At 40.4% G+C, this 72,089-nt stretch overlaps 4 non-coding genes across 4 annotated transcripts; 3 read left to right on the top strand and 1 right to left on the bottom strand.

Moving 5' to 3' along the window:
• Positions 1 to 28,337: 28,337 nt before the first annotated feature.
• LOC130952110 (small nucleolar RNA R71) lies at positions 28,338 to 28,441 on the bottom strand. Its single transcript, XR_009074291.1, has one exon. It is a non-coding gene; the product is annotated as a small nucleolar RNA R71 (small nucleolar RNA).
• A 9,287-nt stretch (positions 28,442 to 37,728) lies between these two features.
• Positions 37,729 to 37,832, top strand: LOC130952174 (small nucleolar RNA R71). The gene has a single exon (XR_009074355.1). It is a non-coding gene; the product is annotated as a small nucleolar RNA R71 (small nucleolar RNA).
• Positions 37,833 to 47,369: 9,537 nt separating this feature from the next.
• On the top strand, positions 47,370 to 47,473 carry LOC130952012 (small nucleolar RNA R71). Its single transcript, XR_009074194.1, has one exon. It is a non-coding gene; the product is annotated as a small nucleolar RNA R71 (small nucleolar RNA).
• A 6,879-nt stretch (positions 47,474 to 54,352) lies between these two features.
• On the top strand, positions 54,353 to 54,454 carry LOC130952469 (small nucleolar RNA R71). The gene has a single exon (XR_009074648.1). It is a non-coding gene; the product is annotated as a small nucleolar RNA R71 (small nucleolar RNA).
• The last annotated feature ends 17,635 nt before the right edge of the window (positions 54,455 to 72,089 follow it).

The raw sequence follows: 72,089 nt of genomic DNA on the forward strand, positions 1-72,089 counted from the left end.
AGAACAAGCCGCCATCACTAAGGTGGACCCGTTCTTTAATCTCCTTGTTCTTTATTTTTCTGTTTTTTCGAATTTTCATGCTTATGTTTATCTATGTTTGTGTCTTATGATCATTAGTGTCTTAGTTTCTATGCCATAAAATTATGAATGTCCTATGAATCCATCACCTTTCTTAAATGAAAAACGTTCTTAATTAAAAAAGAGAAGAATTGCATGAATTTTAAATTTTATAACAGATTAATTATTTTGATGTGGTGGCAATACTTTGACTTCTGAATGTATGATTGAACAGTGCATATGTCTTTTGAATTTGTTGTTCATGAATGTTGGCTCTTGAAAGAATGATGAAAAAAGGAGACATGTTACTGAGGATCTGAAAAATCATAAAAATGATTCTTGAAGCAAGAAAAAGCAGTGAATAAAAAAAAACGGAAAAAAAGGGAAAAAAAGAAAAAAATAATAACGTCATGATCCAAGGCAAAAAGAGTGTGCTTAAGAACCCTGGACACCTCTAATTGGGGACTCTAGCAAAGCTGAGTCACAATCTGAAAAGGTTCACCCAATTATGTGTCTGTGGCATGTATGTATCCGGTGGTATTACTGAAGACAGAGTGCTTTGGGCCACGGCCAAGACTCATAGAGTAGCTGTGTTCAAGAGTCATCATACTTAACTAGGAGAATCAATAACATTATCTGGATTCTGAGCTCCTATAGAAGCCAATCATTCTGAATTTCAAATGATAGAGTGAGATGCCAAAACTGTTCAGAGGCAAAAAGCTAAAAGTCCCGCTCATCTAATTAATACTGATCTTCATAGATGTTTTTAGAATTCATTGCATATTCTCTTCATTTTATCTTATTTGATTTTCAGTTGCTTGGGGACAAGCAACAATTTAAGATTGGTGTTGTGATCAGCGGATAATTTATACGCTTTTTGGCATTGTTTTTAGTATGTTTTAGTTAGTTTTTATTATATTTTAATTAGTTTTTAGTTAAAATTCACTTTTCTGGACTTTACTATGAGTTTGTGTGTTTTTCTGTGATTTCAGGTATTTTCTGGCTGAAATTGAGGGACCTGAGCAAAAATCTGATTCAGAGGCTGAAAAGGACTGCAGATGCTGTTGGATTCTGACCTCCCTGCACTCGAAGTGCATTTTCTGGAGCTACAGAAGCCCAATTAGTGCGCTTATAATTGCGTTGGAATATAGACATCCTGGGCTTTCCAGCAATGTATAATAGTCCATACTTTGCCCGAGATTTGATGGCCCAAACAGGCGTTCCAAGTCAGCTCAAGAATTCTGGCGTTTAACGCCGGAACTGGCACAAGAATGGGAGTTAAACGCCCAAACTGGCGCAAAAGCTGGCGTTTAACTCCAAGAAAAGTCTCTATACATGAAAGCTTCAATGCTCAGCCCAAGTACACACCAAGTGGGCCCGGAAGTGGATTTTTATGTCATTTACTCATTTTTGTAAACCCTAAGCTACTAGTTCTCTACATATAGGACCTTTTACTATTGTATTCTCATCTTGGAGAGTTTTATGCTATCTTAGATCACGTTTTGGGGGCTGGCCTCACAGCCATGCCTAGACCTTGTTCTTATGTATTTTCAACGGTGGAGTTTCTACACACCATAGATTAAGGTGTGGAGCTCTGCTGTACCTCGAGTATTAATGCAATTACTATTATTCTTCTATTCAATTCGGCTTATTCTTGTTCTAAGATATCACTTGTTCCTCAACTTGATAAATGTGATGATCTGTGACACTCATCATCACTCTCACCTATGAACGCGTGCCTGACAACCACCTCCGTTCTACCTTAGATTGAGTGGATATCTCTTGGATCCCTTAATCGGAATCTTCGTGGTATAAGCTGGAATTGATGGCGGCATTCAAGAGAATCCGGAAGGTCTAAACCTTGTCTGTGGTATTCTAAGTAGGATTCAAGGATTGAATGACTGTGACGAGCTTCAAACTCGCGATTGTGGGGCGTTAGTGACAGACGCAAAAGAATCACTGGATTCTATTCCGACATGATCGAGAACCGACAGCTGAATAGCCGTGCTGTGACAGAGTGCGTTGAACATTTTCACTGAGAGGACGGGACTGTAACCATTGACAACGGTGATGCCCAACATACAGCTTGCCATGGAAAGGAGTAAGAAGGATTGGATGAAGACAGTAGGAAAGCAGAGATACGGAAGGGACAAAGCATCTCCATACACTTATCTGAAATTCTCACCAATGAATTACATAAGTATCTCTATCTTTATGCTTTATTCATAAATCATCCATAACCATTTGAATCTGCCTGACTGAGATTTACAAGATGACCATAGCTTGCTTCATACCAACAATCTCCGTGGGATCGACCCTTACTCGCATAAGGTTTATTACTTGGACGACCCAGTGCACTTGCTGGTTAGTTGTGTGAAGTTGTGATAAAGAGTTGAGATTGCAATTGAGCGTACCATGTTGATGGCGCCATTGATGATCACAATTTCGTGGACCAGTGGGCTTTTCCGTCTTTAATTGGTTGCTTCATCATTCTCTCTTCACTGCAGGTTGTTTTTTCTATCTTCCTCTTTTTTTTTCATGCCATTTCTTTTTGTTGTTCTATTTGGTCAAGAGAAGTTTTTGATCTTGCTTGAATTTGTGTTGAAAAGTTTGAGTCTTTTTTTTGCGCTTGTTGTTGTCTTGATCGTTTCTGCCATGTGTGCCGTTCTTAGGGCTTTTTTTATTTGTATGACCTTCCGTGTTTTCCTGCTAGTTAAGGCTTTGAATGTTGGCACTATCTCTATTTGTTATCTTCTTAATTTGGAACTTTTGAAATGATGAACTGTTTGGTTCTGAGAAAGGAGGCGCCTTTGATGATTTTCCCTTTGCATGTTTGGTGTTTGATAGTTTGTTTTGTGATAGGTTGTAAAAAGGTGATGTCTTTGATGGTATTTTGTGTTTTTTCTTGTGAAATGTCACTGTCAAAGGAGGATTGTTTTCTTGTTTGTGGGATGTCGGGATGTAGGCCGTAGTCTTTCCTGAAACCTTGCTCTGTTACTGCCTCCAAAGGATGCCCCTGGACCTTTGGTTTGAGTCTTGGGGTTTTCCTTTTGTTATTGTGTGCTTTAGTTTGAGTGGTATCCATATTTGTCCAAGCTGATTTCTGATTTTGCCCGAGTTGTTTTGGTTAGTAACCCATTTTTTCTTTTTCTCATTGTAGGACTAGTTGACCTATGTCTTCTCGCAAAAATGTTGTTAAAATTTCTTCCAAAGTTCCCGAGGGCATGTCGGACTGGCTGGACTCCCTCATGTTGATGTGTGTTTCTGTGGTAAATTCCGAGTATTGTGTGGAGCTTAGAAAACATCACCGAATCTGTAGTAGTAGGGATCAGGACAAGAACTATGAGCTGGTAGCACCTGACTCCGATGAGAGGGTTTGCTTTCCTTCTCTGAACCAAGGGTAACGCCCCTTCTTTTATGCCTATGATTACTTTTTTAGCCAACTGAACATTACCTTTCCTTTTACCTCTTTCGAGACTGACTTGCTGTGGTCACGTAATGTAGCTCCGTCCCAGCTCCATCCGAACTCCTAGGGCTTTATTAAGATTTTTTAGTTGCTGTGCCAAGAGTTGGATGTCAAGCCTTCCCAAACCCTCTTTCTTTACCTCTTTGGTTTGACCAAACTTGGGACTTCCAAAAAGAAAGCTTCTTGGATATCTTTCCGGTCTACACAAGGAAAGAAAGTTTTTTCCATGTATGACAATTCATTTAGGGATTTTAAGAACTACTTTTTTAAGGTCCGAGCTGTTGAAGGAGCTCGACCATTTTTCTCAGAGTCGAATAATGAACCTACCTTCCCCTTATGTTGGCAAAAGAATGTTGTGGTGTCTAGATATTCATGGGAGATGCTTGAGGAGGTTGAACAGGCTTTTGTGAGTGTGTTGGAGGAGATTTGGGGGCAACCCCCCCCCATCTCGACACAAAGAGATTCTTAGGGGACCCCTCCCTTCTCCGAGCTGAGCTAGGTAGTGGTCGTCTTCTTTTTTGCTTTTACTTTTTTTTTGTTTCTTTTTCTTCTAGTTTTTGTAACTTGGTGTTTTGCTGTGCTTTTTCAGAGATTGTTAAAAACAATGATTCCATGAAGGCCTTTAAGAAGGCGAGGAAAGTTATGGCTGCCTAGAACGTCTTGGCCAAGGCTGCTGGGGAGGGATCCTCTCAGGTTCCTCCTAAGAAGCTGACCTCAGGCGCTTCTAGGCCAAGGAGGGTGATCCCTTCTCCTCAAGTTCATTTGGTTGATCCTCCCCAAGCTTCTACTGCTGCCTCTTCTCCTACTGTTGGCCCTCTGCCAAAAAAACAAAAGACTGTTGAGCCCTTTAACCTTGATGCCCCCGACTTTGATGCCGTGGGGTTTGTTGATCATCAAATTGCTCCTTATGGTGTCGTGCCTACGGATGATGTTTCCATTCTTCGTTATTTGGATTTTATCACCCGAAATAACATTTAAGATGGCGAATATGGGAGCGGCCTTGTTTTGAACTGCTCAGGATCTTCCAGTCCATGCAACAAAGGCTTTCATGGAGGATGCCAAATCGGAATATGATAGGATTAAAGGGTTGAAGGAGGAGCTTGAGAAAAAGGTGGCCAAGCTGGAGCAAAAATTGGAAGGTGAGAAGACTCGAGCTACTATTGTGGTGGCTTCTGCGAATTTGGCTGAGGAGATGGCTTAGAAGCAAAAGGAGGGCTATATCCAGACTTATGGTGAGATGGTGGAGCTTAGAGAGAGGCTGGAATCTGCTTGTACTGATTATGCCGAGCTCCAGGGCCATCTCATGGGCAGTGTGACTGCTGCCTATGAAGATTTGAAGGCTTATGTTCGAATTATCGTGCCCGAGCTCGACCTAACTCTCTTCAGTTTGGACAATGTTGTACAAGATGGAAAGATTGTCCCTGATGGCCCGGATGATGATGAAGATGTAGATCTGCTTCCCGTGTCATCAGCCAAAGCTCCTGCTGCCCCGACTTCTTCTACTCCAGCTACCGAGGTTAGCCAGCCCGAGTCCGACCCCGATGTCTAGATCTTGAATCGGGATGATGGAACTATAGATGCAATTCCTATGAGGATCATACTTCCCCCATCGTCTCAGGATGCTGCAATTTGAGGAGAACCTGGACCCTTGATGAACTTTTTCTTTGATGTATTTTGTACAGCCCGGTCTGTGGGTTTTTTGAACTCTAATTTTTGTGGTTTGTTTGGCTTGGATATTTTAGTTGCTTTTCTTTAGCAATCTCTATTTAAAAACAAAAAAGTAGCTTCTTAAGCTCTTTGAGGTCGACTTTCGGGTGGCCTCTTGAGTCTTTTATTATAGTAGCTTTGTTTCTTTGTGATATGCTTGTCTACAGCTTTTGGAACTTTCCATGAATCTTAAGAGTGTTTGGAGCTTTTTGTTGTCCGACCTCTTTTTTGATTGCCTGTGAGTTGGTTTACTTTCCTGCTTTGGTCGAAGTGGCTTTTGAGGCTAGCTTTGTTCGACGTATTCTTTTTCTCATAGAATATTCGTAGGTATGGTCATGGCTTTTTTGGGTCGGGCTGTGTCCCTATAAGCGCACACCTTCCATTTGGTCGATTTCTTCTTGTCGTATCTCCTCGAGTTATTTCTAGTAATCCTTTTTTATTCGGACCTCGTTGGATCTCTTTTTTTATGGATTTACTTTTTATAACTCTGTCGCTTTAATCGGCTTGGGTCGACTTCTTAATGTCGGTCCCTTCCCAAGTTATTTCTAGTAATCCATTTTTAGTTAGACCTTGCCGGGTCTCTTTTTATGAATTACTTTTATAACTTTTTGTAGCTTTTTTGGGCCGAATTCATCACGCCGGTCCCTTCTAAGTTATTTCTAGTAATCTATTTTCAGGGTTGGCCAGGCCTCTTTTTCTATGGAATTACTTTTTATAACTTTTGCTTGTTTGATTGGTCTGACTTTTTTGTGTCGGTCCGTCTTTAAGTTATTTCTAGCAATCCATTTTTGTTAAGACCTCGTTAGGTCCTTTCTTATGGATTACTTTTGATAACTTCTTGCATTATTCTGTTTTCATCACTTTTCATCTTACCGATTTTGTAGAAATTGGGTAGTGCATTTTGCTTGGCCGACTTTGGATGAATTCGATTTTCATTTTGTTGACCTTGTCGGGCAATGAATTTGGTTTTCACTTTTGCCGATCTGTAGCTTTATAATCGGGTGATGAATTTTTGTGTTTTCAGATTAATGCGTCTTGATAAAGAGAATTTGTGGAAAATCTGAAAAAACATTTTATAAAAAATATGCAAATATATACGTTTTAGGTAATTTTGAAGATCTTGGCTTGGTGCCTCATTACAAAACCTTTTTCAGGAAAAAGAGTGCACATTTGTCCTAAGACCTTTTATTACCATTTAACTATGATACCTTCTTAGGTTGCACGCGTGCCTTGACCTTGGTAGCTCTCGTCCCTCGAGTTCGTACACTTTGTAGTAGCCTGCTGAGCGGATAATTTATACGCTTTTTGGCATTATTTTTAAGTAGTTTTTAGTAAGTTCAAGCTACTTTTAGGGATGTTTTCATTAGTTTTTATGTTAAATTCACATTTCTGGACTTTACTATGAGTTTGTGTATTTTTCTGTAATTTCAGGTAATTTCTGGCTGAAATTGAGGGACTTGAGCAAAACTCTGAAAAAGGCTGACAAAAGGACTGCTGATGTTGTTGGAATCTGACCTCCCTGTACTCAAAATGAATTTTCTAGAGCTACATAACTCCAAATGGCGCTCTCTGAACGGCGTTGGAAAGTAGACATCCATAGCTTTCCAGCAATATATAATAGTCCATACTTTATTCGGAAATTGACGACGTAAATTGGCGTTGAACGCCAAGTACATGCTGCTGTCTGGAGTTAAACGCCAGAAACACGTCATGATCCGGAGTTGAACGCCCAAAACACGCTATAACTCGGCGTTCAACTCCAGAACAGAGCATGAATCTGGTGCTGAATGCCAGAAACAAGCAGCATGCTGACGTTTGAACGCCAGGAATGTGCCTAGAGGAAAAGCTGGCGCTGAACGCCAGTAACAAGCATGAAACTGGCGTTCAACGCCAAAAATATGTTACATATGGGCGTTGAACGCCCAGAATGTGCACCACTCGGCGTTTAAATGCCAGAATGGTGTGCAAAGGCATTTTACATGCCTATTTGGTGCAGGGATGGAATTCCTTGACACCTCAGGATCTGTGGACCTCACAGGATCCCCACCTACCTCGCCCTCTCTCTCTCCATTCATGGTCATCCCTTCTGTTTTTCATTCACCACCTACATCTATCCACTCTTCCCCATACACCCCACCTACCTTTACAATTCAACTTCTCTTTCCCACCCAATCCCACCCATATAGCCGAATACACACATCCCTCAATCTCCTCCATATCTTCTTCTTATTCTTCATCTTTTCTTTCTTCTCTTGCTCGAGGGCGAGCAATTTTCTAAGTTTGGTGTGGTAAAAGCATAGCTTTTTGCTTTTCCATAACCATTAATGGCACCTAAGGCCAGAGACATCAAAAAAAAAGAGAGAGAAAAGGGAAGACAAAAGCTTCTACCTCTGAGTCATGGGAGATGGAAAGACTCTTCTAAAGGGTTTATAGCTCAGTAGTAGAACATTTGACTGCAAATCAAGAGATCCCTAAGATACCTCAAGGGATAAATTGCCCTCCACACAATTATTGGAAGCAACTAAGGGTAGGAACACCAAAATTACTAGGAATCATTCAACAGAAGCAAGGAAGAGACATAGAGGAGCTCAAAAAGCACCATTGGTTCTTCAAGAAGGCGCCACCCTCACTAAGGTGGACTCATTCCTTGTTCTTATTTCTCTGTTTTTTTGATTTTTTTATGCTTCATGTTTATTTATGTTTTGTGTCTCTACTTCATGATCATTAATGTTTAGTAACTATGTCTTAAAGCTATGAATAAAATCCATTAATCCTTTACCTCTCTTAAAAGAAAAATGTTTTAATTCAAAAGAACAAGAAGTACATGAATTTCGAATTTATCCTTGAATTTAGTTTAATTATATTGATGTGGTGACAATACTTTTTGTTTTCTAAATGAATGCTTGAACAGTGCATATTTTTGATCTTGTTGTTTATGAATGTTAAAATTGTTGGCTCTTGAAAGAATGATGAACAAAGAAAAATGTTATTGACAATCTGAAAAATCATGAAATTGATTCTTGAAGCAAGAAAAAGCAGTGAATAGCAAAAGCTTGCGGAAAAAAAAACAAAAAAGTGGCGAAAAAAATTAGAAAGAAAAAGAAAAAGCAAGCAGAAAAAGCCAATAGCCCTTAAAACCAAAAGGCAAGGGTAAAAAGGATCCAAGGCTTTGAGCATCAATGGATAGGAGGGCCCAAGGAAATAAAATCCAGGCCTAAGCAGCTAAATCAAGCTGTCCCTAACCATGTGCTTGTGTCATGAAGGTCCAAGTGAAAAGCTTGAGACTGAGTGGTTAAAGTCGTGATCCAAAGCAAAAAAAGTGTGCTTAAGAGCTCTGGACACCACTAACTGGGGACTCTAGCAAAGCTGAGTCACAATCTGAAAAAGTTCACCCAGTTATGTGTGTGTGGCATTTATGTATCCGGTGGTAATACTGGAAAACAAAATGCTTAGGGCCACGACCAAGACTCATAAGTAGCTGTGTTCAAGAATCAACATGCTTAACTAGGAAAGTCAATAACACTATCCGAAATTCTAAGTTCCTAGAGAAGCCAATCATTCGAAACTTCAAAGGAAAAAGTGAGATACCAAAACTGTTCAGAAGCAAAAAGCTACAAGTCCTGCTCATCTAATTAGAATTAATATTCATTGATATTTTGGAATTTATAGTATATTCTCTTCTTTTTATCCTATTTGATTTTCAGTTGCTTGGGGACAAGCAACAATTTAAGTTTGGTGTTGTGATGAGCGAATAATTTATACGCTTTTTGGCATTGTTTTTAAGTAGTTTTTAGTAAGTTCAAGCTACTTTTAGGGATGTTTTCATTAGTTTTTATGTTAAATTCACATTTCTGGACTTTACTATGAGTTTGTGTGTTTTTCTGTAATTTCAGGTAATTTCTAGCTAAAATTGAGGGACTTGAGCAAAACTCTGAAAAAGGCTGACAAAAGGACTGCTGATGCTGTTGGAATCTGACCTCCCTGCACTCAAAATGGATTTTCTGGAGCTACAAAACTCCAAATGGCGCTCTCTTAACGGCGTTAGAAAGTAGACATCCAGAGCTTTCCAGAAATATATAATAGTCCATACTTTATTCGGAAATTGACGACGTAAATTGGCGTTGAACGCCAAGTACATGCTGCTGTCTGGAGTTAAACGCCAGAAACACGTCATGATCCGGAGTTGAACGCCCAAAACATGCTATAACTCGGCGTTCAACTCCAAGAGAAGCCTCAGCTCGTGGATAGATCAAGCTCAGCCCAAGCATACACCAAGTGGGCCCCGAAAGTGGATTTATGCATCAATTACTTACTCATGTAAACCCTAGTAGCTAGTCTAGTATATATAGGACATTTAACTATTGTATTAGACGTCTTTTTGACCACGTTTCATCTTTGGTCTTAGCTTTGTTTTATTCTTCATCTTAGGAGGCCATTGAGCACGTTTTAGGGGGCTGGCCATTCGGCCATGCCTGAACCTTTCACTTATGTATTTTCAACGGTGGAGTTTCTACACACCATAGATTAAAGGTGTGGAGCTCTGCTGTACCTCAAGTTTCAATACAATCACTATTATTTTCTATTCAATTCTCTTTTATTCTTATTCCAAGATATACGTTGCACAACACTTTGATGAATGTGATGATCCGTGACACTCATCATCATTCTCACCTATGAACGCGCATGATTGACAACCACTTCCGTTCTACTCTAGGCTGGACGCATATCTCTTAGATTCCCCAACAGAATCTTTGTGGTATAAGCTAGATAGATGGCGGCATTCATGGGGATCCAGAAAGTCTAACCTTGTCTGTGGTATTCCGAGTAGGATCCCGGGAATCCAGAAAGTCTAACCTTGTCTGTGGTATTCCGAGTAGGATTCCAGTATTGAATGACTGTGACGAGCTTCAAACTCCTGAAGGCTGGGCGTTAGTGACAGACGCAAAAGAATCAATGGATTCTACTCCAACCTGATTGAGAACCGACAGATGATTAGCCGTGCTGTGACAGAGCATTTGGACCATTTTCACTGAGAGGATGGGAGGTAGCCACTGACAATGGTGACACCCTACATACAGCTTGCCGTAGACGGGCTTTACAAACAATTTAGTTGAATATTACATTGCAGGAATTCAGAGGACAAAGCATCTCCAAAACTCCAACATATTCTCCATTACTGCACAACAAGTAACTATTTCACACTCTTTTATTTTTCTAATAATTCCAACTGATAATTTTAATTAATATCCTGACTAAGAATAATAAAATAAACATAGCTTGCTTCAAACCAATAATCTCCGTGGGATCGACCCTTACTCACGTAAGGTATTACTTGGACGACCCAGTGCACTTGCTGGTTAGTGGTACGAGATCATAAGAAATTTTGATTTTGATAATTGGGATTAAGATTTCGTGCACCATAGCCCTTTCCCAGTACCTCTGTGACTCGGTAGGGTCCTTTCCAGTTAGCTGCTAGCTTTCCCTCTCTGGGTTGACTTGTTCCGATATAATTTCGGATTAGGATAAGGTCATTGTTTGGCAAAGCTTCGCTGTACTACCTTTTGATTGTACCTTGAGGCCATGCAACGTTTTAATGCCTCTTCTCTGATCCGAGCTCTTTCTCGGACTTCTGGGAGTAAATCGAACTCTTCCTTTTGAAGTTGGGGGTTGGCTTCGTCGCTGTATAAGATCGTTCTGGGAGATCCTTCTTCGGCTTCTACTAGTATCATTGCCTCCATTCCATAAACCAATCGGAAGGGTGATTCCTTTGTGGGCGAATGTGGGGTTGCCCGATATGCCTATAGGAACTTGTGGGAGCTCTTCAGCCCAAGCTCCCTTTGCGTCCTGTAGCCTCCGTTTTAACCCGACTAGTATAACTTTATTGGTAGCTTCTGCCTGTCCATTATCCTGCGAGTGTTCTACGGATGTGAATTGGTGCTTTATTTTCAAGTCGGCTACTAACTTTCTAAAGCCTGCGTTTGTGAATTGAGTGCCATCATCCGTGGTAATGGAGTAAGGAACTCCGAACCTTGTGACAATGTTTCTATATAAGAATTTCCGAATTCTTTGCGCTGTGGCATTGGCTAGGGGCTCTGCCACAATCTATTTTGTGAAATAATCTACCCTACAATGAGAAACTTGACCTGTTCCGACCCTTGGGGGAAGGGCCCGAGGAGATCGAGTCCCCACTTTGCAAATGGCCAAGGTGATGTTATGCTGATGAGTTCCTCTGGTGGGGCGATGTAGAAATTGGCATGTTTCTGACATGGTGGACATGTCTTAACGAACTCGGTGGCTTCTTTTTGCAAAGTCAGCCAAAAGAATCCGGCTCGGAGTACTTTCTTGGCAAAAGCTTGTGCTCCGAGATGATTGCCACAGATGTCGCTGTGTACTTCTTCTAAAACTTCTTTCGTGTTAGAGGTCGGTAAACATTTCAATAGAGGGGTTGAGATTCCTCTTCTGTATAGGATGTTGTTTATAATGGTGTAGTATTGTGCCTCTCATTTTAACCTCTTTGCCTCCTTCTTATCTGTAGGGAGTATCTCGAATTTGAGGTAGCTGATTATGGGAGTTATCCATCCTTGATCCTGACCTAATATTGCTAGGACCTTTTCTTCCTCCAAAATTAATGGGCTCTGCAGTATTTCCTGGATGAGGCTTCTATTGTTGCCCCCTGGTTTGGTGCTGGCTAATTTTGAAAGTGCGTCAACTCGGGCATTTTGCTCCCGAGGTATATGGCGGACCTCATACTCCCCGAGTTGTCCGAGTTATTCCCTGGTTTTGTCCAGGTACTTTTTTATAATAGGGTCCTTAGCTTGGTAGCTTCCCGCTATTTGTGAGGTGACTACTTGTGAGTCGCTGAAGATGATAAGCTTTTGAGCTCCAACCTCCTTAGCCAGCTTCAAACCAGCTAGTAGTGCCTCGTATTCGGTCTGGTTGTTTGAAGCAGGGAACCCAAATTTGAGGGAGAGTTCGAGTTGGGTTCCATGGTCGCTTTCTATTATCACACTTGCACCACTTTCGGTTTTGTTTGAGGACCCGTCTACATAGAGATTCTATTTTGTAGGAGTTCCCGGAGTGTCAGTGTACTCAGCAATGATGTCGGCCAAATATTGGGACTTGATGACCGTCCGAGCTTCATATTGAAGATCGAACTCAGATAGCTCGACTGCCCATTGTAGAATTCTTCCAGCTAAGTCTGTCTTCTGTAGAATGCCTTTCATGGGTTAGTTAGTCCGAGCCTTGATGGTGTGAGCTTGAAAATAGGGGCAAAGTCGTCGAGAAGTTAGTATGAGGGCGTAGGTAAACTTTTCTATCTTTTGATGGTTCAGTTCTGCCCCTTATAGGGCTTTGCTGATGAAGTAGATGGGTTGTTGCCCACTTTTGTCCTCTCTGACTAGTGCTGAGGCTACTGCCCGACATCCTACTGCAAGGTATAATATGAGTGCTTCTCCTTCTCGTGGTCGGGTAAGAATGGGTGGTTGTCTCAAGAATCTTTTAAAATCTTGGAAAGCTTGCTCACACTCTGTTGTCCACTCAAACTTCTTTCCCTTCCTTAGTGTAGCGTAGAAGGGGATAGACCTTATGGCTGATTCGGCTAGAAATCTGGTTAATACTGCCAGTTGCCCATTGAGTTGTTGCACTTCTTTGACACAGGTCGGGCTTTTCATGTCGAGTATGTCCCGGCACTTGTCTGGGTTTGCTTCAATTCCTCTTTGGGTGAGCATGAAACCCAAGAACTTGCCAGCTTCTATTGCGAAGGTGCATTTTTCAGGGTTAAGTCGCATGCCATGCTTTCTTATGGTATTGAATAATTGGGCGAGGTCGGACAGTTATGACTCTTCGCTTTGTGTTTTTACTAACATGTCATCCACATATATCTCCATGAGTTTCCCGTTATGATCTGCAAACACCTTGTTCATTAATCTTTGATAGGTAGCTCCTGCATTTTTAAGTCCGAATGGCATGATGACGTAATAGTAGTTTGCTTTTGGGGTTAAGAATGAGGTATTATCCAGAGGAGGCATCCACCAGAGCATCAATACTTGGAAGTGCGTAGGTATCTTTTGGGCAAGCTTTGTTGAGATCGGTCTAGTTAGTGCACATCTACCACTTTCCATTTGATTTTTTCACTAAGACGACATTGGCCATCCATAGCGGATATTTGACTTCTCTTATGAATCCTGCCTTCAGTAGAGAGATTGTACCTGTTTTTCCACAGCTTGGGATCTTTCAAGTTCAATTTTTTAACGCTTCTGTTGTACTGGCTGAGATCCTGGGTATACTGCTAACTTGTGGCACATTAATTTGGGGTCGATGCCCGGCATGTCTGCGGCCTTCCATGCGAAGAGGTCGACATTATCTTTTAAGAACTGTATGAGAGACTCCTTTACATCTCCTTTTAGGATTGCGCCAATATTGGTTGTTTTATCTAGGACATCTCTGATCTGGACTTTTTCTATCTCGCCCTCGGGTTCTGGACGAAGTTCTTCCCGACCTCGAGTTCCCCCAAGTTCGATGGTATGGATTTCTTCTCATTTGCCCCTGAGGTTCAGACTTTCGTTGTAACAGCGGCGCACTGTCCTCTGATCTCCTTTTATCGTAGCGATTCCTTCTGTAGTTGGGAACTTCATGCATAGATGTGGAGTCGAGACTACTGCGGCGAGCTGATTTAGGGTTGTCCGACCTATTAGGGCATTGTAAGCTAAACTCACGTCGACCACGATGTAGTCTATGTTGAATGTCCTTTACCGGTTTCCTTTTCCAAAGGTTGTGTGTAGTGAGATGTATCCAAGTAGTTGAATTGGAGTGTCTCCTAGTCCAAATAAGTTGTTCGGATATGCTCTGAGTTCTTTTTCCTCTAGGCCGAGTTTGTCGAAGACGGTTTTAAACAAGATATCAGCTGAGCTTCCTTGGTCCACCAGTGTGCGGTGGAGATTAGTGTTGGCCAATACGATAGTGATGACCATGGGATCGTCGTGTCCCGAGATGATGCCAGCCTCGTCCTCTTTAATGAAAGTAATAGTAGGGAGGTCAGGTGCCCCTTCTCCTCCTCCGACATGATATACTTCCTTAAGGTGCCTTTTGCAAGATGATTTGGAGATTCCTCCTCCCGCAAATCCACCATGTATCATGTGGACATGTCTCTCCGGGGAGCGAGGTTGTCGTTCAGTTCGTCCGACCTCTTCATCCCTTCTTCTTTTTCTAGGCTCATTTGTCTTGCTGTCTATGTACCGATCTAGTCTCCCTTCTCTTACCAATTTTTCTATCATATTCTTCAAGTTGAAGCACTCGTTGATGGGATGTCCATAGATTTGATGGTATTCACAGTATTCCGTCCAATTTCCTCCTTCCTTTTTGCTTTTAAGTGGGCGAGGTGGTGGGATCTTCTCAGTGTGGCATACTTCTCGGTATACTTCCACAAGAGACATGCGAAGAGGGGTATAATTGTAGTATTTCTTAATCTTCTCTCCATGCTAATCTTCTTTTTTCTTGGACTCTTTATCCTTATCTCGGGAGGAGTAAAAGGATCCGGATTTTGAGGTCTCTCCTAGTCGAGAGTTTTACTCCATGTTGATGTACTTCTCTGCTTGTTCTTGTACTTCATTCAGAGATGTGGGATGTTTCTTTGATATGGAGTGACTAAAAGGTCCCTCTCGTAGGCCATTGATGAGACCCATAATGGTTGCTTCAGTTGGCAGACTTTGTATGTCCAGACATGCTTTGTTGAATCTTTCCATGTAGTTGCGAAGACTTTCCCGAACTCCTTGCTTGATCCCTAATAGACTAGGGGCGTACTTTGTTTTGTCCTTCTGAATGGTGAATCTGGCAAGAAACTTTCCAGCTAAGTCGTCAAAGCTTGCGATGGACCTTGGGGACAGATTATCGAACCATTTAATTGCTATTTTTGTTAAGGTAGTCGGGAAGGCTTTGCACCGAATTACATCTGATGCATCGGTGAGATACATTCTGCTTCTGAAATTACTGAGATGATGGCTTGGATCTGATGTGTCGTCGTACGGGGTCAAGTCGGGAGCTTTGAAGTCCTTTGGAATTTTGGCTTTCATATTCTCTTTGGTGAATGGGTCTTGATCTTTGCAAGGGTTATCTTCATGACTGGATCGAGTAGTCTTGGTTTTTTAGATTGGCTTAAAGTTTTAAGAGTTTGTCCTCTAACTTTTTACGCTGCCTAGTTTCCCTTCGAAGATCCTTTTCGGCTTCTCGATGGTGCTCAGCCTCCTTTTCGAGTTGTTTAAGACGATCTTGTTGAGCTTGAAGTGCCTCCAGGATTTGCGTGTTTGGTGAGTTCTTGTCCCTGTTTGCTTGAGACGTATCATTTAGTGTGGCATCCACGTCCTTTTGCGGTGTTCTATTTTCTAGATCTGAGTTGTGGTCGTGGTCAAAGTTGTCCGCCATGATGATGGGGTGACTTCCAGGTCCCCGGCAACGGCGCCAATGTTCTGAGGGTTACCTGAAATTGTAGGTCGATCTCGGATGAGATCTTCGGTGGTAGTCGGTACTATTGTGTCCGACTTGTTGGATCTGGTGGAGCTGCTGATCCTTCGTCACCAGAGGGTGGTGGTACCTGCAAAAGACTCTGATGCTTAAGTTAGCATGGGCTTTAAGCAGTTTTTTAGTAGAATCAGAGTATGAGTTATACTTAGGTGCTCCAGTGTATTTATAATAGTGTAAAGTGACCTTCCCTTGAGATAAGATAGTTATCTTATCTTATCTTTGAGTGAAGTCATCTTATCTTATCTTCTAGGGAGCCGCCTTATCTTTCTAGGCTTTTCCGCATTTAGATTTGTGCTGTGCTCCTTTATTGGGCTTGCTTTGGGCTCCCATGGTGATGTGGCCGAACTCTTTGAGAAGAGGTCGGGTAGTCCTGACCTGAAGTGGTTGGTCGACTTGTCTTCGATTAGCTTGGGTTGTACAACTCGACCCAGGGCTTGAACACCTACGATATAGGGGATTTGGAAACTCCTTGGGTCTTTCATTTTCTGGGGAAGTGATAGCGCAAAATTGTGATCTACTTTTTTCATAACTCGAACAATTTTTTAGTAAAGGCTCCAAAAACTTGGTGCACACTACTATAGTTCACTCACATTCTTCACAACTTCGCACAACTAACCAGCAAGTGCACTGGGTCGTCCAAGTAATAAACCTTATGTGAGTAAGGGTCGATCCCACGAAGATTGTTGGTATGAAGCAAGCTATGGTCATCTTGTAAATCTCAGTCAGGAAGATTATAATGGTTATAAAGGTTTTCGAAAATAATAATAAATAAAGCATAAAATAAAGATAGAGATACTTATGTAAATCATTGGTGGGAATTTCAGATAAGTGTATGAAGATGCTGTGTTCCTTCTGAATCTCTGCTTTCCTACTGCCTTCCTTCATTCCTTCTTACTCCTTTATATGGCAAGCTGTATGTAGGGCGTCACCGTTGTCAATGGCTACATCCCATCCTCTCAGTGAAAATGGTCCAAATGCTCTGTCACAGCACGGCTAATCATCTGTCGATTCTCGATCATGTCGGAATAGAATCCATTGATTCTTTTGCGTCTGTCACCACGCCCAACAATCGCGAGTTTGAAGCTCCTCACAGTCATTCAATCCTTGAATCCTACTTGGAATACCACAGACAAGGTTTAGACTTTTCGGATTCTCAAAAGTGGCTGCCAAAGGGTTTTAGCTTATACCACGAAGATTCTGATCAAGGAATCCAAGAGATATTCGTTCGTTCTGGGGTAGAACGGAAGTAGTTGTCAATCACGTGTTCATAGGTGAGAATGATGATGAGTGTCACGGATCATCACATTCGTCATGTTGAAGTGCAACGAATATCTTAGAATAAGAATAAGCTGAATTGAATAGAAAATAGTAGTACTTTGCATTAAAACTCGAGGTACAGCAGAGCTCCACACCTTAATCTATGGTATGTAGAAACTCCACCGTTGAAAATACATAAGTGATGGTCCAGGCATGGCCGAATGGCCAGCCCCCATAAACATGATCAAAGGATCATAAGGTAATCCAAAAATAATCCAAAGATGTCTAATACAATAGTAAAATGTCCTATTTATACTAGACTAGTTACTAGGGTTTACAAAAATAAGTCTAATGCAGAAATCCACTTTCGGGGCCCACTTTGGTGTGTGCTTGGGCTGAGCTTGAGCTTTACACGTGCAGAGACTTCTTCTAGAGTTAAACGCCAAGTTGTAATGTGTTTTTGGCATTTAACTCTGGTTCGTGACGTGTTTCTGTCGTTTTACTCCAGAATGCAGCATGGGACTGGCGTTGAACGCCAGTTTGTGTCATCTAATCTCGAATAAAGTATGGACTATTATCTATTGCTAGAAAGCTCTGGATGTCTACTTTCCAACGCCGTTGAGAGTGCGCCATTTGGATATCTGTAGCTCCAGAAAATCGATTTTGAGTGCAGGGAGGTCAGAATCCAACAGCATCAGCAGTCCTTTGTCAGCCTCCTATCAGATTTTTGCTCAGGTCCCTCAATTTCAGCCAGAAAATACCTGAAATCACAGAAAAACACACAAACTCATAGTAAAGTCCAGAAATGTGAATTTTGCATAAAAACCAATAAAAATATCTCTAAAAGTAGCTAGATCCTACTAAAAACTACCTAAAAACAATGCCAAAAAGCGTATAAATTATCCGCTCATCACAACACCAAACTTAAATTGTTGCTTGTCCCCAAGCAACTGAAAATCACATAGGATAAAAAGAAGAGAATATACTATAAATCCTAAAATATCAATGAATATTAGTTATAATTAGATGAGCTGGACTTGTAGCTTTTTGCTTCTGAACAGTTTTGGCATCTCACTTTTTCCTTTGAAGTTCAGAATGATTGGCATCTATAGGAACTCAGAGTTCAGATAGTGTTATTAATTCTCCTAGTTAAGTATGTTGATTCTTGAACACAACTACTTTTATGAGTCTTGGCCGTGGCCCTAAGCACTTTGTTTTCCAGTATTACCACTGGATACATAAATGCCACAGACACATGACTGGGTGAACCTTTTCATATTGTGACTCAGCTTTGCTAAAGTCCCCAGTAAGAGGTGTCCAGAGCTCTTAAGCACACTTTTTTTGCTTTGGATCACGACTTTAACCACTCAGTCTCAAGCTTTTCACTTGGACCTGCATGCCATAAGCACATGGTTAGGGACAGCTGGATTTAGCCACTTAGGCCTGGATTTTATTTCCTTGGGCCCTCCTATCCATTGATGCTCAAAGCCTTGGATCCTTTTTACCCTTGCCTTTTGGTTTTAAGGGCTATTGGCTTTTTCTGCTTGCTTTTTCTTTTTCTCTCTTTTATTTTCGCAAGCTTTTGTTCTTCACTGCTTTTTCTTGCTTCAAGAATCAATTTTTTTTATTTTTCAGATTATCAATAACATTTCTCTTATTCATCATTCTTTCAAGAGCCAACAATTTTAACATTCATAAACAACAAGATCAAAAATATGCACTGTTTAAGCATTCATTCAGAAAACAAAAGGTATTGTCACCACATCAGTATAATTAAGCTAATTTCAAGGATGAATTCGAAACTCATGTACTTCTTATTCTTTTGAATTAAAAATATTTTTCATTTAAGAAAGGTGAATGATTCATGGAATTATTCATAGCCTTAAGACATAGATACTAGACACTAATGATCATGTAATAAAGACACAAACATAGACAAACATGAAGCTTAAATATTGAAAATAGAGAGATAAGAACAAGGAAGTTAAGGAATGAGTCCACCTTAGTGATGGTGGCACCTTCTCCTTGAAGGACCAATGGTGTTCTTGAGCTCCTGTATATCTCTTCCTTGCCTTTGTTGCTTGATCCCTAGTGATTTTGGTGTTTCTATCCTTAGTTGCTCCCAATAATTGTGTGGAGGAAAATGTATCCCTTGAGGTATCTCAGGGATTTTTTGATGAGGGAATTCCTCATGCACTTGTTGAGGTCCATGAGTGGGCTCTCTTGATGTGCAGTCAAATGATCTACTACTGAGCTATGGACCCTTGAGATGAATCTCTCCATCTCCTATGACTCGGAGGTGGAAGCTTTTGTCTTCCCTTTCCTCTTTCTAGAGGTTTCTCCAGCCTTAGGTGCCATAAATGGTTATGGAAAAACAAAAAGGCTATGCTTTTACCACACCAAACTTAGAATGTTGCTCGTCCTCGAGCAAAAGATGAAAGAATAGAAGAAGAAGAAGAAGATATGGAGGAGAGGGAGAGAGGTGTATGTTTCGGCCATGTAGGGTGGGTTTGGGTGGGAAAGAGATTTTGAATTTAAAGGTAGGTGAGGTTTATGGTGAAGAGAGTGATTGAGGTGATTGGTGAAGAGTGTTATGAAAAGGTGTGAGAGAGAGGGAGAAGGTAGGTGGCGATCCTGTGGGGTCCACAGATCCTGAGGTGTCAAGGATTTATCATCCCTGCACCAATTAGGCGTGTAAAACGCCTTCTGCAGCAATCCTAGCATTCAACGCCAGATTAATGCTTTTTTCTGGCGTTAGACACCAGCTCTATGCTTGTTTTGGGCGTTCAATGCCAATCTGCAGCATGTTTCTGGCGTTGAACGCCAGTTCCATGCTTGTTTCTGGCGTTTAACGCCAGCTCTCCTCAGGGTGTAATCTTGGCATTTAAACACCAGACTGTTGCTTATTTCTGGCGTTCAACGCCAGATTCATGCTCTGTTCTGGTATTGAATGCCATCCAGATGCTCCTTACTGGCGTTTAAACGCTAGTAAGCTCTTCCTCCAGGGTGTACTATTTCCTCTGCTATTTTTGATTCTGTTTTTAATTTTAGTATTTGTTTTGTGACTCCACATGATCATGAACCTAATAAAACATAAAAGAACAATAAAAATATAGATAAATAAAAATTAGGTTGCCTCCCAATAAGTGCTTCTTTAATGTCAATAGCTTGACAGTGAGCTCTCATGGAGCCTCACAAATCCTCAGAGAATTGTTGGGACATCCCAACACCAAACTTAGAGTTTGAATGTGGGGGTTCAACACCAAACTTAGAGTTTGTTGTGGCCTCCCAACACCAAACTTAGAGTTTGAGTGTGGGGGCTCTGTTTGACTCTGTATTGAGAGAAGCTTTTCATGCTTCCTCTCCAGGGTTGCAGAGGAAGATCCTTGAGCTTTAAACACCAGGTAGTCCCCATTCAATTGAAGGACTAGCTCTCCTCTGTCAACATCAATCACATCTCCTGCTGTGGCTAGGAAGGGTCTTCCAAGGATAATGGATTCATCCTTATCCTTCCTAGTGTCTAAGATTATGAAATCAGCAGGGATGTAAAAGCCTTTAACCTTTACTAACACGTCCTCTACCAATCCGTAAGCTTGTCTTATTGAGTTGTCTGCCATCTCTAATGAGAAAGTGGCAGTTTGTACCTCAAAGATTCCCAGTTTCTCCATTACAGAGAGTGGCATAAGATTTATACCTGACCCCAGGTCACACAGAGCCTTCTCAAAGGTCATGGTGCCCATGGTACAGGGTATTAAGAATTTACCAAGATCTTGTTTCTTTTGAGGTAGAGTTTGCTGAACCCATGTATCTAGTTCACTAATGAGCAAGGGAGGTGCATCACCCCAAGTCTCATTACCAAACAACTTGGCATTCAGCTTCATAATAGCTCCTAGATATTGAGTAACTGGCTCTCTAGTTACATCTTCATCCTCTTCAGTGGAAGAATAGTTTTCAGAGCTCATGAATGGCAGAAGGAGGTTTAATGGAATCTCTATGGTCTCTATATGAGCCTCAGATTCCTTTAGTTCCTCAATAGGGAACTTCTTCTTGTCTGGGAGACGTCCCATGAGGTCTTCCTCATTGGGATTCACGTCCTCCCCTTTCTCTCTAGGTTCAGCCATTTTAATTATGTCAATGGCCTTGCACTCTCTTTTCGGATTCTCTTCAGTATTGCTTGGGAGAGTGCTAGGAGGAGTTTCAGTGATTTTCTTACTCAGCTGGCCCACTTGTGCCTCTAAATTTCTAATGGAGGACCTTGTTTCACTCATGAAACTTAAAGTGGCCTTAAACAGATCAGAGACTATATTTGCTAAGCTAGAGGAGTTCTGCTTAGAATGCTTTGTCTGTTACTGAGAAGATGATGGAAAAGGCTTGCTATTGCTGAGCCTGTTTCTTCCACCATTATTAAAGCCTTGTTGAGGCTTTTGTTGATCCTTCCATGAGAAATTTGGATGATTTCTCCATGAGAAATTGTAGGTGTTCCCATAGGGTTCACCCATGTAATTTACCTCTGCCATTGCAGGGTTCTCAGGATCATAAGCTTCTTCTTCAGAAGATGCCTCTTTAGTACTTGATGCAGCGAAAATTGGTGAATTAAAAATTATTAAAATGTGTACGTTGCAAGTATAGTTCTTAACTCACCGGAAATCCACTTATCAATTTAGAAATATGTCACAGAAGTTTAAATTTTAAATACTGGGAGTATGAATCCCAGGTCGTCTCCCAATGAGTTGCAGAAAGGTGTGCTATTTTATTAATCAGATGTTTTCAAAAAAGGTTTGAGTTGAATAACAGGAAAATAATTTGATGAATTTGAACAATGTAAATAAAAGCCTTGACTGGGATTTGATTAGTTGGAATCCCTATTATAGTTGGAATGCTCTCAAGATTAATTAAAAATTAAAAGTTATTCTATTTTGTTATCCTTTACTAGGCAAAGGAAAATCAAACAGGTTGGAATGCTATGTCTGTTCACAAATTGCAACCCACTCAATTAAAAGGGATTGGTGTTAGTGATTAGAAGGCAATCCAACAGTAAACCCAATTACAATCTTTCTTTCAAGCTTTCCAACTCAATTGGTTCCTTTCAATCAACTCCCCATCAAGTTAGGGAACTACTCGCTCATTGTGAATGCAAAATTCATAACATATGAGAAGAGATTAAAGAAAGACATTGTAAATAGAAATAAAAAATAATCCAATTAAAATAAGAATAATCCTTGTATTGAATAAATCCTAATAATATTCCAATGGTAAAATTAACAAAGCAAAGGACATGGAAGAGTAAGGCCAAGTAAAGAAAACGAACTAGAATGACGAAGTCTTGATGAGGTAGTGACTCTTCTCAATATCCCAATGCAAAAGCAGTAGAAAAATAATATCCTAAGAGTACCAATTGTGTAGAGAGAAAACCTAGAGGAGGAGTAAAACTAGATCTAAAAACTCAAAACTGTGTAGAATGAATGTTGTCCTTCGTTTCTGCATGTTCTCTGGCTCTAGTCTGTTGTTCTGGGCCAAGAACTGGGTCAAAACAGGGTCCAAAACCGCTCCCAGCGAAATTTGCAGATTATGCAGATCGCGCATGTCACGCGATCGCGTCGTCCACGCGGACGCGTCACTTGTGCTTTTCCTTTCCGCGCGGTCGCGTGAGCCATGCGGCCGCGTCACCGCGATTTCTCCTCTTCCGCGCGAACGCTTGAGCCATTTGGCCGCGTCACTTCTCGCTGGTTGTCTCCTCAATTTCTTGTGTTCCTTCCATTTTTGCTAGCTTCCCTTCCAATCTCCAACTCATCCATGCCCTATAAAGCCTGAAACACTTAACACACAGATCACGGCATCGAATGGGATAAAAGAGAACTAAAATGCATAATAAAAAGTCTCTAGGAAGCAGTTTTCAACCATGTAATAATTCCAGGAAGGAAATATAAATGCATGCTAAATTAATGAATAAGTGGGTAAGGATCATGATAAAACCACATAATAATACACAATATAAACCATAAAATATTGGTTTATCAGTACTGTTGGATGCATTTTTCCATCCATTCAGAATTTGAGAAATCATGTTGACTTGTTGAGTCAATATTTTATTCTGAGCCAATATGGCATTCAGAGCATCAATTTCAAGAACTTCCTTCCTCTGAGGCATCCCATTACTCACAGAATTCCTCTCAGAAGTGTACATGAACTGGTTATTTATAACCATGTCAATGAGTTCTTGAGCTTCTGCAGGCGTTTTCTTTAGGTGAATGGATCCACCTGCAGAATGGTCCAGTGACATCTTAGAGAACTCAGATAGACCATAATAGAATATATCCAAAATGGTCCACTCTGAAAGCATGTCAGAAGGACACCTTCTGGTCATCTGCTTGTATCTTTTCCAAGCTTCATAGAGGGATTCACCATCTTTTTGTTTGAAGGTCTGAACATCCACTCTAAGCTTGCTCAACTTTTGAGGTGGAAAGAACTTAGCCAGGAAGGCCGTGACCAGCTTATCCCAAGAGTCCAGGCTATCTTTAGGTTGTGAGTCTAACCATATTCTAGCTCTGTCTCTTACAGCAAAAGGGAAAAGTATGAGCCTGTAGACTTCAGGATCTACTCCATTAGTCTTAACAGTCTCACAGATCTGCAAGAATTCAGTTAAAAACTGATAGGGATCTTCTGATGGAAGTCCATGAAACTTGTAGTTCTGTTGTATTAGAGCAACTAGTTGAGGTTTCAGCTCAAAATTGTTTGCTCCAATGGCAGGGATTGAGATGCTTCTTCCATCAAATTTGAAAGTAGGTGTAGTATAGTCACCAAGCATCCTCCTTGTGTTATTGTTGTTGTTATTATTTTCGGCTGCCATCTCCTCTTCTTTTTCGAGAATTTCTGTAAGGTTGTCTCTGGATTGTTGTAATTTAGCTTCTCTTAGTTTCCTCTTCAGAGTCCTTTCAGGTTCAGGATCTGCTTCAACAAGAATATTCTTGTCCTTGCTCCTGCTCATATGAAAAAGAAGGGAACAAAAAATAATAATAGGGATCCTCTTTACCATAGTAGAGAGATTCCTTTATGTTAGTAGAAGAAGAAAAGAATAGAAGAAGGAAAAGAGGAAAATTCGAACTCAGAGAGGAAGAGGGGGTTCGAATTTTGAGATGAAGAGAAGTGTTAGTAAATGAATAAATAAATAGAAAGAGATGAGAGGGAAGAATTTTCGATAATTAGCTAAAATAAAAGAAAAATATTAAAGTTAAAATTCAAAAATTAAGAAAAGGAATAAAATAAAAATTAAAATTTGAAATAATTAGTTAATTAAAAGAATTTTGAAAAAGAGGGAGGTAATTTTCAAAAATTAGAGAGAGGAAAGTAGTTAGGTGGTTTTTGAAAAAGATAAGAAATAGTAAAACAAACAAAAAGTCAATTAGTTAGTTGAAAAAGATTTAAAAATCAATTTTGAAAAGATAAGAAGTTAGAAAAGATTTTGAAATTAATTTTGAAAAAGATATAATTTTAAAAAAAATATATTTTGAAAAGATATGATTGAAAAAGATATTTTGGAAAAATATTTGATTTTTAAAATTAAAATTGATTACTTGACTAACAAGAAACTAAAAGATATGATTCTAGAATTTAAAGATTGAACCTTTCTTAACAAGAAAGTAACAACCTTCAAATTTTTGAATCAATCACATTAATTGTTAGTAAAGTTTTCGAAATTTTGAAATAAAGATAAGAAAAAGATTTTGGAAATAAATTTTAAAAATTTTCGAAAATATTTAAAAAATGAAAAAGATTTGATTTTTGAAAAAGATTTTGAAAAGATAGGATTCTTTTTAAATTGAAAATTTGACTTGACTTATAAGAATAGCTAAGTTTTAAAAATTTTTGACTAAGTCAACCCAAATTTTCGAAAATTATGAGCAAAATAAGGAAAAGATATTTTTTGATTTTTTTAATTTTTGAATTTTTACTGAGATGATGGCTTGGATCTGATGTGTCGTCGTACGGGGTCATGTCGGGAGCTTTGAAGTCCTTTGGAATTTTGGCTTTCATATTCTCTTTGGTGAATGGGTCTTGATCTTTGCGGGGGTTATCTTCATGACTGGATCGAGTAGTCTTGGTTTTTTAGATCGGCTTAAAGTTTTAAGAGTTTGTCCTCTAACTTTTTACGCCGCCTAGTTTCCCTTCGAAGATCTTTCTCGGCTTCTCGTTGATGCTCAGCTAATGCCAAGGCATCTTAGGCTAGTTTCACTAGCATTTTTCTGTTAGTTTTAGTTGTTTTATGCATTTTCTTGAGCTTAAAGTAACCAAGAATGGTTAAATGAACAACAAAGTAATGAATCATCCAAGCAGTATAATTTTGATGCAAATTCCATGAGTTTTAGTTATATTACTTGAATGCTATGAATGGAAGAATTCTCATGAAATTTTGCAAGACTTTGATGCAATTGTTTGGATGATTTCAGGGAAGAAGAGGCTAGGCAAAGAAGCAACAAAATCAATAAAGGAAGCTTGAAGATCACATGTGCCAAGCCATATAATGCTGAAACTAGCGTTTAACCTCCAGTTTAACCTTAAACTGGAAGTTAAACGCCAGAATAAGAAATGCACCAAAGCTGAAAGTGGCGTTTAACCTTCAGTTTAAGGTTAAACTGAAGGTTAAATGCCAGAATCATGAAAGCTGAGAAAAGAGGAAACTGGCGTTTAACCTCCAGTTTAACCTTAAACTGAAGGTTAAATGCCAGAATGAGAATGGCACCAAGGGAGCATTTCCACGTTTAACCTCCAGTTTAACCTTAAACTGGAGGTTAAACGTGTTCGAACCACATTATGCTCCAGGAAGCCATTTCCACGTTTAAGCTCCAGTTTGACCTCAAACTGGAGCTTAAACGTGTTCGACATTCACACTCCTGGGCTACCTTCTTCATTCCCACGTTTAAGCTCCAGTTTAAGGTCAAACTGGAGCTTAAACGTGTTCGGCGTTTTTACTCCTCCAGGGTTGCCTTCTCATTTCCACGTTTAAGCTCCAGTTTGACCTCAAACTGGAGCTTAAACGTGTTCGACCAGAATTTGCCTCCAGGGGTTGCAATCTTCATTACCACGTTTAAGCTTCAGTTTAACCTTAAACTGAAGCTTAAACGTGTTCGATTAATTACCCTCCTGGGTTGCTTTCTTCCAATTCCACGTTTAAGTTTCAGTTTAACCTTAAACTGAAACTTAAACTTCAACTTAAACGCCACCTTTTGAAAGGGTTTCTGGGCCAAATATATTGAAGTTTAAGTTAGCATTTGAGCACAAATATTAACTTAAACGTATTATGGTATGAAACCCAATTGAATATTATGGTTTATGGGATTGGGCCGGAAGAATTGATGAGTCTGGAACTTCAATTTGTTGAGTCTTGTGTCATTACTTGTTTATCACTAAATTTGCTCAATAAATGTTACAGAATTGGATCACAGCCTCATCAGGATTATGGATCATAAACCCAAAGCAAAAGGAAATCAAGAAAAAGCCTCAAAGCCCAAGAAACTCAACAGAAGCTCAATTTAGAAAGTGTATAAATAGGATAGAATTGAAGTTAGGAAAGACCTTTTGGGACACTTTGGAACTTTGGATCATTTTGCTATTTTTCATACTTGTAATTGAATTCAGAGCTATGACTCACTAAACCCCTTTCATTGGGTTAGGGAGCTCTATTGTAATTCAATGAATCAATAATAGTTTTTATCTTCTTCTTCAATCTTTTCTCTTGAATTTTGTTAGAAAGCTTCTCGATCTAATTCCATTGGGTAGTTGTCTTGGGAAAGAAACTACCCATAATTGGAATCCTTCGGAACCTTGGGAAAGGAATGATGGATTCATGCTAGAGAAGCTTTCTCACAGTGAATTGGATTGGGGTTTGGATGGATATTGTGACATGTAATCCTACCAAATTGTGGTTCATGAAACTGTGTGGTATAATCAGTGATCGAGCATCATCTCTTCTTATGAACATTTAAACCAAGGGATTGGGAATTTGTTTGTTTTTAGAGAGAATTGGTGAGCCAAGGGATTGGGATCCAATCATATAAGGTTGCCAAGCAAAATTCAATGAATGCATTGATTGAGGAAGGGATAAAACGTTTTGATTCGGAGATCTCAATATCTCCTGAAACCCAATGAATTCCCCATTTCTGATCTACCACTTTCTATTTACATTCTGCAAATTTCAATTCATGCAATCACCCCCATCCCTTTTAATTTCAGCAATTTAGCTTATCGCTCTTTAATTCATGCAATTTTACATTCCGCAATTCTCATCTAAATCTTGATTCCGCTCAACTAGAACATACTTCTAATCCGAATTGCTCACTCAACCAATCCTTGTGGAATTCGACCTCACTCTATTGTGAGTTTTTACTTGACGATAACCGGTGCACTTGCCGGAAGGAATTTTGCCGATCGTGCAATTTCCTAAATTGTAGCATATCAAGTTTATGCAATCAAGTTTATGGCGCCGTTGCCGGGGATTGGTTTTCGATTGACAATTCTCAAATTGGAAGTTAACTAGATTGAGCATTTTTTTTTGTTTTGATAATTTAGTTCAAGTTACTTGTTGAATTTTTAATTTCTGCACTCTATTATTTGCCTTCTTTCTTTATGCCTTTAAATTCAAGCAACTAACCCACTGACCCACTAACTATTTGAATTAATTCCTCAACTGCTCTAACCATACTCTTCCATTAACCAAGAGTATTCCACTTGTTTGTTGCATGTGGTGTGTTCTTGTATGACAGGTAGAAGAGGAGAGACATCAACTCCTCCATATACCGAACCAGAGAGGACCCTTCATAGACTTAGAAGGGAAGCAAGAGGGAAGAGAGTACTGAGAGAGGAAGAATCTGAAAGAGAATATTTGGACAACTTTGAGGAAGCTCTAGATCTCAACATGGATAGAGAATTTCACAACCATGAGAGGGCTGATGGAAACAATGCCATTCCTGAGAGGAGGGTTCTTGGTTCATACATAAACCCAACCTCTGGGAATTGTGGTAGCAGCATTCAGAAACCATCCATTCAGGCCAATAATTTTGAACTCAAACCACAGCTAATATCACTGGTGGAGAATCATTGTTCATTTGGTGGGAGTGCTAGTGAAGATCCAAACCAACATCTCACCAAATTCTTGAGAATTTGCGACACTGTGAAGTCCAATGGAGTCCAGGAAGATGCCTATAAACTGCTCTTGTTTCCATTTTCACTTAGGGACAAGGCAGCTAAGTGGCTGGAATCATTCCCAAGGGACAGCCTAACAACCTGGGATGAGGTGGAAAGCAAGTTTCTGGCACGTTTCTACCCCCCACAAAAGGTCAATAGGCTTCGATCTGAGGTTCAAACTTTTAGACAACAAGATGGTGAGACGCTTTACGAGGCATGGGAGAGGTTCAAAGAATTGACAAGGAAATGCCCACCAAACATGTTCCATGACTGGGTGCAATTGCATATTTTCTATGATGGACTTTCTTATGAATCAAGGAAGGCTGTAGACCATTCATCAAGAGGTTCATTGAACAGGAAAAAGACTGTGGAAGAAGCCATTGAAGTGATTGAGACAGTAGCTGAGAATGAGTACTACTATGCTTCAGAGAGACACAACACTAAGGGAGTCATGGAGCTGAACCATGTTGATACAATTCTAGCCCAAAACAAGGTGTTTGCCAAGCAACTAGCAGAGCTCACAAGGAAATTAGACACAAAGCAAGTGGCTGCAATACACACACAAGATCAAGAGGAAGTAAGCATTGAAGGAGGTGATTGGGAAGAGGCCAATTATGTAGGAAATCAACAAAGGCAATCATATGATCCACATTCCAACACTTACAACCCAAGATGGAAAAACCACCCAAACTTTGGGTGGGGAAACCAGCAAACCCAACCACAAAACCACAAACCTTACAACCACAACCAACATAACAATTCTGCATACCAAAACTCCAACCAAAGATCATACCAAGCCATACAAAACACCTACTCCCAACCACCATATCATGGCCAAAATAATCAACCTGCCCAACCTAATCCGAACCAACAATTTCAAGATCAATTAAACAGGATAGAAGGAATACTTGCAAACATGGGTTAGGACATAAATGAGTTGAAAAGCTTTAGGGATGATGTGAGATCTACCTTAAGGGACCATGGTGAAAAACTCAAGAGGATGGAGTCTCGAGTAGGAGAGCTATCTCAATAGACCCCCAAGTCGACTGCAGTGTTCCCTAGTGACACTGAAAAGAATCCTAAGGGGGAACAAAAGGGAGTGAGATGAGAAGAATGCAAGGCCATCACCATATTGAAGGAAGTCTCAGAAGAAGAAGGGACTAGACCATCAGAAAAGGAGCCAGAAACCTTGAAAGAAGGTGTGGAAGAAGCTAAGCAGGAAAGTGAAACTGAGCAAGCCAAGGAAATGCAAAAGGAAGGCATGCTGGGAACATACAAACCAAAAGCACCATTCCCTCAGAGGTTTGAAGGAGGTGAAAAAGGGAAAACATATTCAAGGTTCTTAGAGACATTTAAGTCTCTCCGCATTAATATTCCCTTTCTTGAGAGCCTCCAACAGATGCCTACACATATCAAGTATTTGAAGGAATTGCGCATAAAATCTTGTTATGCTACGATTTTAGGAAATTGCACGAACGGCAAAATTCCTTCCGGCAAGTGCACCGGTTATCGTCAAGTAAAAACTCACAATAGAGTGAGGTCAAATCCCACAAGGATTGGTTGAATGAGCAATTCGAATTAGAAGTTTGTTTAGTTGAGCGGAATCAACTTTTGGATGTGAATTGCATAAAGTAAATGTGGCAGGAAACGTAAATTGCAATGAATTGAAATTGCATAAACTTAAATTGCGAGAATTAAGGTGCGAGAAAGTAAATTGCTGAAAGTAAGAGGGAATTGGGGTGATTGCATGAATTGAAATTTGCAGAATGTAAATAGAAAGTGGTAGATCAGAAATGGGGAATTCATTGGGTTTTAGGAGATATTGAGATCTCCGAATCAAAACGTTTTATCCCTTCCTCAATCAATGCATTCATTGAATTTTGCTTGGCAACCTTATATGATTGGATCCCAATCCCTTGGCTCACCAATTCTCTCTAAAAACAAACAAATTCCCAATCCCTTGGTTTAAATGTTCATAAGAAGAGATGATGCTCGATCACTGATTATACCACACAGTTTCATGAACCACAATTTGGTAGGATTACATGTCACAATATCCATCCAAACCCCAATCCAATTCACTGTGAGAAAGCTTCTCTAGCATGAATCCATCATTCCTTTCCCAAGGTTCCGAAGGATTCCAATTATGGGTAGTTTCTTTCCCAAGACAACTACCCAATGGAATTAGATCGAGAAGCTTTCTAACAAAATTCAAGAGAAAAGATTGAAGAAGAAGATAAAAACTATTATTGATTCATTGAATTACAATAGAGCTCCCTAACCCAATGAAAGGGGTTTAGTGAGTCATAGCTCTGAATTCAATTACAAGTATGAAAAATAGCAAAATGATCCAAAGTTCCAAAGTGTCCCAAAAGGTCTTTCCTAACTTCAATTCTATCCTATTTATACACTTTCTAAATTGAGCTTCTGTTGAGTTTCTTGGGCTTTGAGGCTTTTTCTTGATTTCCTTTTGCTTTGGGTTTATGATCCATAATCCTGATGAGGCTGTGATCCAATTCTGTAACATTCATTGAGCAAATTTAGTGATAAACAAGTAATGACACAAGACTCAACAAATTGAAGTTCCAGACTCATCAATTCTTCCGGCCCAATCCCATAAACCATAATATTCAATTGGGTTTCATACCATAATACGTTTAAGTTAATATTTGTGCTCAAATGCTAACTTAAACTTCAATATATTTGGCCCAGAAACCCTTTCAAAAGGTGGCGTTTAAGTTGAAGTTTAAGTTTCAGTTTAAGGTTAAACTGAAACTTAAACGTGGAATTGGAAGAAAGCAACCCAGGAGGGTAATTAATCGAACACGTTTAAGCTTCAGTTTAAGGTTAAACTGAAGCTTAAACGTGGTAATGAAGATTGCAACCCCTGGAGGCAAATTCTGGTCGAACACGTTTAAGCTCCAGTTTGAGGTCAAACTGGAGCTTAAACGTGGAAATGAGAAGGCAACCCTGGAGGAGTAAAAACGCCGAACACGTTTAAGCTCCAGTTTGACCTTAAACTGGAGCTTAAACGTGGGAATGAAGAAGGTAGCCCAGGAGTGTGAATGTCGAACACGTTTAAGCTCCAGTTTGAGGTCAAACTGGAGCTTAAACGTGGAAATGGCTTCCTGGAGCATAATGTGGTTCGAACACGTTTAACCTCCAGTTTAAGATTAAACTGGAGGTTAAACGTGGAAATGCTCCCTTGGTGCCATTCTCATTCTGGCATTTAACCTTCAGTTTAAGGTTAAACTGGAGGTTAAACGCCAGTTTCCTCTTTTCTCAGCTTTCATGATTCTGGCATTTAACCTTCAGTTTAACCTTAAACTGAAGGTTAAACGCCACTTTCAGCTTTGGTGCATTTCTTATTCTGGCGTTTAACTTCCAGTTTAAGGTTAAACTGGAGGTTAAACGCCAGTTTCAGCATTATATGGCTTGGCACATGTGATCTTCAAGCTTCCTTTATTGATTTTGTTGCTTCTTTGCCTAGCCTCTTCTTCCCTGAAATCATCCAAACAATTGCATCAAAGTCTTGCAAAATTTCATGAGAATTCTTCCATTCATAGCATTCAAGTAATATAACTAAAACTCATGGAATTTGCATCAAAATTATACTGCTTGGATGATTCATTACTTTGTTGTTCATTTAACCATTCTTGGTTACTTTAAGCTCAAGAAAATGCATAAAACAACTAAAACTAACAGAAAAATGCTAGTGAAACTAGCCTAAGATGCCTTGGCATCACAACACCAAACTTAATACTTGCTTGTCCCTAAGAAAGTCCTGAGATATTTGAGAAGAAAGTATTAAACAGAAAGCAATGACATTGGCTATATTAGTAAGCATTTGAAGTTCATCAGAAGGGTTTTATGCGGAAAGTTGCAGCATCTCTTTTTCATTCTTATCAGGTAGGATTATCACTTTTCCATTGCATCCATCAAACACTGCTATGGCCTCTTGTTATTCTTATGTCCTTGGCACTTTTGCCTTTCTTTGTTTTTCTTTTTCTTAGAGCTCCTTTGCTCCTTGTTTGCTCAGTGTCATGTGTTGCACAAGCCTTTGGCATTTTCTTTTTCTTATCAGTGCACTACACATATCCACTACAGGCATTTTAGTTCACATTTCTTCCTAAGACATTGGTGCCCAGCACCTCTTTGTGTGACTAAATGTTTTGTAGCTAGGTTGCTCTTGATAATGGACTTTTGGTTGATAATCCCGGGTTAGTTAACCCAAGTTATCAAGTGTTGAAACACTCCACAGAACCTATTCATCCAAGCAGATCCTAGTACATAAACACCACAGGCATATGTCTCAAAAGTTCAAACCATTGGTGCCTAGCTTTATTTTCTTAATTCTTTTGCTGTTTGGTTGCCCTGTTTCAGTGGCTTTTCTTCTTCTTTTTCTTTCTTTTTCATGGCCAAAGACATTTATTCATCAAGATCCATAGACAGTATTCAACTTCTACACAGAAAATGATAATTCTACACTCAATTCCAGTGAGCTAACTAAACAATCAAGCATGCATACCACCACTTGATTCTACTTGATTTGTCACTAATTGAGCCAAGTTACTTTTGTTCAAACTTTTCTTTTTAATTTTTGGAAACAGAACAAGCATGGCAAGCATTTGTTTAAGAAGGGTGAGTTATATCCAAACATCTAGGCATTCACTTTATTCAAAGCAGTAAACAGACAAACATACTAAAACTTCACATTAAAACTTAAATGACTTATAATGAAAGAAAGCTCATAAAGACAATTCACACTATCATTTGATTATCAAGGAACGAGACCACCTCTTATTTATTGCTTGGTTCTTCTTGATTCTTGGGATCCTGCTTCTTCTTGCTTCTTACCTCTTTTTGACCACTTGTACTTCCTTTGTCTTTTCTTATGAGCTTTTTCCAGAATCCAGCCTTTTTCATTGTTTCTTCCACTCCTTTTTCTAAGACCATTGCCTTATTTATTTCTCCTTCTTTTCTCCCTTTGAAATACTCATCAAAAGCTGGGAATGCTGGGTCCATCTTGTGTAGATGTTCCCCTATGTAGTTAAGCTTGATCTGAGAGCTGATGTTGTAATCAGCTTGAACTGAGTATCTTGCATTCTGCAAAGTGGTGGCTTCCTTGATTGCAAAGATAATGGCATCTTGGTGTTGGCATATGTGGCTGAGGGATTCCTGTAATTGTAAATTCTGTTCCCTTTGCAGATCTAGGAATCTTGATTCAAAGTTCCTTTGCATATTCATCATTTTTAGGTGAAAGTCCTCTTGTCTCTCCTGAGATCTCATGTATTGTTGAGACATTCCATCCATGATTTCCTGCATTCTGCTCATATCCATGGGGTCTCTGGGAACTTGTTGCCTTCTTTCTGGAATTGCTTGCTCTTCTTGCTCTTCTTCTCCTTCTTCTCCTTCTTGCTCTGCTTCTTGCTCTGCTTCTGCTTGTTGCCCTTCTTCATTTCTTCTTTTTGTATGTCTTGGAGCAACTGGGCCAAGAGTCATTCTGTACGCAGTTATGGCCATTCCAGGATATAGCCAATTGGGTCTTTCATCTTCAAGTGGTACTTGGGCATCAATGCATAGTCTAATGATGGTGCTAGGGAAGTGGAGCCAGGAGTCATGGTCACTTTTCTCACTAAACTCTTGTATCTGTTCGGCAATGAGTTTATGAACTTTGATCTCCCCTCCCACCATAATGCAATGTAGCAAGATGGCTCTTTTAGGAACTATTTCTGAAGTGTTTGCAGTGGGTAGGATGGATCTCCTAACTATTGCATACCACCCTTTAGCTTCAGGTGTTAGATCTCCCCTTCTCAAGACTCTTGGAACCCCTTTTGTTTTTCTCACCCATTCAGCTCTGATGGCACAAAGGTCTTCAGCAATAGTCGAATAGTCAGGTTCTCCCATCATCCTTTCCTCATAACTTGCTTGGCTGAAACGTATGTTTTTCAGGCCAAGAGTTTTCATGATTGCTTTGGGGCTGAAGTCAACTTCGACCCCTCTCACATAGCTTTTGTATGTGGGTTCCTCGGTTGTATCCTCCCTCACTGCATTTGCATAAAACTCCTTCACCAGGTTGATGTTGATTTTAGTGATTGGCTTAGTCAAGAGCTCCCACCTCCTCTTTTTGATCTTCTCCCAAATACCTGGAAACTCATCCTTTTCAAGGTCAAAGGGAACCTCAGCTAGTACCCTTTTAGGTCTCATCCATTCGGCTTGAATCTCATGGAAAACTGATTTGTATTTCCATGCATTAAATTCCCTTTCCTCCTCCATTGGCTCCTTATCTTTTCTTCTTTTGTGGCTAGATGAGGCTGCCATTGGTTCCTTAGTTTTGGCAAGTGTCAAGCTAAAGTGAACAAGGTGAAGTAAGAAAGTGTTGTTAGAAGTGTGGTGAGGTTGTTTTCGGCAAGAGATGGTTATGATATGATGAACGAAAATGTGCAAGAAGGAGAATTGGTGGTGTGGAACTCGTTCCCCAAGTGGTTCTTTATAATGCATGTACTTGAGAAATGGACGGCTAGGGTGAATTGTGAAGTATGGCTTGATGGTAAATATATGAGTTAGGGAAAAGGACGAATTGCTTTTCACTTTCTTGGAAGTATTCTGGGTGCATTAGGTTGTACATGTAGCTATCTTTTCATGCAGAACTTCCTTTTCCCATGTGTTAGTTTCAAAGGCTTTTGAACTTCCTTTTTGACCAAGAACCGTACCTCCCCCTTTGTCTTCTTCCTCCATTCTTATCTTTCCTTTTGTACCTGCACAAACAAACAAATTTGCTATTATTTTTCGGTCCATGTGAATAATGAATAGTACTTGCACATGTTTTTCATTCTTTTTGAATTGTAAATCAATGATTGTCTTTCTGTGCTTATAGTCGTGACCTTTGTATGTATGCACACTTATTACTGGACACCAAACTTAGTGTTTGGTAATGTCTTCTGATGATATGAAATCCATGTTGGTTATCCTTAATAATTGTGCATAATTCTAATGAATCACAGTCACTTTGGCTCTTTGATCCTAAACAATTTTACTACCTAAAGTAATTGAAATCAAAGTATTAAAACGTGCACATGGTATACTTGTCATGAATTTCTAATCCAAAGGAACTTCTTGCTTTTCATTAACTGTGTTCAAAATGAACACCAAACTTAGTGTTTGGTTGTGCACCTTGAAAGAAAGATTGAATATAATTTGAATAAGATTTGGGGTGCCTTTAGGCACACCAAACTTAAAGACCAATTGTATTTTACATGCAATGTTTAGTGCACCTTATCAACAGTTGTCCTGAGGATTCAAGTTCATGCATAAGAGACCATGCTTTATTAGATGCAAGCAAAACAAATAAGAGTAAGGATACTAAAACATGGGTTGCCTCCCATGAAGCGCTTCTTTAACGTCACTAGCTTGACGGTTGTCCCTTGTTAGGGTGGATTGTAGTGCTTGATGTCCTCTCCTCTCACTATGGAAACATCCCCATTTGATTCCTTCATGATTTCCAAATGTTCCATAGAAAGAACTTTCCTGATTGTGAACACTTGAGGGAGCTGAGAAGGAATGGGTTTGAGGCCAGGTGGGATTCGCAAATAATGACTTGATATCACTTTATCTCCCGGAGAGAAACCTTCAGTGGGAATTTTCTTGTTTCTCCACCCTCTTGGCAATTTCTTTACAATTCTTCCCTCTTTCTTGAGGATTTCTTCATTGACCCTTATGGAAGGAGGGTCCTTCTGAGCTGTTTCTATTGATTCTTGTGGCTTCAACTCTTGTAATTCTCGTTTGCCTTCAAAGGATTGTTTTAGAGTTTCAGCTGCTGAATTGCTTTCCTCCAAACACAAATTGCTATTATCCTCCTTAGGCTTTTCAGGTTCTGGTTCAGGCTCAGATGCAGGTTTAAAAACATGGAAAATGAGATGTTCATCATGTACTCTCAAAATTAGCTCTCCTTGTTCTATATCTATGAGCGCTCTAGCAGTGGCTAGAAATGGCCTTCCCAGAATGATAGGGTGTAGGTAGCTTTCCTCCATGTCCAAAATGACAAAGTCTGTGGGGAAAAAATAATTTCCCACTTTCACCAGCACATTCTCAACTACCCCTTCAGTTTGTTTTTGAGTTTTGTCAGCCAGTTGTATGATTACATCAGTGGATCTCACCTCATTCAGTTGTAGCCTCCTCATAAGAGTCAGAGGCATCACATTTATGCTAGCTCCTAGATCACAGAGTCCTCTGTCAATTTTTGTTTCCCCTATGATGCAGGGGATATGAAAACTTCCTGGGTCTGTTTTCTTGGAGACCATATCCTTCTTGATGAGTGCACTGCATTCTTTGTTCATTATTACAGTTTGTCCTCCCTTCAAAACTCTTTTCTTGCTCAGCAATTCCTTCAAATACTTGATATGTGTAGGCATCTGTTGGAGGCTCTCAAGAAAGGGAATATTGATGCGGAGAGACTTAAATGTCTCTAAGAACCTTGAATATGTTTTCCCTTTTTCACCTCCTTCAAACCTCTGAGGGAATGGTGCTTTTGGTTTGTATGTTCCCAGCATGCCTTCCTTTTGCATTTCCTTGGCTTGCTCAGTTTCACTTTCCTGCTTAGCTTCTTCCACACCTTCTTTCAAGATTTCTGGCTCCTTTTCTGATGGTCTGGTCCCTTCTTCTTCTGAGACTTCCTTCAATATGGTGATGGCCTTGCATTCTTCCCATCTCACTCCCTTTTGTTCCCCTTAGGATTCTTTTCAGTGTCACTAGGGAACACTGCAGTCGACTTGGGGGTCTGTTGAGATAGCTCTCCTACTCGAGACTCCATCCTCTTGAGTTTTTCACCATGGTCTCTTAAGGTAGATCTCACATCATCCCTAAAGCTTTTCAACTCATTTATGTCCTGACCCATGTTTGCAAGTATTCCTTCTATCCTGTTTAATTGATCTTGAAATTGTTGGTTCGGATTAGGTTGGGCAGGTTGATTATTTTGGCCATGATATGGTGGTTGGGAGTAGGTGTTTTGTGTGGCTTGGTATGATCTTTGGTTGGAGTTTTAGTATGTGGAATTGTTATGTTGGTTGTGGTTGTAAGGTTTGTGGTTTTGTGGTTGGGTTTGCTGGTTTCCCCACCCAAAGTTTGGGTGGTTTTTCCATCCTGGGTTGTAAGTATTGGAATGTGGATCATATGATTGCCTTTGTTGATTTCCTACATAATTGGCCTCTTCCCAATCACCTCCTTCAATGCTTACTTCCTCTTGATCTTGTGTGTGTATTGCAACCACTTGCTTTGTGTCTAATTTCCTTGTGAGCTCTGCTAGTTGCTTGGCAAACACCTTGTTTTGGGCTAGAATTGTATCAACATGGTTCAGCTCCATGACTCCCTTAGTGTTGTGTCTCTCTGAAGCATAGTAGTACTCATTCTCAGCTACTGTCTCAATCACTTCAATGGCTTCTTCCACAGTCTTTTTCCTGTTCAATGAACCTCCTGATGAATGGTCTACAGCCTTCCTTGATTCATAAGAAAGTCCATCATAGAAAATATGCAATTGCACCCAGTCAGGGAACATGTTTGGTGGGCATTTCCTTGTCAATTCTTTGAACCTCTCCCATGCCTCGTAGAGCGTCTCACCATCTTGTTGTCTAAAAGTTTGAACCTCAGATCGAAGCCTATTGACCTTTTGTGGGGGGTAGAAACGTGACAGAAACTTGCTTTCCACCTCATCCCAGGTTGTTAGGCTGTCCCTTGGGAATGATTCCAGCCACTTAGCTGCCTTGTCCCTAAGTGAAAATGGAAACAAGAGCAGTTTATAGGCATCTTCCTGGACTCCATTGGACTTCACAGTGTCACAAATTCTCAGGAATTTGGTGAGATGTTGGTTTGGATCTTCACTAGCACTCCCACCAAATGAACAATGATTCTCCACCAGTGATATTAGCTGTGGTTTGAGTTCAAAATTGTTGGCCTGAATAGGTGGTTTCTGAATGCTGCTACCACAATTCCCAGAGGTTGGGTTTATGTATGAACCAAGAACCCTCCTCTCAGGAATGGCATTGTTTCCATCAGCCCTCTCATGGTTGTGAAATTCTCTATCCATGTTGAGATCTAGAGCTTCCTCAAAGTTGTCCTTAGATTCTCCTTCAGATTCTTCCTCTCTCAGTACTCTCTTCCCTCTTGCTTCCCTTCTAAGTCTATGAAGGGTCCTCTCTGGTTCGGTATATGGAGGAGTTGATGTCTCTCCTCTTCTACCTGTCATACAAGAACACACCACATGCAACAAACAAGTGGAATACTCTTGGTTAATGGAAGAGTATGGTTAGAGCAGTTGAGGAATTAATTCAAATAGTTAGTGGGTCAATGGGTTAGTTGCTTGAATTTAAAGGCATAAAGAAAGAAGGCAAATAACAGAGTGCAGAAATTAAAAATTCAACAAGTAACTTGAACTAAATTATCAAAACAAAAAAAATGCTCAATCTAGTTAACTTCCAATTTGAGAATTGTCAATCGAAGACCAATCCCCGGCAACGGCGCCATAAACTTGATTGCGCATAAACTTGTTATGCTACGATTTTAGGAAATTTCACGAACGGCAAAATTCCTTCCGGCAAGTGCACCGGTTATCGTCAAGTAAAAACTCACAATAGAGTGAGGTCGAATCCCACAAGGATTGGTTGAATGAGCAATTCGAATTAGAAGTTTGTTTAGTTGAGCGGAATCAACTTTTGGATGTGAATTGCATAAAGTAAATGTGGCAGGAAACGTAAATTGCAAGGAATTGATATTGCATAAACTTAAATTGCGAGAATTAAGGTGCGAGAAAGTAAATTGCTGAAAGTAAGAGGGAATTGGGGTGATTGCATGAATTGAAATTTGCAGAATGTAAATAGAAAGTGGTAGATCAGAAATGGGGAATTCATTGGGTTTCAAGAGATATTGAGATCTCCGAATCAAAACGTTTTATCCCTTCCTCAATCAATGCATTCATTGAATTTTGCTTGGCAACCTTATATGATTGGATCCCAATCTCTTGGCTCACCAATTCTCTCTAAAAACAAACAAATTCCCAATCCCTTGGTTTAAATGTTCATAAGAAGAGATGATGCTCGATCACTGATTATACCACACAGTTTCATGAACCACAATTTGGTAGGATTACATGTCACAATATCCATCCAAACCCCAATCCAATTCACTGTGAGAAAGCTTCTCTAGCATGAATCCATCATTCCTTTCCCAAGGTTCCGAAGGATTCCAATTATGGGTAGTTTCTTTCCCAAGACAACTACCCAATGGAATTAGATCGAGAAGCTTTCTAACAAAATTCAAGAGAAAAGATTGAAGAAGAAGATAAAAACTATTATTGATTCATTGAATTACAATAGAGCTCCCTAACCCAATGAAAGGGGTTTAGTGAGTCATAGCTCTGAATTCAATTACAAGTATGAAAAATAGCAAAATGATCCAAAGTTCCAAAGTGTCCCAAAAGGTCTTTCCTAACTTCAATTCTATCCTATTTATACACTTTCTAAATTGAGCTTCTGTTGAGTTTCTTGGGCTTTGAGGCTTTTTCTTGATTTCCTTTTGCTTTGGGTTTATGATCCATAATCCTGATGAGGCTGTGATCCAATTTTGTAACATTCATTGAGCAAATTTAGTGATAAACAAGTAATGACACAAGACTCAACAAATTGAAGTTCCAGACTCATCAATTCTTCCGGCCCAATCCCATAAACCATAATATTCAATTGGGTTTCATACCATAATACGTTTAAGTTACTATTTGTGCTCAAATGTTAAATTAAACTTCAATATATTTGGCCCAGAAACCCTTTCAAAAGGTGGCGTTTAAGTTGAAGTTTAAGTTTCAGTTTAAGGTTAAGCTGAAACTTAAACGTGGAATTGGAAGAAAGCAACCCAGGAGGGTAATTAATCGAACACGTTTAAGCTTCAGTTTAAGGTTAAACTGAAGATTAAACGTGGTAATGAAGATTGCAACCCTTGGAGGCAAATTCTGTTCGAACACGTTTAAGCTCCAGTTTGAGGTCAAACTGGAGCTTAAACGTGGAAATGAGAAGGCAACCCTGGAGGAGTAAAAACGCCGAACACGTTTAAGCTCCAGTTTGACCTTAAACTGGAGCTTAAACGTGGGAATGAAGAAGGTAGCCCAGGAGTGTGAATGTCGAACACGTTTAAGCTCCAGTTTGAAGTCAAACTGGAGCTTAAACGTGGAAATGGCTTCCTGGAGCATAATGTGGTTCGAACACGTTTAACCTCCAGTTTAAGGTTAAACTGGAGGTTAAACGTGGAAATGCTCCCTTGGTGCCATTCTCATTCTGGCGTTTAACCTTCAGTTTAAGGTTAAACTGGAGGTTAAACGCCAGTTTCCTCTTTTCTCAGCTTTCATGATTCTGGCGTTTAACCTTCAGTTTAACCTTAAACTGAAGGTTAAACGCTACTTTCAGCTTTGGTGCATTTCTTATTCTGGCGTTTAACTTCCAGTTTAAGGTTAAACTGGAGGTTAAACGCCAGTTTCAGCATTATATGGCTTGGCACATGTGATCTTCAAGCTTCCTTTATTGATTTTGTTGCTTCTTTGCCTAGCCTCTTCTTCCCTGAAATCATCCAAACAATTGCATCAAAGTCTTGCAAAATTTCATGAGAATTCTTCCATTCATAGCATTCAAGTAATATAACTAAAACTCATGGAATTTGCATCAAAATTATACTGCTTGGATGATTCATTACTTTGTTGTTCATTTAACCATTCTTGGTTACTTTAAGCTCAAGAAAATGCATAAAACAACTAAAACTAACAGAAAAATGCTAGTGAAACTAGCCTAAGATGCCTTGGCATCACAACACCAAACTTAATACTTGCTTGTCCCTAAGAAAGTCCTGAGATATTTGAGAAGAAAGTATTAAACAGAAAGCAATGACATTGGCTATATTAGTAAGCATTTGAAGTTCATCAGAAGGGTTTTATGCGGAAAGTTGCAGCATCTCTTTTTCATTCTTATCAGGTAGGATTATCACTTTTCCATTGCATCCATCAAACACTGCTATGGCCTCTTGTTATTCTTATGTCCTTGGCACTTTTGCCTTTCTTTGTTTTTCTTTTTCTTAGAGCTCCTTTGCTCCTTGTTTGCTCAGTGTCATGTGTTGCACAAGCCTTTGGCATTTTCTTTTTGTTATCAGTGCACTACACATATCCACTACAGGCATTTTAGTTCACATTTCTTCCTAAGACATTGGTGCCCAGCACCTCTTTGTGTGACTAAATGATTTGTAGCTAGGTTGCTCTTGATAATGGACTTTTGGTTGATAATCCCGGGTTAGTTAACCCAAGTTATCAAGTGTTGAAACACTCCACAGAACCTATTCATCCAAGCAGATCCTAGTACATAAACACCACAGGCATATGTCTCAAAAGTTCAAACCATTGGTGCCTAGCTTTATTTTCTTAATTCTTTTGCTGTTTGGTTGCCCTGTTTCAGTGGCTTTTCTTCTTCTTTTTCTTTCTTTTTCATGGCCAAAGACATTTATTCATCAAGATCCATAGACAGTATTCAACTTCTACACAGAAAATGATAATTCTACACTCAATTCCAGTGAGCTAACTAAACAATCAAGCATGCATACCACCACTTGATTCTACTTGATTTTTCACTAATTGAGCCAAGTTACTTTTGTTCAAACTTTTCTTTTTAATTTTTGGAAACAGAACAAGCATGGCAAGCATTTGTTTAAGAAGGGTGAGTTATATCCAAACATCTAGGCATTCACTTTATTCAAAGCAGTAAACAGACAAACATACTAAAACTTCACATTACAGAAAGATTCAACAATTTCAGTTTAAACCAGAACAAGCATGCTTTTGTTTGCCCTTTTAAAGAAAGGTCAAGGAACAACACCACCTTGTGAAATTTCTTGTTTTCTCTTTGTTGCCAGGAAACAATTTGATTTCTCCTTCTTCTACTAGTTATTGCATCATGTTCTTTCTAAGATCCTTGTTTCCTTTCCTGCAAAGAGTGACGAAGTTGCTTGTTTCTCAAGCACTTGAATGGTTAGCTCACTATATATGGGCAAGTGTCTGAGTCTTAAGTTGGTGTGTGAACACCAAACTTAGTCTCCTACTTACTCCTCTGCTCTTTGAATCCTTGAATTCTCCTTGGAATGAAGTTGCTGCTAAGGATTTTAAGCATTTCTGTGATTGCTTAGAATGGTTGTTCCTTTCATATAATTCAAAGGTTGTTGTGTTCAGTTAATCTGTATGGTGGAACACCAAACTTAGAGTCACACATTCTCCTTTGAATTATTGATCCACAAATTCATTGTTTGGTGTGAAACACCAAACTTAATTCTTTGCAATGCACAGAAACTACTTCACCTTTTTATTGAAACAAATAAAAGAAACAGCAAAAGAGTATTACCTCAGGTTGGGTTGCCTCCCAACAAGCGCTTCTTTAACGTCACTAGCTTGACGGTTGTCCCTCAGTTGAGGTGATATTTAACCTTGTCCTTTCCCTCCACATCTCCCAAGTAATGTTTGAGTCTTTGACCATTCACAGTGAAGGTTCGTTGTGATTTTTCTTCCATGATTTCTACTTGTCCATATTGGGAGACCTTGGTGACAAGGAATGGTCCAGACTACCTTGATTTTAGCTTCCCTGGAAATAGCTTCAGCCTAGAATTGTAGAGCAATACTTTTTGTCCCTCTTCAAATTTTCTTGGGGCTATGTTGCTGTCATGCTTCTTCTTTGCTCTTTCTTTGTAAATTTTGGCATTCTCATAAGCTTCAGCTCTGAATTCTTCCAACTCTTGAATTTGCAACATCCTTCTTTCTCTAGCAGCCTTGCTGTCTAAGTTCAAGAGTTTCAAGGCCCAGAATGCCTTGTGCTCCAACTCCAGTGGTAAATGGCAAGCTTTTCCATATACTAGTTGGTAAGGAGACATTCCAATTGGTGTTTTGAAAGCTGTCCTATATGCCCAAAGAGCATCATCTAGCTTAATCGACCAGTCCTTCCTTGAAGTTCCCACAGTCTTTTCCAGGATTCTTTTGAGTTCCCTATTAGATATTTCGGCTTGCCCACTTGTCTGTGGATGGTATGGTGTGGCTACCTTGTGTTTTACTCCATATTTTAGAAGCAATGCCTCTAATGGTTTGTTATAGAAGTGGCTTCCTCCATCACTGATGATTGCTCTTGAAACCCCAAAACGGCAAAAAATGTGTTTTCTGAGGAAGTTCATGACTACCTTATTATCATTGGTTGGAGTTGCTATTGCTTCAACCCACTTGGAGACATAGTCTACTGCTACAAGAATGTAATTATTTGAGTATGAGGTGGGGAAGGGTCCCATGAAATCTATCCCCCATACATCAAACAATTCAAGTTCCAGAATGAATTGTTGTGGCATTTCATTTCTTCTTGGTAGGTTCCCCGCTTTCTGGCATTCATGGCAGTGCTTCACTAGTTCCTTTGCATCTTTGAAGATAGTGGGCCAATAAAATCCACACTGCAACACCTTAGCTGCTGTTCTTTCTCCTGCAAAATGTCCTCCATAAGTGGAACCATGGCAGTCCCATAAGACTTCCCTTCCTTCTTCCTCTGATATGCATCTTCTGAGTAGGCCATCAGAACATTTTTTGAACAAGTATGGTTCGTCCCAGATGAAGTATTTGGCATCATTTACCAATTTCTTCCTTTGATGCTTGTTAAATTCCAACGGCAAACTCCCAGTGGCTTTGAAGTTTGCTATGTCTGCAAACCAGGGTGCTTTGTGAATTATCATGAGTTGTTCATCAGGAAAGCATTCATTTATATGTGTGCTTTGTGTGCTTCCTTCTTCACATGGTATCCTTGATAAATGGTCTGCCACCTTGTTTTCTACACCCTTCTTGTCTTTGATTTCAATGTCAAATTCCTGCAATAAAAGAACCCATCTAATAAGTCTTGGTTTGGATTCTTGTTTAGCAAGTAAGTATTTTAAAGCTGAATGATCAGTGAAAACAATGACTTTAGATCCAATGAGATAGGATCTAAATTTGTCAAATGCAAAGACTATTGCCAAGAGTTCTTTTTCAGTGGTTGTGTAATTCCTTTGGTTATCGTTCAAGACCTTACTGGCATAATAAATCACATGTACCAAATTGTTTTTCCTTTGTCCTAACACTGCCCCAACAGCAAGGTCTGATGCATCACACATCAGTTCAAAAGGTAGGTTCCAATCAGGTGGGGCAATGATAGGTGCAGAGGAAAGTTTTTGCTTCAAAAGTTCATATGCTAACATGCAATTTTTATCATATACAAAGGGTGTATCAGAGACAAGTAAGTTACTCAAAGGTTTAGCTATTTTAGAAAAGTCTCTAATAAACCTTCTGTAGAAGCTAGCGTGTCCCAAAAAACTCCTAACTGCCTTGACATTACTTGGTGGAGGTAATTTTTCAATGAGTTCCACCTTAGCTCTGTCCACCTCAATGCCTCTATTAGACACTTTATGGCCAAGGACTATTCCTTCTGTGACCATGAAATGACACTTTTCCCAGTTTAGTACTAGGTTGGTCTCTTGGCATCTCTTAAGCACCAAGGCAAGGTGGTGTAGGCAGCTAGGAAAAGAATTTCCAAACACAGAAAAATCATCCATGAAAACTTCAATAAACTTTTCGATCATGTCCGAAAAGATGGACAGCATGCACCTTTGGAAAGTTGCAGGTGCATTGCACAATCCAAATGGCATGCGTCTATACGCAAATACTCCATATAGACAAACAAATGATGTTTTCTCTTGATCTCTTGGATCAACTACTATCTGATTATAGCCTGAGTATCCATCCAGAAAGCAATAGTAAGCATGTCCTGCAAGTCTTTTAAGCATCTGATCCATAAATGGGAGTGGGAAATGATCTTTTCTGGTGGCTTCATTGAGCTTCCTGTAGTCTATGCACATCCTCCACCCAGTGACAGTTCTTGTGGGTATGAGTTCGTTCCTCTCATTTGGTACCACAGTTATGCCACCTTTCTTGGGAACTACATGGATGGGACTAACCCATGGGCTATCCGAAATGGGGTAGATTACCCCTGCCTGCCATAACTTCATGACCTCCTTTTGTACCACTTCTTTCATGACGGGATTCAATCTTCTCTGAGCTTGAATGGAGGGTCTAGCATCCTCTTCTAACAAGATTTTATGCATGCATATGGATGAACTTATCCCCTTCAAATCAGCTAGGGTCCATCCAATGGCATCTTGATGAGTTTGTAGCACCTTGATCAATTCTTCTTCCTGTTCTTGGCTCAGGGCAGAGCTAATGATAACAGGATAGCTCTCATCACTACCCAAGTATGCATATTTGAGATTAGGGGGTAATGCTTTTAGCTCAGGTTTTGGTGCTTCCTTCTCTTCTTTCACTCTCTCTGGCATGCTTGGCATGGTTGTCTCAGCAGCCTTGATGTCACTAACTTCAATATCCTTTGTGAACTCCTCCTCTGTCACTTCCTTTGTTGTTTCCTCAAAGGTTTCTTGTATTGCAATGTCCACTACATCCACCCTCATGCATTCCTTTAGTGATTCTGATGGATAACTCATTGCCTTGAATACGTTAAACACCAATTTCTCATCATGTAATCTAAGAGTGAGTTCACCCTTTTGGACATCTATGATGGCTCCAGCAGTAGCCAGGAAGGGTCTTCCCAGAATGATTGAAGCTTTGGTTTCTTCTTCCATATCTAACACCACAAAATCAGCAGGAAATATAAAATCTCCCAGTTTCACCAACAAATCCTCAACTATCCCATGAGGGAATTTAAAGGTTCGATCTGCCAATTGGAGGGCCATTCTTGTTGGTTTGGCTTCCTCAATCTTCATTCTTCTCATCATTGTTAGAGACATCAAATTGATACTGGCCCCTAAGTCACACAAGGCTTTCTCCACCATGACTTCTCCTATGATGCAGGGAATTTGGAAACTGCCTGGATCCTTCAATTTCTGAGGCAATTTGTGTTGAATGATGGCACTGCATTCTTCAGTCAACAACACCGTTTCTTTATTTCTCCAGCTTCTCTTCTTGGTCATTAATTCCTTTAAGAATTTTGCATAGAGTGGCATTTGCTCTATTGCCTCAGCAAACGGAATGCTGATTTGAAGCTTCTTGAAAATCTCCAAGAATCTGGAGAATTGGCCATCCTTTTCACTTTTCATCAAACGTTGAGGATATGGTGCTTTGGGTGTATAAGGCTTCAGGACCTCTTTTTCTTTTTCTTTTGTTGCAGACGGTGTAAGAGATTGTTCCTGTTCCTTGTCTCTCACATTTTCCTTTGCTTCATCCTCTGTGGTTTCCTTTGAGATCTCCTTTAGCTTCTTTCCACTTCTGAGGGTTATGGCTTTACATTCTTCCCTTGCAATAGCCTTGGTAGTATGAGAAACGCTTGGTCCAGGAGTTTGCTTAGACAAGTACTCAATTTGATTTTCTAGCTTCTGGATGGCAGCTCCTTGGTTTAGCAAGTTGGAATTTACTTCTTCCTTAAAGGCTTTCAATTCGGTTATGTCTTGACTCAAGGTTGCAAGCATTCCTTCTATCCTGTTTAATTGATCTTGAAATTGTTGGTTCGGATTAGGTTGGGCAGGTTGATTATTTTGGCCATGATATGGTGGTTGGGAGTAGGTGTTTTGTGTGGCTTGGTATAATCTTTGGTTGGAGTTTTGGTATGTGGAATTGTTATGTTGGTTGTGGTTGTAAGGTTTGTGGTTTTGTGGTTGGGTTTGCTGGTTTCCCCACCCAAAGTTTGGGTGGTTTTTCCATCCTGGGTTGTAAGTGTTGGAATGTGGATCATATGATTGCCTTTGTTGATTTCCTACATAATTGGCCTCTTCCCAATCACCTCCTTCAATGCTTACTTCCTCTTGATCTTGTGTGTGTATTGCAGCCACTTGCTTTGTGTCTAATTTCCTTGTGAGCTCTGCTAGTTGCTTGGCAAACACCTTGTTTTGGGCTAGAATTGTATCAACATGGTTCAGCTCCATGACTCCCTTAGTGTTGTGTCTCTCTAAAGCATAGTAGTACTCATTCTCAGCTACTGTCTCAATCACTTCAATGGCTTCTTCCACAATCTTTTTCCTGTTCAATAAACCTCCTGATGAATGGTCTACAGCCTTTCTTGATTCATAAGAAAGTCCATCATAGAAAATATGCAATTGCACCCAGTCAGGGAACATGTTTGGTGGGCATTTCCTTGTCAATTCTTTGAACCTCTCCCATGCCTCGTAGAGCGTCTCACCATCTTGTTGTCTAAAAGTTTGAACCTCAAATCGAAGCCTATTGACCTTTTGTGGGGGGTAGAAACGTGCCAGAAACTTGCTTTCCACCTCATCCCAGGTTGTTAGGCTGTCCCTTGGGAATGATTCCAGCCACTTAGCTGCCTTGTCCCTAAGTGAAAATGGAAACAAGAGCAGTTTATAGGCATCTTCCTGGACTCCATTGGACTTCACAGTGTCGCAAATTCTCAGGAATTTGGTGAGATGTTGGTTTGGATCTTCACTAGCACTCCCACCAAATGAACAATGATTCTCCACCAGTGATATTAGCTGTGGTTTGAGTTCAAAATTGTTGGCCTGAATGGGTGGTTTCTGAATGCTGCTACCACAATTCCCAGAGGTTGGGTTTATGTATGAACCAAGAACCCTCCTCTCAGGAATGGCATTGTTTCCATCAGCCCTCTCATGGTTGTGAAATTCTCTATCCATGTTGAGATCTAGAGCTTCCTCAAAGTTGTCCTCAGATTTTCCTTCAGATTCTTTCTCTCTCAGTACTCTCTTCCCTCTTGCTTCCCTTCTAAGTCTATGAAGGGTCCTCTCTGGTTCGGTATATGGAGGAGTTGATGTCTCTCCTCTTCTACCTGTCATACAAGAACACACCACATGCAACAAACAAGTGGAATACTCTTGGTTAATGGAAGAGTATGGTTAGAGCAGTTGAGGAATTAATTCAAATAGTTAGTGGGTCAGTGGGTTAGTTGCTTGAATTTAAAGGCATAAAAAATGAAGGCAAATAACAGAGTGCAGAAATTAAAAATTCAACAAGTAACTTGAACTAAATTATCAAAACAAAAAAAATGCTCAATCTAGTTAACTTCCAATTTGAGAATTGTCAATCGAAGACCAATCCCCGGCAACGGCGCCATAAACTTAATTGCATAAACTTGATATGCTACGATTTAGGAAATTGCACGATCGGCAAAATTCCTTCCGGCAAGTGCACCGGTTATCGTCAAGTAAAAACTCACAATAGAGTGAGGTCGAATCCCACAAGGATTGGTTGAGTGAGCAATTCGGATTAGAAGTATGTTCTAGTTGAGCGGAATCAAGATTTAGATGAGAATTGCGGAATGTAAAATTGCATGAATTAAAGAGCGAGAAGCTAAATTGCTGAAATTAAAAGGGATGGGGGTGATTGCATAAATTGAAATTTGCAGAATGTAAATAGAAAGTGGTAGATCAGAAATGGGGAATTCATTGGGTTTCAGGAGATATTGAGATCTCCGAATCAAAACGTTTTATCCCTTCCTCAATCAATGCATTCATTGAATTTTGCTTGGCAACCTTATATGATTGGATCCCAATCCCTTGGCTCACCAATTCTCTCTAAAAACAAACAAATTCCCAATCCCTTGGTTTAAATGTTCATAAGAAGAGATGATGCTCGATCACTGATTATACCACACAGTTTCATGAACCACAATTTGGTAGGATTACATGTCACAATATCCATCCAAACCCCAATCCAATTTACTGTGAGAAAGCTTCTCTAGCATGAATCCATCATTCCTTTCCCAAGGTTCCGAAGGATTCCAATTATGGGTAGTTTCTTTCCCAAGACAACTACCCAATGGAATTAGATCGAGAAGCTTTCTAACAAAATTCAAGAGAAAAGATTGAAGAAGAAGATAAAAACTATTATTGATTCATTGAATTACAATAGAGCTCCCTAACCCAATGAAAGGGGTTTAGTGAGTCATAGCTCTGAATTCAATTACAAGTATGAAAAATAGCAAAATGATCCAAAGTTCCAAAGTGTCCCAAAAGGTCTTTCCTAACTTCAATTCTATCCTATTTATACACTTTCTAAATTGAGCTTCTGTTGAGTTTCTTGGGCTTTGAGGCTTTTTCTTGATTTCCTTTTGCTTTGGGTTTATGATCCATAATCCTGATGAGGCTGTGATCCAATTCTGTAACATTCATTGAGCAAATTTAGTGATAAACAAGTAATGACACAAGACTCAACAAATTGAAGTTCCAGACTCATCAATTCTTCCGGCCCAATCCCATAAACCATAATATTCAATTGGGTTTCATACCATAATACGTTTAAGTTAATATTTGTGCTCAAATGTTAACTTAAACTTCAATATATTTGGCCCAAAAACCCTTTCAAAAGGTGGCGTTTAAGTTTAAGTTTAAGTTTCAGTTTAAGGTTAAACTGAAACTTAAACGTGGAATTGGAAGAAAGCAACCCAGGAGGGTAATTAATCGAACACGTTTAAGCTTCAGTTTAAGGTTAAACTGAAGCTTAAACGTGGTAATGAAGATTGCAACCCCTGGAGGCAAATTCTGGTCGAACACGTTTAAGCTCCAGTTTGAGGTCAAACTGGAGCTTAAACGTGGAAATGAGAAGGCAACCCTGGAGGAGTAAAAACGCCGAACACGTTTAAGCTCCAGTTTGACCTTAAACTGGAGCTTAAACGTGGGAATGAAGAAGGTAGCCCAGGAGTGTGAATGTCGAACACGTTTAAGCTCCAGTTTGAGGTCAAACTGGAGCTTAAACGTGGAAATGGCTTCCTGGAGCATAATGTGGTTCGAACACGTTTAACCTCCAGTTTAAGGTTAAACTGGAGGTTAAACGTGGAAATGCTCCCTTGGTGCCATTCTCATTCTGGCGTTTAACCTTCAGTTTAAGGTTAAACTGGAGGTTAAACGCCAGTTTCCTCTTTTCTCAGCTTTCATGATTCTGGCGTTTAACCTTCAGTTTAACCTTAAACTGAAGGTTAAACGCCACTTTTAGCTTTGGTGCATTTCTTATTCTGGCGTTTAACTTCCAGTTTAAGGTTAAACTGGAGGTTAAACGCCAGTTTCAGCATTATATGGCTTGGCACATGTGATCTTCAAGCTTCCTTTATTGATTTTGTTGCTTCTTTGCCTAGCCTCTTCTTCCCTGAAATCATCCAAACAATTGCATCAAAGTCTTGCAAAATTTCATGAGAATTCTTCCATTCATAGCATTCAAGTAATATAACTAAAACTCATGGAATTTGCATCAAAATTATACTGCTTGGATGATTCATTACTTTGTTGTTCATTTAACCATTCTTGGTTACTTTAAGCTCAAGAAAATGCATAAAATAACTAAAACTAACAGAAAAATGCTAGTGAAACTAGCCTAAGATGCCTTGGCATCATCAGCCTCCTTTTCGAGTTGTTTAAGATGATCTTGTTGAGCTTGAAGTGCCTCCAGGATTTGCGTGTTTGGTGAGTTCTTGTCCCCGTTTGCTTGAGACGTATCTTTTAGTGTGGCGTCCGCGTCCTTTTGTGGCGTTCTATTTTCTAGATCTGAGTTGCGGTCGTGGTCAAAGTTGTCCGCCATGATGATGGGGTGACTTCCAGGTCCCCAGCAACGGCACCAATGTTCTGAGGGTTACCTGAAATTGTAGGTCGATCTCGGATGAGATCTTCGGTGGTGGTCGGTACTGTTGTGTCTGACTTGTTGGATGTGGTGGAGCTGCTGATCCTTCATCACCGGAGGGTAGTGGTACCTACAAGATACTCTGATGCTTAAGTTAGCATGGGCTTTAAGATGTTTTTTAGTAGAATCAGAGTATGAGTTATACATGGGTGCTCCAGTGTATTTATAATGGTGTGGAGTGACCTTCCCTTTAGATAAGATAGTTATCTTATCTTATCTTTGAGTGAAGTCATCTTATCTTATCTTCTAGGGAGCCGCCTTATCTTTCTAGGCTTTGCCGCATTTAGATTTGTGCTGTGCTCCTTTATTGGGCTTACTTTGGGCTCCCATGGTGATGTAGCCGAACTCTTTGAGAAGAGGTTGGGTAGTCCTGACCTGAAGTGGTCGGTCGACTTGTCTTCGATCAGCTTGGGTCGTACAACTCAACCCAGGGCTTGAACACCTATGATATAGGGGATTTGGAAACTCCCTGGGTCTTTCATTTTCTGGGGAAGTGATAGTGCAAAATTGTGATCTACTCTTTTCATAACTCAAACAATTTTTTAGTAATGGCTCCAAAAACTTGGTGCGCACTACTATAGTTCCCTAACATTCTTCACAACTTCACACAACTAACCAGCAAGTGCACTAGGTCGTCCAAGTAATAAACCTTATGTGAGTAAGGGTCGATCCCATGGAGATTGTTGGTATGAAGCAAGCTATGGTCATCTTGTAAATCTCAGTCAGGCAGATTATAATGGTTATAAAGGTTTTCGAAAATAATAATAAATAAAGCATAAAATAAAGATAGAGATACTTATGTAAATCATTGTTGGGAATTTCAGATAAGTGTGTGAAAATGCTGTGGTCCTTTTGAATCTCTGCTTTCCTACTGTCTTCCTTCATTCTTTCTTACTCCTTTCCATGGCAAGCTGTATGTAGGCCATCACCGTTGTTAATGACTACATCCCATCCTCTCAGTGAAAATGGTCCAAATGCTCTGTCACAGCACGGCTAATCATTTGTCGGTTCTCGATCATGTCGGAATAAAATCCATTGATTCTTTTGCGTCTGTCACCACACCCAACAATCGCGAGTTTGAAGCTCGTCACAGTCATTCAATCCCTGAATCCTACTCGGAATACCATAGACAAGGTTTAGACTTTGCGGATTCTCAAGAGTGGCCGCCAAAGGGTTCTAGCTTATACCACGAAGATTCTGATCAAGGAATCCAAGAGATATTCGTTCGTTCTGAGGTAGAACGGAAGTCAATCACGTGTTCATAGGTGAGAATGATGATGAGTGTCACAGATCATCACATTCGTCATGTTGAAGTGCAACGAATATCTTAGAATAAGAATAAGCTGAATTGAATAGAAAATAGTAGTAATTTGCATTAAAACTCGAGGTACAGCAGAGCTCCACATCTTAATATATGGTGTGTAGAAACTCCACCGTTGAAAATACATAAGTGATGGTCCAGGCATGGCCAAATGGCCAGCCCCCATAAACATGATCAAAGGATCATAAGGTAATCCAAAAATAATCCAAAGATGTCTAATACATTAGCAAAATGTCCTATTTATACTAGACTAGTTACTAGGGTTTACAGAAATAAGTCTAAATGCAGAAATCCACTTTCGAGGCCCACTTTCGTGTGTGCTTGGGCTGAGCTTGAGCTTTACACGTGCAGAGGCTTCTTCTAGAGTTAATTGCCAAGTTGTAACGTGTTTTTGGCGTTTAACTATGGTTCGTGACGTGTTTCTGGCGTTTTACTCCAGAATGCAGCATGGGACTGGCGTTGAACGCCAGTTTGCATTATCTAATCTCGAATATAGTATGCACTATTATATATTGCTAGAAAACTCTGGATATCTACTTTTCAACGCCGTTAAGAGCGCGCCATTTGGAGTTTTGTAGCTCCAGAAAATCTATTTCGAGTATAGGGAGGTCAATATCCAACAGCATCAGCAGTCCTTTGTCAGCCTCCTATCAGATTTTTGCTCAAGTCCCTCAATTTTAGACAGAAAATACCTAAAATCACAGAAAAACACACAAACTCATTGTAAAGTCCAGAAATGTGAATTTTGCATAAAAACCAATAAAAACATCCCTAAAAGTAGCTAGATCTTACTAAAAACTACCTAAAAACAATGCCAAAAAGCGTATAAATTATCCGCTCATCAAGAAGCTTCTTTTGTATGATGGCACTACACTTCTTAGTTAGCAATGTGGTCTCTTTTTCTCTCCAGTTTCTTTTTCTTGTCATAAGCTCTTTCAGAAATTTGGCATAAAGTGGCAATTGCTCCAATGCTTCAGCAAATGGTATGTTAATTTGGAGCTTTCTGAAGATCTCTAAGAATCTAGAGAACTGGCTATCCTTCCCATCTTTCCTCAGCCTCTGAGGATATGGTGCCTTTGGCACATAAGACTTCAAGATTGGCTTTGGTGAGGATGAGGCAGGGATCTCTTCTTTATTATTGTTTCCATACTTCTCTGCAGCCTCTTCTTCATGGTTATCCTGGCTCGGGGTTGCTTCTTCTACAACTTTCCCGCTTCTAAATGTGATGGCTTTGCACTCCCCTCTTGGGTTGGCCATGGTATCACTGGGAAATCTATGTGTGGGAATTAGGATTTGTTTGGATAGGATCCCCACTTGTGCTTCCAGCTTTGAGATTGCTGTGCCTTGATTCTTCAGATTTGATCTATATTCTTCTTGATTGGCATCTATCTTTCTTTCAGCCTGTGTTTGTCTTTCCAAGATGGTAGAGATGGCTCCTATAAGCTGTGATGATAGTTGTACTATTGTAACCTCTACTCTCTCAAAGGTTGCCCTTGATTTCACATGGTTGCAAGGTTGAGGTTTATGCGTCTTGATGGTGGTTATTGTATGTTTGCTGGTTGGAATGGTATAATGGGTTTTGTGAATTGTGGTAGGCTCTATTGTTGCTTGATTGATGGTTGGGGTTGTGAGTGTTGTATTGGTTGGATGGGTAAGGTTTGTTATGATCTTGGTTATGGCTTTGTTGGTTCCCCCACCCAAAATTTGGGTGGTTCTTCCAGTCTAGGTTGTATGTTTTGGAGTTAGGATCATATGGTGGTCTAGAATTATGCATATAGTTGGCTTGCTCCAATTCACATTCAACTTCTGGTGCATCTCGTTCTTGTTGAGGGGTTTGGGCTTGAATAGCTGAGACTTGATTGTTCTCCATCTTCTTGGTCAAGGCTGCTAGTTGTGCACTAATTATTTTGTTTTGAGCTAACAAGGAATCCATTGAATTGAGCTCCATTACCCCTTTCCTTTGAGTTCTCTCTGAAGCATAAAAGTACTCATCCTCAGCCACAATCTCAATGACATCTATGGCTTCTTCAATGGTCTTCTTCTTGTTGAGTGATCCTCCTGAAGAATGATATACTGCTTGCTTTGACTCATATGACAGCCCTTCGTAGAAGATGTGTAGTTGGATCCACTCATTGAACATATGCGGTGAGCATTTCCTTGTCAAATCCTTGAACCTCTCCCAGGCCTCATAGAGTGTTTCACCATCTTGCTGTCTGAAAGTTTGCACCTCAGCTCTTAGCCTGTTGACTCTCTGTGGAGGGTAAAATCTTGCTAGAAATTTGTTTACAACATCATCCCATGTGGTTAAGCTCTCCTTGGGAAATGCTTGCAACCACTTTGCTGCCTTATCTCTGAGTGAGAAAGGGAACAAAAGTAGCTTGTAGGTGCCAGAATGTACACCATTGGATTTTACAGTATCACAGATCCTCAAGAATGTATTGAAATGTTGGTTTGGGTCCTCCTGGGCACCTCCTCCATATGAACAGTTATTCTAGACAAGTGTGATGAGTTGAGGTTTCAACTCAAAGTTGTTGCCATGGATTGTTGGTTTCAGGATGCTGCTGCCACAGTTTCCTGGATTTGGGTTGATGTAGGAACCTAAGACTCTCCTCTCTTGCCCAGCATGATTGCCAGTTTCCTTCGCAATATGGTTATGTGCTTCTTCTTCCATGGTGGGTTCTAGATCTCATTCCACTACTTTCTCTCCAACAATGCCTTTGCCTCTTGCTTCCCTCCTTAATCTAAAGAAGGTCCTCTCAGGTTCACTATCGAAGGAAGATGAAGTTTCTCCCCTTCTACCTGTCATACATTCAACAAACAGCAAATAGAGGAGAAGTGGAAGAATCACCTTAGTTAAGATTAGTGGTTAACTTGGTTGATGCAATTAATCAAACAGTTAGAAGGATGGAGATATGGACAATGGATAAGTTGAATGATCTCCGCAAAAAGACTAAAATCCGAATAGAAAGTAAAGAACAATGATGAAGAAAGAAAGAAGAAAAAAATAACAAGGTAATTAAAATGCTTAATCTAGCTCTCCAATCAATTTAATCATTATCAAATTCAAACCAATCCCCGACAACAGTGCCATAAAGCTTGATGATTCCGAATTCACTCCCCATAAAAAATTGATGAATCTGCTCTTTTAGCAAGTACACTAAAATTATCGTCAAGTAATAACCCACAGTGGAGTGGGATCGTATCCACAGAGATTGGTTGATTTGAACAACTTTAATTAATTGGTGAATTAGTCAAGCTAAATAGAATAGATTGTGATTGCAGAATTGTAAATGGGCAAAATTATAAATGACATAAAAGTAAAGAAAGACAATAAAGTGCAGAAATGAAAATGGCAAGAATGTAGAGGGCAGAAGTTTAAATGACATAAATGTAAATGGGAATGGGAAATTGCCGAATGTAAAAGAAAGCTATAAAGAAAGTGATAGATGATGATGGGGGAATTCATTGAGATTAGGAGATGTTGTCTCTTTGGATTAAATCTAGCTTATATCCTCCTCAATCATGCAACTCATTGACCTCTTGGCAATCATGATTGATTGAGTCCCAATCCCTTGGTGACTCAATCTCTCAGATCTTGATCAATAGCCAATTCCTTGGTCTAATTGCTCATGAAGAGAGATCTGCTTGATCCCTGATTATACCACACATCATCATAGGTCCAAGTAGAGAGAGGATTTTATATCACCATATCTAAACACGAAAACCCAGATTCTAATCAAGTGTGAGAAGGGATTTCTAGCACGGTTTCATGATTTTTTTTCCAAGGTTCCCATGAAACCCATTTTGCATTCAATCTCTTTCCCAAGATAATTGAACACTAAGCATAAAGAATGAAATCCCTTCTAGCAAATCAAAGAGAATATGAAGAAAAGAAGAAATTTACTATCATCAATCTATCAAGTACTATAGAGCTCCCTCTCTCAATGAGAGAGAATTTATCTACTCATAGCTCAGAGAAAAGTACTCAAGATGAAGAAGATGATGAAGTAAAAAGTAAATTGAAAAGCTATTCTACACTTAGCTTCCTAACTGCTTGAACCCCTTTCTTAGTACTTCTTGGGATTATTTATACTACTCCTAGTTCTAAAAATAAAAGAAATACAAAAAGTGAAAAGGAAAATTACAATTTGGAGGGAAAAGAACTCAATAAATGTGATCTCCCAGCTGGCGTGTGGCTGGCGCTTCAGTAGTGTGCCACGCCTTCCTCTGATTCTGGCTTGGCATGTGATGTGCGGAAAACGATCCGACACAAAACTCACCGGCAAGTGCACCGGGTCGCATCAAGTAATAATAACTCATGGGAGTGAGGTCGATCCCACAGGGATTGAAGGATTGAGCAATTTTAGTTTAGTGGTTGATTTAGTCAAGCGAATCAAGATTTGGTTGAGTGATTTGTGATTTGCAGAATTTAAATTGCATAGAAAGTAAAGGGAATGGGTAAATTGCATGAAATTAAAGAGAACTGAAATTTAAAGTGCTGAATCTTAAAATGCAAGAAATTAAATGGCAGAAACTTAGAACGCAAGAAATGTAAATTGCAGGATCTTAAAGTGCAAGAAATGTAAATGGCTTGAATTGTAAAGGGAATTGGGAATTTGATTTGCAGAAATTAAACAAGGAAAAGTAAATTGCAACAAACAGAGAAATAGAAGATGACTTGGATTGAATAAGATCTTAAAACAGAAATGTAAATGAACATGAAAAGCATTAAACAGAGGATGTAAATGGGAAATCCAGATCTCAGGACTCAAGAGACTAGATAACCAAGTCTAGATCTCAATGCCTTCCTAGATCCAACAAGAACAATTGCAAAGGAAATGTAAATTGTAAAGAAAGTAGATGAAGAGCAATTAACAGAAACGGGAATTCAATTAAGCAGAGAATTAACCAAGATCCCAAGGTGAGATTGAAACAGAAGTTCTTCAATTCTCCACCCAAGATCCGAAGCAAGAAAAGTAAAGAGTATTCAAGCAAGAACAAGGAAGAAGAGAGATCAATTCTCCTCCCAAATTCTCTTGAATTAAAACAACAATCCAAAAAATGTAAAGTGAGCTCTCTACTAAGTGCACTCAATCAAAACTGAAAAGAAAAAGCTCCCCGAAAAACTTAAATCCTATGCTATTTATACACTTTCTTCAAATGGTCTTCAAGCCTTGAATTGGGCCTTTGCTCATGATGGAATTGGGTTGATAGAGGCCTTGGTTGATTGCTCTTGGAGTTGGGGAGAGAACCAAAGTGAACCGGGTTTGGAATCATGAAAGCTTGAGTAAAAGTTTGAGTAAAAGTTTGAGGCAAACTTTTACTCAAACTTTTCATATCAGCCACCCCATCCTTGCTGCTACCAACGTTTGGGCCAAAGTTTGGGGTCAAACTTTTGCTCAAACGTTGGTTACCCCTTGCACACTCATGGCGCCAATGTTTGCCAAAAAGTTTGAGGCAAACGTTGGCGCAAACTTTTGCTCTCCAGGGTGTTGATTTGTGATGCCAACGTTTGCCAAAAAGTTTGAGGCAAACGTTGGCTCAAACTTTTCTCCCAAAAGTTTACGCAAAAGTTTGAGACAAACTTTTGGTCAAGCTTTTGCTCTCTGGTTCATTTTCACTTATTCCAAAAGTTTGAGCAAAAAGTTTGAGGCAAACTTTTGCTCAAACTTTTTGTCCTCTCTTCCTCCTAGCCATTCCTTCTTGCTTCAACCTTTCTCCAAGCTTTCTTCACCTATCATCAATCAACCAAACACATCAAAGCTATGCTCAAAATCATGAGATTGTCATTCTTTCATAATATGTGACAATTACAGCATAAAACCTCATGAAATTGCACTAATTCATCTATGGTTGATTAAGTCAAAGGAAACATAAAAATCTACCCAATTGGCTTGCTTATGGCTCAAGAAAGTGCATAATTCAATTGAAAACAAAAGAAAAATGCTAGTGAAACTAGGCTAAGATGACTTGTCATCAGCATGCCACGCCCAGCTCGTCAAGTGGCACGCCCTCCTTCAGAAACATCCCTGGCGTGCCACGCCTTCTACCTCAAGTGGCAGGCCCAGGCTCTTTTTAACCACTTGTGTAGCCTGGCGTGACACGCCTTCGAGCCTGAGTGGCATGCCCAGGTTTTATCCCCCTTATTCTTGCTTCTGGAAAATTGAACTAGCGTGGCACGCCCAGGATCTGGCGTGCCACGCCCATGCTGTGTGCTTGATCCATCTCTTTGGATAGTTGAACTAGCGTGGCACACCTAGGGTCTAGCGTGCCACACCCATTTGGGTGCTTGGCTCCTTCGCTGGCGTGCCACACCCAATATTCAAGTGGCACGCCCAGTTCCTTCTTGGTTGATTGGTGATCATGGCGTGCCATGCCTGAGACTCAAGTGGCAGGCCTGGGTGGAGAATGGTGGCTGACGTGCCATGCCTTCGACACCACGTGGCACACCCTTATGGTTGGCCTCCTAACTCCCTCTCTGGAAAATACAACCAGCGTGCCATGCCCAGAGGCTGGCATGCCACGCCCATCATTTTGCCTTAGTTCCAGTAGCCGGCGTGCCACGCCCAGCATTCAAGTGGCACGCCATAGTGAGATTTTTGAGCTGGCATGCCACGGCTTTGATACCAAGTGGCACGCCCAGCCCTTGCTTTGGCTTCCTTGTACATTAGCGTGCCACGCCTGGATGCTCAAGTGGTACGCCCAAGTGAGGGTGAGAGCTTGGCGTGCCACGCCTTCGACCTCAAGTGGCACGCCCAGACCTTTTTAGCCTTCAACTTCTTCTCTAGAATCTTGTACTAGCGTGCCATGCCATGCTGCCCAAGTGGCACGCCCATTCATTTGTGGGTTTCGTATGCTTGGCGTGTCACGTCTAGCTCCTCAAGTGGCACGCCCAAGTGACTTTTGAAGCTGGCGTGCCATGCCTTTGACACCAAATGGCACGTCCTATAGTATGTGATGGGCTAGGCGTGCCATGCTCAACCTGGCGTGCCACGCCCCTTTTTCATCCATTTTATTTGCTTAGTGAAAAAACTTCCTTTTTCATTCGTTCTTTGCTTTCACCCAAAAGAGGAAGCCTCTTTCTTACGTTCTGTTCCTTCGATTTTCACTTCTCTTTGGAAAGATCACCATTTTGCTAAAGTTTTGCCCAAAGATTTTTCTTTTTTGAAGCTTTAGAGCTTTTGTTGGACCGTTCACGCTTCTACGCTATGCCTCCATCGTCACTTCTAATCTTGCAGGTTGGTGCTTATACCCTTTCTTGTTTTACCTGCGTTTGTTTGTTCTTATTGCTTTCACTCGTGCATGCTTTCTCTTTGCACAAAGTTTTGGTCTTTGTTGAACTTTTGGTAGAAAAGGTTGAAACTTTCTTGATGATTCTTTGCGTAGTCTGGTTCCCATGATAATTATGGTCTTGCTGTTTGTATGCTTAAAATGGTTGAACTCCTTGTATTTTCTTTTGTTTGAAAGGGTTAGGGTTGGTTAGGACACAGATTTTTGCAACTTGTTCCTTTTTCTGGATTCTTGCTCTGTTGTTGCCTCAAAAGGGTGCCCCTGGACTTTAGTGTTGGTCCTCCGCTCTTTGTGAGTCTTGGGGTTTACCTTTTGCTGCCATATCCGACACTTGTTGATTCTTTCTTTTGGAATTTTCTTAATGTCTGAGTTGTTTGGTAGTGACCGTTTTCTCTTTTTCTTACTGTAGGGATAGATGGCCTATGTCTTCATGAAAAAACATTGTCGAGATGTCTTCTAAAGTACCTGCTGGTATAGCCGATTGGCTGGATTCAATAGTTCTGATGTGTGTGACCGTGGTTGATCTCGAGTACTGTGAAAAGCTTAGGAGGTTTCGTAGGATATGTAGCAATAGGGATGATGAAAAGAATTACGAGTTGTTGTCACCCGACCCTGAGGAGAAGGTTAGTTTCCCTCCCTTAACTCAGGGGGAACGTCCCTTCTTCTATGCTTATGACTATCTATTTCCCTCTCTTCCTTTATCTGTTTGTTTTGACCAAGCCTAGAGTAGCCAAGAAAAAGGCTTCTTGGGTCTCCTTCTGAGATACCTAGGGGAAAAAGGTGTTTTTTATGTATGATGTGACTTTTTGTGATTTTAAGAACTATTACTTTAAGGTCCGAGCTGTCGAGAATGCTCACCTTTCTTTTTAGATGAAAACGGCGAGCTGACCTTCCCTTTGTGTTGGCAAAAAGACATAGGAGCTACTAAGTATTCTTGGGAGAGTTTAGATGAGGTTGAACAGTCTTTTGTGGGTGTTTTAGAGGAGCACTGGGGGGAGCCACCTTATCTGTACACAAAGAGGTTTCTAGGAGATCCCTCCCTCCTTTGTGCCGAGCTAGGTAGCGTCCGCCTTCTTCGAGATATTTTTGTGAATTTATCCCTACCTGTTATTGTAACTTGTCTTCTTTGGTTTTCCTTTCTAGAGATGGTGAAAGCTTCCAATTCTATGAAAGCCTTCTGGAAGGCTAAAAAGGCAAATGTTGCTCAAAACTTGTCGTCAAATTCCTCGGGGGAAAGGTCTTCTCAGGTGCCTCCGAACAAGCCGACTTCTAACGCTTCAGGCCCAAGGAAGATCATTCCGACACCACAAGTTCGAACGATTCCCTCTGACCCTGTTCAACTGACTTCTAGCCCTGCTTCCTCTCATCCTGCTATTGGTCCCCCTCCCAAGAGACAAAAAACTGTTGGGACATATGATTTGAATGATAAAGAGTTTGATGGCATTGCCTTTGCCACAGAATTAATTGCTCCATATGGCAGAGTACCTCTAGACGATGTCTCGATCCTTTATCATCTTGATTTCATAACAAGTAATAGTATTCGGATGACCAACGTTGGTGCGGCTTTATCTCGAGTTATTAGGGAGTCTACTGTCCATGCTACGAAGGCTTTTCTGGAGGATGCTCGAGCTGAGTTTGATAGGGTGAAGGGTCTGAAGGATGAGCTTGATGCCAAGGATGCAAAGTTGGAAATTGAAGTGGAGAAGGAAAAAGAGCGTGCTACTAGGGCGGAGGCAGTTGCTAACTTGGATGATGAGGCTGCAAAAAAGTATAAGGAGAGCTATACCCAGACTTACAATGAGCTACTAGAAGCCAAGGAGAGACTTCAATCGGCCCAAGATGATTACACTGAGCTTCAGGGTCACATGGTAAATAGTATGACTGACATGTTTGAGATCCTGAAGGCTCAGGTCCGAGTTATTGCTCTTGAGGCCGATCTCTCCTTGTTTAGTGTGGATAATGTGGTGCTGGATGGCAAGATTGTGCCTGCCCCTGATAATGACGATGAGGGTCCTCCTCTTGTGCCACTAGGGAAAGCCCCAGCAGCTTCAGCTTCTTCCGTCCCTTCAGATGTCGACCATCTAGAGCCCAATGTGCAGATTCTGAACCGGCCGGATGGAACTATTGATGCTGTCCCGATCTCGACCATTCCTCCTCCTCCAGCCAAGGATGCTTCTACTGAAGAGAATTTGAATCCCTTATAAGTTTTCTGTGTTTGTATTATAGTCCGACTTGTGGAATTTTGAACATGTTTTTTGTAAATCTTTCTGTGGTTGACTTCTTTGACATTCGGTTGCTTCCTAGCAACTTTATTTTGCGAAAACAAAACACTTTAAACTCTGAGGCTGTCTTTTAGGTGGCCTTTTGAGTCTTTAATGTTTTATTATGATAGCTGCTGATGAGATATTTTGGTGGAAAAATGAATTTCTCCCAAAACACACAATTCTAACCGGCAAGTGCACCGGGTCGCATCAAGTAATAAAAACTCACGGGAGTGAGGTCGATCCCACAGGAATTGAAGGATTGAGCAATTTTAGTTTAGTGGTTGATTTAGTCAAGCGAATCAAGATTTGGTTGAATGATTGGTAATTTGCAGAATTTAAATTGCATTGAAAGTAAAGGGGATGGGAAATTGGCATCAATTTAAAGGGAACAGAAGTTAAAGTGCTGAATCTTAAGAAACAAGAAATTAAATGGCAGAAACTTATAACGCAAGAAATGTAAATGGCAAAATCTTAAAGTGCTGGAAATGTAAATGGCTTGAATTGTAAAGGGAATTGGGGATTAGATTTGCAGAAATTAAACAATGAAAAGTAAAGCTGTAACAAGCAGAGAAGTAGAGAGTGATTTAGATCAAACCGGATTTTAAACAGAAGAGTAAATGAGCATGGAAAGCATTAGACAGAATGTAAAGTTGGAATTTAGATCTCAGGACCCAGAGACTAGAAAACCAAGTCTAGATCTCAATGCCTTCCTAGATCCAACAAGAACAATTGCAAGGGAAATGTAAATTGCAAAGAAATTAGATGAGAGCAATTAACAGAAAGTTAAATTCAATTAAACAGTAAAGAAAGAGAGAGATCCAAGGATGAGATTGAAACAGAATTCCTTCAATTCTCCAACCCAAGATCAAAGACAATTGTAATTGAAATTGAAAGCAATAAAACTAAGAGGAAGAGAATGGAATTCTCCTTCCCCGAACTAAGAAACTAAAGATCACTCAGTAACAAAAGGAAAGCTCTAAAAAATCAGAAAAGGAAGCTCTATGAAAAATAAGAAAAGGGAGCTCCCCGAATAACTTGAATTCTAGCCTATTTATACACTTTCTTCAAATGATCTTCAAGCCTTGAGTTGGGCCTTTGCTCTTGGTGGAATTGGGTTGAAAGAGGCCTTGGTTGATTGCTCTTGGAGTTTGGAGAGGAACCCAAGTGAACCAATTGAACCGGATTGAATTTTTATAGAAGTTGGAGTAAAAGTTTGAGCCAACGTTAGGGGTCTAACTTCTGCTCAAACTTTTCATATCAGGTAGCCCAAGTTACTGATGCCAATGTTGGTGCCAAAGTTAGGGGTCTAACTTTAGCTCCAACGTTGGCCCTTCCTCAAGCACCAATGGCGCCAACGTTAGCCTCCAAGTTAGGGGGCTAACGTTGGCGCAAACGTGAGTGGCCCTGGATGAAAATTTTCATGCCAACGTTAGCCTCCAAGTTAGGGGGCTAACGTTGGCGCAAACGTTGAGCAACCCTGGGACAAATTTTTCATGCCAACGTTAGCCTCCAAGTTAGGGGGCTAACGTTGGCGCAAACGTTGAGCAGCCCAGGAGTGTTTTTCAACTTCCCACGTTAGCCTCCAAGTTAGGGGTCTAACTTTGAGGCTAACTTTTCACCCAAAAGTTTGTGCCAAAGTTTGAGGGCTAACTTCAACTCCAACTTTATGCTTCCTGGTTCAATTTCACTTGTTTCATTGTCCTCTCTTAGCTTCTAGCCATTCCTTCTTGCTTCAACCTTTCTCCAAGCTTTCTTCACCTATCATTAATCAACCAAACACATCAAAGCTATGCTCAAAATCATGAGATATTCAATCTATCATAATATGCAACAATTATAGCATAAAACCTCATGAATTTGCATTAATTCACATATGGTTGATTCAATCAAAGGAAGCATGAAAATCTACCCAATTGGCTTGCTTATGGCTCAAGAAAGTGCATAATTCAAGTGAAAACAAAAGAAAGAGACTAGTAAAACTAGGCTAAGATGACTTGTCATCAGCTGCGTTTTGCTAAACATTTGGGGTTTTACTTTTTTGCAACCCTTTGAATTTTTGTTTAAGTATTTTCCAGTCTGACCTCCTTTTAGTGAGTTTTCTACCCTTGCCTTTGGGGGTCATGCCCTGCATTGACTTGGCGCTGGTCAACCTTGTAACAAGTCAAGCAATCTTTGCGACTTGGTGGCTGGGCTTTTAGTGACTTATCCGACAACTTTTTAGTGTTCCTTAAATAGAACCCTTTTAGTTTTGGATGAGTTTTCTGTAGCCCTGTTCTGAGGTCGTGCTTTCTTTTGAGTGTAGTTGCATCCATTTTAAGAACTTTTTGAGCCTTAAGTTGTTTCTCAACCTTTTTGGCTTTCTCTTTTCTTGAGGTCGTACCTGTGCTCCTTTGACGTCGACCCCTGCGACCCCCTTACCTGAGCTTTTTTGTCATATTCCAACAACTTTTTAGGTAGTGTTCCAAAGGGAACCTTTTCTTTATAGTTTGTTTGGACGACTTTTTAGCTCTTGTTTGTGATCTTGCTTTTTAAGTAGTGCCTTTTTTGCAAGACTTGTACTTTTATATCTAGGCACTTTTGTCTCGACTTTTTAGCCTTTCTGGCCTTAGCGAGATGTCTTCGTCCTTTTTCAGTGATCCTTTCGTTGGTCCAACTTCTCTGTCGGGCCTTGTTAAGTTATTTTTAGTAATCCATTTTTAGTCAGACCTCGTCAGGTCACTTTCTATGGGTTACTTTTTATAACTTCTTGCATTAATCTGCTTCTATCGCTTTCACCTTGCCGACCTCTTTGTAATCGGGCGATGAATTTGGTTTTCACCTTGCCGACCTCTTTGTAATCGGGCGTTGAATTTTACATTTTATGAGATTAGATTAATGCGTCTTGGTAGGAAACTTTTTAGGGAATTGATAACTTTTATTTGAATAATAAATGAAATAAAAACATAAATAAAAATATGAACATACAAGTGCTTACCCTTCTAGGTCGGGTAATTTGGTAGATCTCGGCCAGGCACCTCGTTAAAAAAACCTTACAAGAAAAAGAGTGCACCTTGACCTCATATCTTTATTACTTTCTAACTATAGTACCTTCTTAGGTTACAGGCATGCCATGACCTTGGCAGCTCTCGCCCCTCAATGTCGGACACCTTGTAGTAACCTTTTCCCAGTACTTCTACAACTCGGTAAGGTCCCTTCCAGTTAGCTGCTAGCTTCCCTTCTCCTGATCGACCTACTCCGATGTCTTTTCAAATTAAGATGAGATCGTTGGTGGCGAAGCTTCGTTGGACTACCTTCTGATTATATTTTAAAGCCATTCGATGCTTTAGTGCTTTCTCTCTAATCCGAGCTCTTTTTCGGACTTCTGGAAGTAGGTCGAGCTTTTCCCTTTGAATTTGGGAGTTGGCCTCTCCATTGTAGAGGATCATTCTGGGAGATCCTTCTTCTAGTTCCATTGGAATCATTGCTTCCATTCCATAAGCAAGTCAGAAGGGTGATTCTCTTGTGGATTAATGTGGGGTTGTCTGATATGCCCATAGGACTTGTGGGAGTTCCTCAACCCAAGCTCCCTTTGCATCCTGTAGTCTTCATTTTAACCCAGCCAATATGACTTTATTGACAGCTTCTGCCTGTCCGTTGGCTTGTGGGTATTCTACAGATGTGAATTGGTGCTTTATTTTTAGGTCAGCTACCCAAGTTCCTGAAACCTGTATCGGTAAATTGAGTGCCATCATCAGTTGTAATGGAGTAAGGAACCCCAAACCTTGTGATAATGTTTCTATATAGGAATTTCTGACTTCTTTGGGCGGTAGCAGTAGCTAGCGGCTCTGCTTCAATCCACTTTATAAAGTGGTCTATGCCTACAATGAAAAACTTGAGTTACCCTGAACCCTAGGGGAAGGGTCCGAGGAGGTTGAGTCCTCACTTTGCGAATGGCTAGGGTGATGTAACACAAATGAGTTCTTCATGTGGAGCTATGTGGAAGTTGGCATGCTTCTGGCATGGTGGGCATTTCGTGACGAACTCTGTTGCTTCCTTTTGTAAGGTCGGCCAGTTGAAACCTGCTCGGAGTACCTTTTTTGAAGGCGCTCCTGCTCCCAGGTGGTTGCCGCACATGCCACTATGTACTTCTTCTAAGACTTCCCTTGTATCAGAGGCCGGCACACATTTTAGGAGGGGTGTTGAAATCCCTCTCCTGTATAGGATGTTGCCCATTTTTTCATGGTAGGATCCTTAGCTTGGTAGCTCCATTCTATCTGTAAGGTAACTGCCTGTAAATCACTGAAGATGGTAAGCATTTGGACCCCTACCTCCCTAGCCAGCCTCAAACCAGCCAGTAGTGCTTCATATTCAGCCTGAATATTTGAGGAAGGGAATTTGAACTTTAGTGATACCTCGATTGGGTTCCCTGATCACTTTTGATAATTACACATGTGCCACTTCCGGTTTTGTTTGAGGAGTCGTCTACGTAGAGATTCCATTTTATAGGAGTTCCTGGTGTGTCAGTGTACTCGGCAATTAAGTTGGCTAGATACTGTGATTTGATGACTGTCCGAGCTTCATATTGCAGATCGAATTCGGATAACTCAAGTGCCCACTGTAGAACTCTTCCAGCTAAATCTGTTTTCTATAGGATGCTTTTTATAGGTTGGTTGTTCCGAACTCTGATAGTGTGAGCTTGAAAGTATGGGCGGAATCATCAAAAATTGAGTATGAGGGTGTAGGTGAACCTTTCTATCTTTTGATAGTTTAGTTCGGCCCCTTGTAGAGCCTTGCTGATGAAGTAGATGGGTTGTTGCCTACTTTCTTCTTCTCTGACTAGTGCTGAGGCTATTACCTAACTTCCCACTGCGAGGTATAATATGAGTTCTTCACTTTCCCGTGGTCAGGTGAGAATGGGTGGTTGCCCCAATAATTTTTTGAAATCTTGGAAAGCTTGTTCGCACTCCGTTGTCCATTCAAACCTCTTTGCTTTCCTTAATGTTGCGTAAAAGGAGAGAGATCTTATGGCTGATCCGGCTAGAAATTTGAACAGGACTGCTAGTCTTTCATTGAGTTGTTATACCTCTTTGACGCAGGTCGGACTTTTCATGTGGAGTATAGCCTGACATTTATCTGGGTTCACCTCAATTCCGCTTTGGGTGAGCATGAAGCCCAAGAATTTGCCAGCTTCCACCGCGGAGGTGCACTTTGCGGGGTTAAGTCGCATACCATGCTTTCTTATGGTGTCGAATACATTGGTGAGGTCGGATAAGAACGATTCCTCACTTTGTGTTTTTACTAGCATGTCGTCTACATAAACCTCTATTAGCTTTCCAATGTGGTTGGCAAAGACTTTGTTCATCAATCTTTGGTACGTAGCCCCTGCATTTTTGAGTCTAAATGGCATGACTATGTAGCAGTAATTTGCCTTTGGGTTTAGGAACAAGGTCTTCTCTTGGTCGGACGGGTACATTGGGATTTGGTTGTATCCTGAATAAGCATCCATGAAGGAGAGGTACTTGTATCCGGAAGAGGCGTCCACTAGAGTGTCTATATTGGGGAGCCGGTAGGGTTCTTTTTAGGCAGGCCTTATTGAGGTCACTGTAGTCAGTACACATTTTTCACTTGACATTTGACTTCTTCACAAAGAAAACATTTGCTAGCCATAATGGGTACTTGACCTCCCTTGTGAACCCTGCCTCCAGTAGGGCTTGTACCTGTTCTTCCACAGCTTGGGACCTTTCTGGACCAAGCTTCCTGCGCTTCTGTTGTACGGGCCGAGATCCGGGATATACCCCCAGCTTATGGCACATTAACTTGGGATCTATGCCGGGCATATCCGCGGCCTTCCATGCAAAGAGATCGGCATTATCCTTTAGGAACTGTATCAGTGGCTCCTTTAAGCCTCCCTTTAAGGTTGCCCCTATATTTGTTGTTTTATCCTGAGCATCCCCGATCTGTACTTCTGCGGTCTCACCTTCAGGTTGTGGAAAAAGTTCTTCGCGAACTCAAACTCCCCCGAGTTCAATTGTGTTGATTTCCTCTCATCTGAGGTTGTCTTTAAGGTTCAGACTTTCGTTGTAACAGCGTTGCGCAAGCTTTTGGTCTCCTTTTATCGTGGCAATCCCTTCTGAAGTTGGGAACTTCATACATAGAGGTGGAGTGGAGACTACTGCGCAGGGCTGGTTCAAGGTTGTCCTACCTATTAGAGCGTTATAAGCTGAGCTCATGTTGACTACGATGTAGTCTATGTTTAAAGTCTTTGATCGAGTTTCTTTCCAAAGGTTGTATGCAGTGAGATGTATCCTTGTGGTTGAATTGGGGTGTCTCCGAGTCTGAACAAGCTATTCGGGTATGCTCTGAGCTCTTTTTTTTGTAGGCCGAGTTTGTCGAAGGCGGATTTGAACAAGATATTTGCGGAGCTCCCTTGTTCTATCAACGTTCAGTGGAGATTAGCATTAGCGAGTATGACAGTAATGACCATGGGGTCATCATGCCCCGGGATGATGCCTGTTGCATCTTCTTGGGTAAAGGTAATAATGGGGAGGTTGGGTGACCTAACCCTTCTCCGACATGATATACCTCTTTAAGGTGTCTTTTGTAAGATGATTTAGATATCCCTCCTCCTGCGAATCCTCCATTTATCATATGAACATGTCTCTCAGGGGTGTGAGGTGGATGTTCAACTCGTCTGACCTCTTCATCCCTTCTTCTCTTTCTCGGTTCATCCGCTTTATTGGCTAAGAACCGATCTAGTCGCCCTTCTCGTGCCAACTTCTCTATGACATTCTTTAGGTCGAAGCACTAGTTGGTAAAATGTCGGTAGATTCGGTGGTATTCATAATACTCCGTCCGACTTCCTCCTCTTTTGTGTTTTATTGGATGAGGCGGTGGGATCTTCTCAGTGTTGCATATTTCTCAGTAGACATCCACAAGAGACACCCAAAGAGGGGTGTAGTTATGGTATTTTCTAGGTTTCTCAGTGGGTTGGTCTTCTTTCTTCTTGGATTCTTTATCGTTGTCCCGAGGTGGGTAGGAGAATCCAGCTTTTGAGCTATCTCCCAATCAGGAGTTCTCCTCCATGATGATGTATTTTACTTCTCTTTCTTGAACCTTGTTTAGAGATGTTGGGTGTTTTTTGGATATTGAGTGGCTAAAAGGTCCTTCTCGCAGGCCATTGATGAGACCTATGATGGCTGCTTCTGATGATGTACTTGCAGAGGCTTTCCTGATCTCCTTACTTAATCCCTAATAGGCTAGGGGCATGCTTGGCTTTGTCTTTTTGGATGGAGAATCTAGCTAGGAACTTCTTGGCGAGGTCATCGAAGCTTGCTATAGACCTTGGCGGTAAACTGTCGAACCATTTTATTACCGTCTTGGTCAGAGTAGTTGGGAAAGCTTTGCATTGAATGGCGTCCGATGCATCAGTGAGATACATCCTGCTTCTGAAATTGCTGAGATGATAGCTGGGATCAGATGTACCATCGTACGGGGTCATGTCAGGAGCTTTGAAGTCCTATGGGACTTTAGCTTCCATAATTTCTTTGGTGAATGGATCTTGGTCCTTGTGGGGGCTATCTTCTTGGCTGGATCGAGCGGTTTTAACTTTAAGGTCGGCCTCAAGCTTTAGGAGCTTATCCTCTAGTTCTCGGTGCTATCTTGTTTCTCTACGGAGGTCTCTGTCGGATTCTGATAAATCCCGTTTTTAAGGTTTATCTTGTGTTGAATTTAGAGTATTTTGCTAACCTTTTCTCACATTTAGCCAATGAATTAGCATGATTTTGTGATCTCTCCTGTATTTGTGCTTGAATGTAAAAACATGCTTTTTAAGCCTTCAATTTGATAATTTCAATTCATCCTTGATTCCATAAGATGCCTTGATGTGTTTGCTAATAAACTCAGGTTAAAATAGGCTAGGCATGGATCAAAGGAACAAGGAAGGAAGCATGCAAGTGGAGAGAAGCATAAAAAGCCAAAGAAGTAATCTCGGCCAAAGACGCGCACGCGCACAGGGCGCTCGTGCGCACATTGCGAAATTGGCCAGGGATGCGTACGCGTATCGTGTGCCCGCGATTGCGAAATTGGCCAGTGACGCGTACGTGTACCGTGCACGTCTGCGCCGAAGGCCACACATGATTTTTAAACAGAAAATGTGCCCAGCAATTTCTGGGGAGCTGTGGGGCCCAGTTACAACCAATTTTGGCGCCAAAGTGCTTTAAAGGACCAAAGACTGAAAGGGAAAAAGGGGAATCATTCCATCATTCTATCACTTTTTGCATTCATACACATTAGGATTAGTTTAGAAGTAGTTTCTAGAGAGATAAGCTCTCACTTCTCTCTAGAATTAGAATTAGGTTTAGGTTAATCTTTCCTCTTAGATCTAGGGTTAATTCATGCTTTGATTTACGTTTCCTCTATCAATTCTTACTCCTCTACTCTTCTTCTCTCTAGTTTTGTATTTCAATTCTTGTAATTCTTCACTTTGTTGTGAATATATTTTTTTCTTTTGTTTTCTTTCAATAATGCAATTTGAGGTAATTCATGGTAATTGTGATTTCCTTGATTGTTGTTGTTAATTCTTTACATTCAATTGTTGTTAGAATTCATTCTTGTTGTGATTTACTATACTTTTTTTTTGTACCTTCCAAGTGTTTGATGAAATGCTTGGGAGGATGTTAGAATAGAATTTTATTTTATTGGCTTGGGAAGATAACTTAGGAGCTCTTGAGTCACTAATATCCAAGTGATTGATAGTTGATAGCCATTGACTCTAGCTTTCATTAATTCAATTAGTGGGAACTAGGATTTATGTACTTGGATTGATATAACTCACTTGACTTTCCTTTGCTATTAATTAGAGGATGACTTAGTGAGATTGATCCTTACAACTATCATGATTGTGGTTAGTGATAATGATATAGGTCCTTGACCATCGAACTTTGCCAAGACCGTTTTATTAATAAAGTTTCATTTCCATTTACTTTTCATGTTTCTCATTCAAAACCCCAAAATAAACAACCAATAACGAGAACACTACCCTGCAAGTCCTTTGAGAGACGACCCGAGGTTTCAATACTTCAGTTTATAGATTTTAGGGGTTTGTACTTGTGACAAACAAATTTTTGTATGAAAGGATTATTGTTGGTTTAGAGACTATACTTTACAACGGGATTTCATTGGTGAAAATTCTAAACCGTCAAAAATCCAATCATCAAAACGGCGCCGTTGCTGGGGATTTGCAATGGTGTTATGTTATTGGTTATTGTACACATGTGAATATTGTGAATAGGTCTTTTGCTTGTTTACTAGATTTTGTTAGTTTTATTTTGTCCTTTCATAATGAATTCTCACTTTGGCTATGAGTTTGGCTCTAATCGTGTTGTAGGAAATGTGAACTTCAATGATAATATGTACCAAGGATGGAACCAACAAAGATGGAAGGAGCCTCAAGGAATTGATCACTCCTATTGGCAACAACCTCTGGACACTTATAGGTATAATTTCCATCCTAATGCATGCCAACTCAATGGTTATGGTGACTCCTTTTGTGATAATCAACCACCACCATATGCCTATGAATCTTATCCTCAACACGATGCTCAACCATACTCACAAGCCCCTTTCTACCAAGTACCTTTATGTGACCTGTTCATACCCTGGGTCGAGCTGCCCGACCCGGGATGTTCTACCGATAAAGTGACCGCCTCTTCAGGTCAGGACGATTCGACCTCTTCTCAAAGAGCTCGGCCAAACTACCAGGAAAGCCTAATAAAGGGCCCAAACAGAGGAACATGACCCGAATCCAAGGGCAGCCCAAGCCTATAGAGATAAAGGTGGTTCCCGTAAAGATAAGATGGCCTCACTCGAAGATAAAGATAAGATAAGATAACTAACTTATCTTATCTAAGGAAGGTCTCTCTACATCATTATAAATATACTAGAGCACCTAGGTATAACTCATACTCTGATTTTACTCAATACCTACTTAATACCCTTGCTAACTTAAGCATCAGAGTCCCTTGTAGGTACCCCCATCCTCCAGGGACGAAGGAATCAGCACCACCATCAAGTCCAACAAATTGGATACAACCGTTCCGACCAGCACAGAAGATCTCATCCGAGATCGACCAACAGTTTCAGGTAACCCACGGAACATTAGCGCCATTGCCGGGGAACTTGGAAGTCATCCTGTTACCATGGCGGACGACCATGACAATGACCACACTTCAGATCTAGAGGATACAACGCCACACAAAAACGTGGACACCACACCAAAAGATACCTCTCAACTTAACAACAAGAAGAACTCCTCAAATGAGGGAGCCATGGATGCACTTCAGAACC

The sequence above is a fragment of the Arachis stenosperma genome, chromosome 9, assembly GCF_014773155.1.
Source record: "Arachis stenosperma cultivar V10309 chromosome 9, arast.V10309.gnm1.PFL2, whole genome shotgun sequence".
In the NCBI taxonomy this organism is placed as follows: domain Eukaryota; kingdom Viridiplantae; phylum Streptophyta; class Magnoliopsida; order Fabales; family Fabaceae; genus Arachis; species Arachis stenosperma.